Raw genomic sequence first — 72,089 nt, forward strand, 5'->3', positions numbered from 1 at the left:
GCCCCTAAACCTTCATTGGTGAGTATGGTTAACTAGGGTTTTTAGGAGCTCAAAAATCAAATTCAAAATTCAATCTATAACGTTTTGTTGAATCAACGAGAAATTGAACTAATGTTTCAAATGCCATCTTTGGTGATTTATTTTAAGCAAAATAGTAAAAGGGTGCTTAAATGTTTTGATCCTATGGTTTAGTATAAAGTATGGACGATTGCATGAAATGTTTATTGGATGAAATTAATAAGCTTTAGACATATTAAAAATTGTGATGAAAGCACAAATGGTTGTTAGTCCTAACCGGGCCTTGCCCTTTTCTAAATCTAAAAATAATAGTAGACAATGCCGTCTTGACATTCAAATTCTAACAAAATTGTTTAAACACCAACTTCATGTTCTTATACTGTTGGTTGCCTCTAGGAGAGTACTTGAGCATGGCTTAAGTGGTAGTGGTGTTGGGTGTCATGATACCATCGTAAAATTTCCCAAACTTCGTTAAAACATGTAAAATCCTCATCGTGGCCAAGTCCCGTGGGCTAGCCCTGGTGCTCAGCCGGCTGCACGCTAGGCCAAGCTTTGCTGCCACAGCCCTGCACCATGCGCACGTACTGCCAAGTCATGCATAGGGCTGCACTCTGCCTTCCCTATCAAAATGTCCCAACCTGTAGCACGCGTTCACAGCCGCTCACCTCACCTACCTTGCTCCTGCTCATACCGCCTCTTGCCGCATCACGGCGCCGTGCTGCTACGCGTGCGTGGCTGCACATAGGCACACCTTCAATGGCTATGTCCAAGCGCTAACCGATGCGCTGCTCACTCGTGTGGTCATATCCCCGCAGCCGTGCCTCGTTGGGTTGTGGCCGGACCATTTCTGTCGGGGCCATTCCCCGTGGCGTGGCGGTGGTGGTGCACCGCTATCCTTTCCCTTTCATAACCTACAACTCAAAGCTTCCCGGTCCAATTCCTCACATCAGCAGGTAACAGAGGGAGTCAGCTAGGTGCCCCGTTCCCACCAAGTCCATTCGTTGCCTGCCTACGACCAATTTTGCATTTTTGGCCACCGCCGGCCATGTGCGCCGCCGAACCGGTGGGTTGGGAGGTAAGGTAGGTAGGAGTGGTAGCAATTCATTAGATACTAAGTACTCAAGAGAGTGCACTAAATCATGTCATTCCATGTAGCACACCCCAAGGGAGAACTCGAAATTCCACATTTTTCTGTCAAGGTCATAAATGAGAGTATAAACCTTACAACCTCTTTAGCCATTTCTTACATTGTTTAATACAATAGCAGAATTAAACATGTGATCAGAGTTTTAGCAAAAATAATAATTCATACACAACAAGGTTGAGAGCTACATGAGGAACATTTACATACAAGGAATGGTAACAGATTATAAGTTTTTCCTTTGCAACACATTTTAAAGAAAATTTTGAATAAACTCAACGTCGTCAGCATCAGGAAATCCTCGCTGAGCCCACCAGGAGGTTTTCACACACAAGTGTAGTTCAACCGTACCTATAGCCTACAACAGGGGGACTAAAACCCTGAGTACTCAATTGTACTCAGCAAGACATACCCGACAGGAGAAAATCAAAGACTCTAAGGATATGCAAGGCTTTTTGGCTTGCTAGTTTATTGCCTTTAGATGAAGCATTACTAATAGTGCATCCTTTTGTTCCAAGTTTTTAGTAGTTGTTTTTAGTTAATTAGCTAATCATTCTAGCTAAGCTGTTATGGTGCTAGACCATAGTCAAGTCGATACTGTCGATGTTTCGAGTATCAAAAATGAGTAAATTTGTAGTATTGCGTGTCTGGCTTAGATGGTGTGCTTAGAGGACACGGGGTTTATACTAGTTCGGGCAGAAAGTCCCTATGTCTAGTTCGTTGTTGCTGCTCATGTTAGTACCACTGAAAGTTTGTAGTAGGGGTTACAAACGGGCGAGAGAGGAATAGGTCCCAAGTCTCTAGTGGGAAGAATGAACGTGTGCTAAGAGCTTGGTCACTGCTTAGCCATGTGCTTGTGTTGTGTTCTGGTCGGTTCGAGGTTCGATGGTTTTGTGATGGTTTGATCAGGTCTGGCCACAATCGATCGACCCCCTTCATGGGGCGCCCTGCTTTCCCTTTTATAGGCCAAGGGAAAGCATGGGTTATAGTGGAGGAAAAGAGAAGAACAAGAGAGAGTCGAAGGTCTTTAGGATTGCCAGGTCCTTCTTATCCTTCATGCGGGTCCCATCGACCCTATAGATGTCAACAGGGATGGCTCCACGTCGTGGCCCTATTCATCATTGGTGCCATGCGTAGGCGTCGTCTACCAGTCATGGCGCTCCACTCTATCCTGCCAGACATCATGATGATCTAACACACCTATCAGTGTTCATATGAGGGTTAGGCAGAACAACACTAGTACACCTGATGCTATTCCTGAAGTGAATCCTCGGGTATGGCCCATCATGGCTACGTGTTACATCAGGGCATGTTGGTCTCCTCCCTAGTGTTAGAGTTTTAACCCTGGCCCATACACTTGGACCTAGAGTGGTTGGCGGTGGTATGGGTCTCTATTGAGTGAGATGGAGTCTGTGGCCTTAGGGTCAGGTGAGGTAGAGCCCTCCTCTAGAGGCCAGGTGAGGCGGAGTGCAAACCTAAGGGTTGGGCAAGGTGGAGTGCAAAACCCAAGGGTCGGGCGAGGCGGAGCACAAACCCAAGGGTCAGGCGAGGCGGAGCCCATGACCTTGGGGTCAAGCGAGGCGGAGCCCTCTCGTAGAGGTCGAGCGAGGCGGTGCCCAAACCTAAGGATCGAGCGAGGCAGAGCGTAAACCCAAGGGTCGGGTGGGGCAGAGCCCGTGGCCTTGGGATTGGGTGAGGCGGAGCCCTCCCTAAGAGGCCGAGCGAGGTGGAGTGAAACCCAAGGGTCGAATGAGGTAGAGCCCATGACCTTCGGGTCGGGTGAGGTGGAGACCTCCCCTAGAGGTCGGGCAAGGTGGAGTGCAAACCCAAGGGTCGGGCAAGGCAGAGCCCACGGCCTTGGGGTCAGGCGAGCTGGAGCCCTCCCCTAGATGTCGAGCAAGGTGGAGCGCAAACCCAAGAGTCGAGCGAGGTGGAGCCCACAACCTTTGGGTTGGGCGAGGCAGAACGTAAACCCAAGGGTCGAGCGAGGCGGAGCCCATGGCTTTGGGGTCGGTTGGAGCCGTAACCACGCTCTTAACTATTCAGATGAATTAATGTTGATGACCATTAGCCCCTCCTCTTCGGGTACCCTAGTATTGGTCCTCGATAGATACCATCTCAGAGAAATGGTGATTCACGAACCAATTTATCCTAGCTGGATACCCCGAAACACACGCCCCGCTTGCACCCTAAGCACAAACGGAACCAACTCGTCTCCCTCCTTTCAGGAGGTTTAGGTCCCATCCAAACTTGGACTCTAAGCCTCCAAAACCTGAGACCCGATCTCATTATAGTGCTTAGACCTCCACCTAATACCCACCCCTAAAAGTCAGCCCGAAAAGAGCCAGAACCCAAAACAAGAGAATGACAAGTCTTCCCACTCCCATAAGCAAGTATGTGCTTAGGATAATAAGTCTGTGACCTGACTACCATCCACAGCAACGGACGGTCATCGATCGACACAGGCGGAACAAGTGCAATCCAAGCCTCACTCGAATGCCTAAGCAAGTCTAGATATAAAGTACCATTCTGCCCGGTCTCCAATTATCCTCCATATATATTGTCGGGTACCACGAGAAGGGGTCCCCTAAGCAACAATCGAAAAAATCGCTTAGACTCCGCCAAGGTCAAAGCCGAGGGACAACTATTGGCCAAAACCCGGCCATGTCTGAAGTCACCTACTCTCTGCCTTGCTAGAGGCCTCACATGGAAGGCCTCGGATGGCCTACCGAATCTCTGCCTCGCCAGAGGCCTCACACGAAAGGCCTCGGACAAGACGCCGATTCTCTGTCGCGCCTGAGGCCCTGCATGATAGCCTTGGACAAGACGCTGATTCTCCGCCTCGCTCAAGGCTGGCTCGGCAAGACAACCCCACTGCCTCTACCTCGATCAACTTCTCGGACAAGATGTCACGTCCGCCTGGTGCAGTCGACCGCTCCCACGATATCAGCCGAACGACGGCTCGACACAGTGGCGTGGCTGACTAGATGCCAGTCACATCGTAGCCATGTTGTCTAGGACAGGATAGGCGGGGGTTACCGGCCACTATGCTTAGTGCTATGCCCACGACCAACGCCCGTACTGTGCTATGCTACCTAACTCCTGCTCTAGGGATAGCACAGCGTGCGGAGTCAGGTCCGGGTTACTATAGCCTCAGAATCAGTGTACAAGACCAACTGCTCCCTCCATACCTCGGTAGTCTACTTCAGGGTCTCGACAACCTTGGGATTCATGCCCACCGAGCTCCCCACAACGGCTTAGCCTTGGTTCCAACTGAGCCTCGCCTCTTTACACTATCAGCACACAGCAACCGGCACAACGTCCGCCACGCCCTACGTCAGGCTATCACTGGAGCTCCCATGTCGCATAGGATCGGGTGTGGCCGGTGCGTTGCTCTAGTGCATCAAGGATAGGACTGCTCCATTGACCACACCACCATAGTAACAGGCTACAGGGCTCGGACAAGCTACCTCTGTTCGCAGAACGCCGCATAGCAAACGCATGTATCACCCCTGACCCCCCTTCAACTATAAAAGGGAGGGACCAGGGCCATTTCTAGGGGACAGGCATAGGCAGATAGTGCATTTTTACTAGTTGGTTGAGGGCCCACCAGTCCAAAACACCAACAGTTAGCACGCTAGGTAGGGGTTCTGTGTGTCAGCTTCATCTCCCTAACAAGTTCCAAATGGCAGATCCCGTACGACCACTGTGTCTTAGCATGGTGATCTGGTTTGAGAGCCTAGAGTTCATGTCTCTAGGATGTGAGTATGATATGGTACTTCTCACACCCTAAGCCCCACCGACTGATGACGATGTCATGCACCCATAGCCCAGGCATAGGCGGCGCCCGGGTGGCCGCTCTCGTCACGCTCGTCAGGCACGACGCGAGTAGGGCCACCCCGAAACCACACGAACTTAGGGCGACACGCCACGCTCCACCGGTATCCCACGCCCGGCTGTTGGCACAAGGTCCCTAGTTGGGGACCTGACTAGCCTGAGCCTGGACAAGGGAAAGACGCTGGTGGCGCACAACAATGCCCCGTCATCAAGCTCTGCCCCACCATGTCCTGAGGAGTCGACTTTGGCAGAGCAAAGCCCGACAATGGCACCATCCCCATACCCCTTTGGGTTGAGAAATGCCGCCGCCACCTATGCTTCCGCCTACACTTCTACTCATGCAGAGCCCTCAGGACACCACCAACGCTTTGCCCTCGACTTTAGCACCACGACTTTGACTCACGCCCACGCTGACTCCTCAGAGGAGGATGAGGCATGGGCTGGAGGGGACTTCTCCGGACTTCATGACCCTAAAGCCATGCGCTGCTTCCTGGCCGCGAGCGACTACTGCTTTGGCTACTCCAACTCTGACGATGAAGGCACTTATGATCCCACTCGTGAGTGCTTCCATGTCGGACTCGAGATGCCGAGCATGGGCGATGAGGACGAGGGGGCAGGCAAACATACCCTGCTTTGCTAGGGAGTGGGTGATGCCACACCCTCACATGTTGTCCCACTAGCAGCGTGGAATGGGAGCCTCGCCCTCGGACAACTTTGACGCCCAGACCTGGAGCAGCTCTATGAGCTTTAGGCCAAGGTCGAGCAAGATCGACTCCTTCTGCAGCAGCTTCGAGACAGAGGGCCCACGACGTCCACCACCGCATCAACGATGACGAAGGGGGTGAGCAACCCCCAATCTTCAATCGTGCTAGCCAAAATGTCACGGCTGTGGCAATGCTAGTCCAAACGATGCCCGAGCCCTCTACTATGGAGGGGCGATGGGTCCATGGCGAGCTCTGGGATCTCCTCGAGACCGCCGTGATGCAGCAGGCCATGAGTTCCGCCTCCCGACGGTGTGGAGGCACCTTGGACCTTCCCACAGCACTACCTCGGTAGGACAGGGAGGCCTTGGCTCATCCCGAACCTGCTCGCGCACCGACAATCAACAGGGTCCCCTTGCTGCATGACCACCTAGGCAACCAACGCGAGGCATAGGGCGACCACGAGGTGGTCAGTAGGCGACGACGACACGACAATGAGGGGCCTGCCCGGGGCTACCATCCGCATCGAGGTGGCCGCTACGATAGCAGGGAAGACCGTGGTCCTTCCCCTGAGCCGCCTGGTCCTTGAGTCTTTAGCAGAGCCATCCACGCTGCTCATTTTCCGACCTGGTTTCGGCAACCGGCCAACCTCACAAAGTACAGCGGTGAAACCAATCCCAAACTTTGGCTAGCTGATTACCGCCTGGCTTGTCAGCTAGGTGGCGCGGATGATGACCTGCTCATCATCCGCAACCTCCCTTTATTCCTGTCAGACTTGGCATGAGCCTGGCTTGAACATCTCCCGCCCTCACAGATCCACGACTAGTGCGACTTAGTAAGGGTCTTCGTCAGGAACTTTCAGGGCACATATGTGTGCCTTAGGAACTCCTAGGACCTCAAAAGTTATCGCCAGGGCCTAGACGAGTCTCTCCGAGACTTCATCCGTCGCTTCTCCAAGAAATGCACTGAGTTGCCAAGCGTTGGCGACTCAGAAATTGTCCAAGCTTTCCTTTCCGGCACCACCTACCGAGACCTGGTCCAAGAATTGGGCCAGAACGTACCAACCTCGGTGGCCACACTCCTTGACATTGCCACCAACTTTGCCTCAGGTGAAGAGGCCATTAGGGCCATCGTCCTCGACGACGATGCCAAGGGGAAGTGGAGGGACGAGGCCCCTAGGGCCTTGGCTCCCTACCTCCCCAAGAAAAAGAAAAAGGGTTGCTAGGGGAAGCAGGAAGTCCTTGAGGCCGGCCTAGTCGCAGCCGTAGAGCGCAAAAATCCCCGAGGCCCCAAAGGCCCCGGGCTCTTCGACGACATGCTCAAGAAACCCTACCCTTACCACTAGGGCCCGATGAGGCATGCCCTCGAAGAGTGCACCATGCTCCGGCCTTACTACGCCAAGCTCGAGCTCCCCGATGATGACACCAAGAAGAGGGGCTCCGACGACAAGGACGACGACAAGAACGACGGATTCCCCAAAGTGCACAATGCTTTCATGATCTTCGGCGGACCTTCGGCGTGCCTCACGGCATGACAGCGGAAGAGGGAACACCAGGAGGTCTTCTCGGTGAAGGTGGCTGCTCCCCAGTACCTCAACTGGTCTCAGGAGGCAATCACCTTTGACCGGGATGACCATCCCGATTACGTCCTGAACCTCGGGCAGTACCCACTTGTCATCGACCCCATCATCGGCAATACTCGGCTCACCAAGGTATTGATGGACGGAGGCAGCGGCCTCAACATCCTCTACGCCAACACCCTAGAGCTCCTAGAGCTTGACCAGTCACAGCTCTGAGGTGGCGCCATGCCTTTCCACTGCATTGTGCTGGGGAAACACACGCTGCCCCTCGGGCGCATCAACCTGCCCGTCTGCTTTGGTACTCCCGCCAACTACCACAAGGAGGTCCTCACCTTCGAGGTGGTTGGGTTCAAGGGAACCTACCACGCCATCCTGGGGCGGTCGTGCTACACCAAGTTCATGGCGGTCCCTAACTACACATACCTCAAGCTCAAGATGCTAGGCCCCAATGACGTCATCACTATTGAGTCCACATATGAGCATGCATACGACTACGACATCAAGTACACTGAGGCTATCATGGAGGCCGAGACCCTCATCGTCAACCTTGACCAGCTCGGTAGCGAGGTGCCCGACTCCAAGCGTCAAGCCAGGACTTTCGAGCCTGCGAAGGCCATCAAACTCATCCCGGTTGACCCCACCTGCCCCGATGACCGGGCGCTGAGGATCAGTGCCACCCTCGACATCAAATAGGAAGTCGTGCTCATCGACTTTCTTCGCGCGAATGCCGATATGTTCGCATGGGGTCCCTCAGACATGCTGGGCATACCGAGGGAGGTTGCTGAGCACGCCTTGGATATTCGGGCCGGCTCTAGGCCGTTGAAGCAGCGCCTGCACCGATTTGACGAGGAAAAGCGTAGGGCCATCGGTGAAGAGAAACAGAAGCTCCTGGTGGCTAGATTCATCAAAGAAGTGTCCCATCCGGAGTGGTTAGCCAATCCCGTATTAGTTAAGAAGAAAAATGGGAAGTGGAGAATGTGTGTAGACTACACCAGCCTAAACAAAGCATGTCCTAAAGTTCCTTTCCCATTACCTCGAATCGACCAAATCATTGACTCCACTATGGGATGTGAAACCCTATCCTTTCTTGATGCGTATTCTAGTTACCATCAGATCAAGATGAAAAAGTCTGACCAGCTTGTGACTTCTTTCATCACACCATTTGGCATGCACTGCTATGTGACTATGCCGTTCGGCCTTAGAAACGCAGGGGCCACATACCAGTGGTGCATGAACCATGTCTTTGGTGAGCACATCGGGAAGACCATCGAGGCTTACGTAGACAACATCGTGGTCAAGTCTAGGAAGGCCTAGGATCTCGTCAGTGACATGGAAATAACCTTCAGATGCCTTAGGGAAAAGAGCATCAAGCTTAACCCCAAAAAGTGTGTCTTCGGGGTCCCCCGAGGCATGCTTTTAGGATTCATAGTCTCAAAATGCGGCATCAAAGCCAACCTAGAGAAGGTCTCGACCATGACCAACATGGGGCCAATCCGAGACCTCAAGGGAGTATAGAAGGTTATGGGATGCCTTGTGGCCCTGAGCCGCTTCATCTCATGCCTTGGCAAAAAAGGCTTGCCTCTGTATTGCCTCTTGAGGAAATCAGAACGCTTTTCATGGACCCCGAGGCCGAAGAAGCCCTTGCCAAACTCAAGGCATTGCTCACTAATCCACCCATCCTGGTACCGCCAGCCAAGGGCGAGGCTCTCTTGCTCTACGTCGCTGCCACGACCCAAGTAGTCAGTGCGGCCATAGTAGTCGAGAGGTAGGAAGAGGGGCATGCTCTACCCATCCAATGACCTATTTACTTCATCAGCGAAGTACTCTCCAAGACCAAAACATGCTACCCCCACATCTAGAAACTAATCTACGCCGTAGTCTTGGCTCGACGCAAGCTGCGTCACTACTTCGAATCCCACCCGATAATCGTGGTGTTGTCTTTCCCCCTGGGGGAGATAATCCATAACCGGGAGGCCTCGGGTAGGATAGCCAAGTGGGCCATCAAACTCATGGGGGAGGCTTTGTCCTTTGTGCCTCGGAAAGCAATCAAATCTCAGGTCTTGGCCGATTTCATGGCAGAATGGACCGACACCCAACTGCCACCTACCCAAATCCAGGCGGAATACTGGACCATGTACTTCGACAGGTCCCTGATGAAGACCGGGGTGGGCGTGGGTCTGCATTTCATCTCACCCCTTGGAGTACACATGTGCTACATGATTCAGCTCCACTTCACCGCCTCCAACTACGCAGCTGAGTACAAAGCCATCGTTAACGGCTTGCAGATCACCGTCGAACTTGGGTTACGACATCTTGACGTACGGGGCGATTCGTAGCTCGTTGTTGATTAGGTGATGAAGGAGTCAAACTGCCATGACCCTAAGATGGAGGTGTACTACAAGCTGGTACGTTGCCTTGAAGACAAGTTCGACGGTCTCGAACTCAACCACATCGCGCAAAAATTCAACAAGGCCGTGAACGAACTGGAAAAGATGGCATCAGCATGAGCCCTGGTCCCCTCGAACATCTTCCCCAGAGATCTCCATAAGCCTTCCACCGACTACGCCTCGACAGCGGAAGAGGGCCCACCGATCGAGCCCACCACAGGACTCGAGGCCCCCTCGGTCGCCGAGACCCCCATGGCCGAGACCGAGGTTATGGAAGTAGACGTAGAGCCTCCCAAGGCCAACCAGGGCACGAACTGGCAGGTCCCATTCCTTGATTGTCTCGTCCGAGGAGAGCTCCCTATAGATAGGACCAAATCTAGACGGCTTGCACGACAAGCCAAGACTTATGTCCTCAGCAACGGCAAGTTGTACCGGCGAAGCCCATCTAGCGTCCTCCAGCGATGCATCACCACCGAGGCAGGCCAAGCCCTACTTTGGGACTTACACGCAGGGGCCTGCAGGCACCATGCAGCGCCTCGGACGCTCGTTGGAAACACCTTCCGCCAAGGGTTCTACTGGTCGATGGTGGTTGTCGACGCCACCAAGCTAGTATGCTCCTACGAGGGATGCCAGTACTATATGTGACAAACCATCCCCGTTCCATGGCCCTTCACCGTGTGGGGGCTGGACATGGTTGGGCCTCTATAGAAAGCCCCCAGGGGCTACACCCACCTATTGGTAGCAATCGATAAGTTCTCCAAGTGGATTGAGGCTCGTCCGATCAATCAAATCTAAGCAAGCGGTGCTGTTCTTCACTGATATCATCCATTGGTTCGGGGTTCCGAACACCATCATCACTGACAACGGGACGCAATTCACTGGCCGCAAGTTCCTAATGTTCTATAATGACCACCACATCCATGTGGCCTAGTCGGCCGTGGGACACCCTAGGACAAATGGCCAAGTAGAATGTGCTAATGGCATGATCCTACAGGGCCTCAAGCCAAGAATATACAACCGGTTGAAGAAGTTTGGCAAGAAATGGCTTGCCGAACTCCCGTCAGTCATCTGGAGCCTGAGGAATATCCCAAGCCCAGCCACGGGGTTCACACCATTCTTCCTGGTCTATGGGGCTGAAGCCATCCTCCCCACTGACTTGGAGTATGGTTCCCTGAGGCTTCGGGCCTACAACAAGCAGAGCAACCACACTACCCGCGAGGATGCCATCAACCAACTAGAGGAAGCTCGAGACGTTGCGTTGCTACATTCGGCCAAATACTAGCAAGCTCTATGATGCTATCAAGCCTGGCGCATTCGAAGCCGAGACCTGAAGGTGGACGACCTGGTGCTGAGGCTGAGGCAGAGCAACAAGGGCCGCCACAAGCTGACCCCACCATGGGAAGGACCATACATTGTTGCCCAAGTGCTGAAGCCCGGGACCTACAAGCTAGCCAATGAGAAGGGCAAAATCCTCACCAACGCTTGGAACATAGAACAGCTATGTCACTTTTACCCTTAAATCTCCAAGCATTGTATACATTGTTTCTCGGAATACAATTAAGAAGCGTTCTTTAGTTGTTCTAATTTTTTGAGAAACCCCTTGAGCCCATTACAGGCCTTGGCAGTACAATAACACCATAAGGGAGACTCAGCTCTGCCTCTATAGAGGTGCCCACTGTGGGGCTCACACAGGACATGACTCTGCCTCTGTAGAACTGAGCCTCCCTTGAGGGCTAGAAGGGGGGACTCCCCCCTAAGTCCCATGCTCCATTTTTTAGTCATTTTTCAAAAAAATTCCTATGCCAAACTCTCTAGCGTGCTCTGACAAATCGATGGTGAAAAAACCTAAGTACCGAAAGACTGTCTCAAGGCCAGAAGGCCGGCTGAGTCACGAGACGGCCTACGCCTCCGGGCTATGGCACTCCCTCACCACCTTTTGCCTAAGGGGCAGCTTAGGCTCCAAGGAAGTTTTTTGCAAGAGATTTGTTCAGAGACGAGACAAAGGGCAGAGGCTCGAAAATACAATGAAAAATGATTAAAGAAGCGTAGACGCATGATTACTTTAAAAAGGCCTCGACGGCCACCAACGTTATGATAGGGTAACATAATCCCTAATCTATTTACATGGCTCCCTCCCCCATCTGTGCTGGAGCCGCCTCGATAGCCTCTCCTTGGGCGACCAGCTCCTTCGGGTCGGCCCTCGCCGATGACGCGCCATGTTGTATGGTGGCTTGTGCCTCCACCACCCAGTGGGCGGTGGAGCTGGGGCTCACCTTGAGCGCCTTAAGTGGCAACAAGGTGGGCACCTCCATAGGATGCTTCTGGCTGAAGACAAGATACTTATGGGGTCAGCATGCGACCGAAGAATGAACAGAAGATACTGCAACTATGCTGAAAAAAGGCTTACCTCGAGCGGGGCTACAACTGCTTCGGCATGGTGACCCTCCTCTGCGAAGGCGGTGGCGGCGGCGAAGGCATGGCCTCTATATCCGCCAGTGCCGGCCGGTCCTCGATGGACCCCGATGCCCCCTCAGTCCTCTACGGGGGCAGTTGCATCGCCCCGTCGCCACCTTCTCCACCTCTACCGTCGAGCCCACCGGGTTGATGGCGCACTTTCCTAGCGCCCGCGCCTCAGGTGTGTCAGCCTTGGCCCCGAGGCAGGCGATTGCTAGCCCCAAGGCGTCTCCTCCTCCTCCTAGGACCGCCGGGCCGCTCATCGATGCCCCGGGCGCAGTCTTGCTGACGTCAGGGAGATGGTCTAGGGGACCCTACCCTAGCTCGCTCACATCATCACCACCCAAAGAATCCACCGACAGTGATGACGACGGAGACACCTCCATCGGGAGGCCCTCCTGCCTCTGCCGCTGGCGGTGTTTCTCTAGCTCTTCATGCTCAAGGGTCTTCCTCTTGTGCTTTGCCTGCTCAGCGTCCTTCCGCTTCTTCTATGCCTTGGCATGTGCCCGGTTTGCCGCCTGCCGCACTGCGTCCTTAGGAATGGGTGGTGGGGAGGCTCGCACGTCCCTCATCCCCTGAAGGAATAGCAAACACAAATAAGGCACCGGAAAACGGCAAGGCATGAGGAGGCCTTAGGGGCTACAGCAGCGCGTGACTTACCAGGGAGAGGAACCCCTACGACGGGCGCATCATGAAGAATCTCCCTCACCCAACGAAGAATCTCCTCGTCAAAGAGGGCGAAGGCGGACATCCGGATGCCCTCGATCGGCTCATCTGGTCTCATCTTGAATAGGCGCCACCACCGAGCCATCAGCGGTAGCACCCTCTGGTGGTGGAAGGTAGCCACGACCACAGCCACCATAAGGCAGTGGCTCAGCAGCCTCTCTAGCCCCACCAGGAGCGGCTGCAACTTGGGCTGATCCTCCTTCGGGATGCCATACTTCCACTTCTCCGGACAGCTCTCCATGATCTGCCTGGTGTAGGGGGAAGCCCGCCATTGTCATTGCGAAGATAGAACCAGCTGGTGTACCAGCAGTGATTGGTTGACGCGAGTTGGGCCAGGATGTACAGGTGCTGACGGTCCTGGCACACTTGGAGAGTGCAGCCGCCAGCCCTCAACGCCTTCCTCATGCCCGACATGCCCATCGGCTTGGTGGTATGCCCTGCCCAGAAAAGGTGGAGCCACAGCTCCTAGTGGGGAGCAATCCCCAAGTACCCCTCATAGACGGCGACAAAGATGGCCGCCTGCATGATGGAGTTGGGGTTGAAGTTATGGAGCTCCACATCGTAGTGGTGCGAGAGCGCCTGCATGAATTGGTCCACCGGCAAGCCGAGGCCACACTCGTGAAAGGACATGAAGCTCATGACATAGCCATCACGTGGCCTTAGCTCTAGCTCGCCTGACGGAGCGATCCACTCCGGCCTTTTGAGGTCGGTAACCAGACGGAGAAGGCCTTTGTCGACGAGCGACTAGAGCGTCTCCATGGTTATGTCGGACTAACCCCAAGGGTCCACCTCAATGACAATGGCGCCGGCCATGGGTGCGATGGAGAATACGACTATGATGGTGAGCCTCTCTCACTCTCTCTACCTCGCCTCTCTCTCTTCTTCTCCACGGTGCTCTCTGTTCTAGCAGTGACTCAAGGGTGGTAAAGGCGAATGCAGGCAAGGTAAGGAGGGGAGGGGCGAGGCTCGTTGCGTATTTATGTAGGAAGGAGGTGAAATGGGTGAGCGATGAAATCGGGAAAGTTTCCCCAGATCCAGCACAGTTAATCCAAATCCGATTTTACCGCCCACGTACCCACCTTTTCCTCATTAATCGCGTGAACAGTTATGTTCCATCTGCTGACATGGCGTCGCGTCCGACCATTGCAGTGGCAGGCGACGTTCCGCCTCCCTAAGAAAATCGCCTCAAAAGGCGCGCCTGCTGTTGTCAAACCGATGGGGGGGAGGGAATATCCCCCCACCCGATTCCTTTTAGACGAAGGAACTGGGCGCCGAGCCCATTACAGTCCAGGGGTTCAAAGGCTGGGCCCCCGAGGGTTTTGATAGCTGCCCCAGGGCAATAGAGTCAGGGACAACTATGGGCGAGCCCATACGGGGCCAAGACCCAAGCAAGCGAAATGCTTGGGACGCCCTAAGTCATGTCCGAGACCGGCAAGGAGGTCTCCAAATGGGATCCCACCGTAGGGAGGCACCGAGCCACCGAGGCCCATCGAACGGCCCCGGCACCCACTAGAGAAACCCTCTGGTACTCTTGGAGTGCGTCTCTGGACCGCTAGCCAACCCCTAGCGAACGGGGCACGGGCCTCCACTCGGACTTACCCAATAATAGCTCACTAGAAGTGCCATCGCCCGCGCCCATCGAGGGTAGCCTAGCATATTCCACCCCTCCTTCTGAATGAAAAGGATGCGTGAGTGTCATGCAAAAAGCTAGGGGAACTCCTGACTACCCTCTTGCTCCATGCAGAGGCTAGGGGGCTCTTCCTGCAAACCTTGCCGAGACCCAGTGACCCAGGCTCGGCAAACAACCCCTCCTTCCGAACGAAAAGGATACGCGAGGGTCGTACAAAAAGCCAGGGGAACTCCCGACTGCCCTCTCGCTCCATGCAGAGGCTAGGGGGCTCTTCCTGCAAACATGCTAAGACCTCGCGACCTAGGCTCGCACCCGAGGGGGGCTTGGCAAACAACCCCTCCTTCCAAATAAAAAGGATGCGCAAGGGTCGTACAAAAAGCCAGGGGAACTCCCGACTGCCCTCTCGCTCCATGCAGAGGCTAGGGGGCTCTTCCTACAAACATGCCGAGACCCCGTGACCCAGGCTCGCACCCGGGGGGGGCTCGGCAAACAACCCCTCCGTTTGAATGAAAAGGATGCGCGAGGGTCGCACAAAAAGCCAGGGGAACCCGTGACTGCCCTCTCGCTCCGTGCGGAGGCTCGGGGGCTCTTCCTACACCCAGGACGAAGACAAGCGCCCCAAGCTCGCGCTCAAAGGCCCGGAAAAAATGCGATAAAGGGCATCGAGCCCATTACGGTCTAGGGGTTCGAAGGCTGGGCCCCCGAGGGTTTCGACAGCCGCCCTAGGGCAGCAGAGTCAGGGACAACTATGGGCGAGCCCGTGCATGGCCAAGGCCTAAGCAAACGATCGCTCGGGACACCCTAAGTCGTGTCCAAGACCGGTAGGGAGGTCTCCGAATGGGATCCCACCATAGGGAGGCACCGAGCCACCGGGGCCCATCGAACGGCCCATGGCACCCACTAGAGAAACCCTCTGGTACTCTTGGAGTGCGTCTCTAGATTGCTAGCCGACCCTTATCGAATGGGACATGGGCCTCCACTCGGACTTACCCAATAATAGCTCACCGGGGGTGTCACTGCTCGCGCCCACCGAGGGTAGCATGGCACCCTCTGTAACACCTCAGGTGTTAGCCTTGCATAACTTGACTTGCATAACATGAGCATGAGCATCAAACATTCATAAACAAGCATTTATAATTGAAACATTGGATTGAAACATCTGCAACATTTGCTTATTATCGTAGGTTTCCTTGAACATATGCAACTTTTCTCATTATTTCATGTCTCCATGTGTCTATGCATATGATCATGAGTAGATACATGTAGATGGTTGAGTTGAGTCACAAAAATATATTGCCAATACATAGGTTAGTAAATGGAACATGGTTCATGAATGTCACTTCCCATGATCAAGCCCTTAAGTCATGTTTCATGTGATTACATTAAATAGCTCTATGAGTGACTAATACATGAAATGATTGAATGACCTTGCAAATTGCTTAAACATGTTTAGAGTATCATTATGAACAACTTTGATATTCATGGTTAGGGGTAAATAGGTCATGAAGCCAAGCTTTGAAGTGTATCATCATTTAAATGTGACATGTTTGACCAAATTTGAACTAGGTGTTAGAGACCTTGCATGGAGGAGATCACTAAAGCAAAGCTGTAGTATTTGCTATAAGGAACAACTTTTTTTTTGGGTCATTAACTGATTCAGCTCCTAACATGTGTGAACATGGATCACAAAAATCAGTAAAATCAACATTTCAACACAAAATTTTCCAAAGTCATATCGACTGACAGCCTGATAGGCCGACCTTGGTCATAATTTTACTCCGTTTTGGTTGTGATTTAGCATGAGTTCACTGAACAAGAGTTGTAGCTGGTACATTAGGCTTCAACTTTGATGTATGAAATTTTCACTAAAAGTCCACGGTCACGAAGTTTTCATCGCGCCAAAATGCATCGTCAGGCTCGGCTTGATACACTGAATCGACTGATCGACGCCATTCGGTGGCCGACCGGAGCAGATTCCGCACGCCGTGTGGTGGCCAGCGGATGCTGCGTGTCATCGGAGCCCTACCGCGTGTGGCCAAGGCAGGGTAGCGTGCGCGTTATCACCCCAGCTACCGCCTACACTCAGCCGCGCCTCCATCATCGCTCGCAGCGCCCACAGCAGCAGTGCCACTTGCCACCATCGCCGTGCCAGTCACTGGCTTGCCTAGCCGCTTCTCCATCACCGCAACAGCACCACCGCCATCCCAGTGACTCCCTATGCCAGCCTGTGCCCACTGATTAAGCTCGGTAAGCTCCAGCCCCACACACAGCCTCGCCGGAGCTCCGCCGCCACCCTCCATCGCCGTGGTCCCACCTAACCAGACCACCCCAGGCCACGAGAGCACGCGCAATAGTTTCCTTGTGGTCCATAGATGCTTGTACGCGCGTTTGATTGAGTCGCCGTAGCTTCCACCGGCATAACGCCGTTGACCCGCACCTCCGCCCCGCCATGGCCGCCGCCGCCGTTACTAGCACCGACGAGAGGTCCCACCAAGTAGTGCAATAGGTGCGTGAGGTCGAGTAGATCACCGTGTGATGATGTCACCGCTGGCAAGTTCACCATCGGCGAGCTCTGGCCATGCCAGTAGAGTAGCGCCGCCTACTCTGTTCTTGTCTCGATGACATGTGCGGTCCTCTGTCAGCGGGTCCCACCGGTCAGCGACTCTGTATTTGAAAGCTAGTTCATTTTGATTCCAGATTTTGCATTGTTTTGTGATTTTTATATCTCCAGTTTGGTAGCTTCAAAAATTGTGAAATAAATTTGGTTATGTTCCTTAGGAAGTGTAGTATTTAGGAAAAATATAGTCTTGACACTTATAGTAGAATTTTTGGAAGATTTAAATGGAGATTTGAAATGTGTTTTTGAATACATGCAAATTGTTTATTTTATATCTAGAGTTCCTGTGCCCCAAAAATTATGAAATTTTTGTGGTAAGCTATTCTTGTCATGTATGAGCTTTGGTAAAAATTTGAGGATCAGTGCATGTGTAGATTTATAGTTATAGATTTTTCTTTTATAAATAGTTAATCCTTGTATGAATTTTTATAAATTATTTATGGATCCAAAATTCATGAAATTTGTTGGGGGTAATCCTAGTACCATAAGGATGCTAAGAAAAATAGGAAATCTGTTGCTTGACACTTTTCACTAGGGTTTTCTATTTATGCTATTTTAAGCCTCTATGCTTTGTCTTTTTTGTATAGAATGTTTTACTGTATAAAATGGCATGAAACTTTTAAAGTAGTCCTTTGATAGCATTAGTAAGACACTGTAAATTTTTTAAGAATTTATGATGCACATTTGATATATGTTTATTATTTAACCTAAATATCTAAATAGAATAATAAAGGCATTTAAATAAATAGTTTGGGCTTCACCATTATATTGTCTTGAATGTACTTGGTATGCTTAACTGTTGGTAGGCTTTATGTTGTCAAACTTTGAGTGATTATATGAAGTAGAAGTATTGTTGCTTTAAAATGCCAATTTAAAAGGATTCCGGACAGGTTCTGTAGTTTGATAAGTTGCATGATAAGAATGATGTTTGCTGTAAAAATGGTTAATAACAAAGTTGTAGATAATTTGATAAGCTTTCCAAAAAGTCCAGGATCACTGCATTTGGATTAGTAGAACTCCAGTTATGAGTAAAATAAGTAGCTGCTATTTTGTGATATAGTAGATGCATTGTGGAAGTAGTTAATTAAATAATCGAGAAGAGATATGCACCTACTCAATAAACATGATGCACTTGTTAACACCATGCTGTTACAAATACTTATATGAATGCATTCATCATGTGTCATCATGCTATACTTGTATGCATGTATGCATTCGTAATACCTTATGCCATATTCATGCATCTAGGATCGGAGGAAGAAATAACGCTGCTGGAATTCGACGAAGCAGAGGAAGGGGACCAGCAGGAGAATCCTCAAGTCGCAGCTCCCGAAGGCGTGGAGCAGAATCCTGAAGAGCTTCCGGAGTGTCCTAACCACCGCCCCACTTCCTTTCTGCGAGGCAAGCCCCGGAGCATTCTAAGTCTCCCAGTGTTTTACAAATGATTACTTGAGTATTTATGATTGATGCATTAGGTTATAAGAGTTAAATGGAACCACTTGATGCATATAAATTCCTTGTCCAGATATTATACCTTTAACCGGTATAGGTCCAGGATCGAATATATGCTTAGCCATGCTTAGACCGGTAGAAGTCGGGTGATGTCCTGTCACCTGCGAGATATAGGTGGATACCGGAGCACAGTTGGCTATATTTGCTATTGTGGAACAGAACCATGGGGTAAAAGAAAATCGAGATCGGGCGGGATGTCGATAGAGAAGCAACGAGACATAGAGGTCTTGGGTGTGGATCTATCCCCGTCTGTGTCGATTAAGGACCATACCGTTGTTGGCGCTTCTGATAAGATTGAACGCATGCCTCTCACTTAGCTGGCCGGATAACTCGTTCTGACCACAAAGCCGAGTAATTCAACTCAGGCCAAGACCCGTTCTGTTGTGCGCTCCTTCTGGGGGACGATCAGACTGAGCCCAAGGGCAGGCTAGGCCTGAACGTCCTAGCATCTAGTGTCCCAGATTGTGTGGCGCGATACGGACCCGTGAAATGTAGACCTGAGTTGTACCAAAGGTGACCTAAGGCTGCCTTCACGCGGTATGCCTAGGTTTGTGTTAGGAATAAATTCCCAGCTGGTTGAAATCGATTCGAATCGTCGTCTCTCCCGGATAGTGAGAAACTTGGCTAGTCCCAACATCGTAGTAACTGTGTTATGGAACATGATGGTTCGGATGAATATGGAAGTACAATACCTACTATGGTTACTATTGTATGCTTTTAAATGATATACCACATGTTTGGCACAAGATAGTTGCTAATCTAGAAATGGATAGTTATAATTAACTTGTTAAAGGAATCCGAATTGTATAACTAAGTCAATTGCCTTTATGCAAAATGTTGTCAAGCTATCTCCACTTATATAGCCTTGCATAATCCTTGGAGTCATTCTATTTCTGGTTTATGACGGGTAAGTCTAGCTGAGTACCTTCTCATACTCAGGGTTTTATTTCCTATTGTTGCAGATGGCACTGTGTACCATGGTTATTGCAAGAGTTGCTTCTATCCTGCCGTGGATGAGGAGTAAGCCTTGGGCAGGCTTCTTTATTAATCCCTATCTTTGCTTTTGTGGACCGTGATTCTACTTGGCACTGTATCAAACTATGTTGGAAACTTTATTTTCGAACTTATTTGCTTCCGCTTTATCTATCAAACTCGGTTTGTAATAACTTTTATTCGTACTCTGATGATGAAATGTATCTGTGAACTTTATGTAATATGTGGCATGTATGTTGAATCATGTACGATCTTGGTTGTGGTAAATCGTTTATCGAGACCCATCATGGTACTCGACGGACTACCGGGTTTATATGGGTTCAAGTATGACAGTGTGACCGCTTGCGGGCTGCCATTGTACTTGTACTCTTATAAATTGGTCCGTTCTGCGACACCCTCCACCCCTCCTTCTAAATGAAAAGGATGCGTGAGGGCCGCACAAAAAGCCAGGGGAACCTCTGATGGCCCTCTCGCTCCACATAGAGGCTAGGGGGCTCTTCCAGCAAGCTTGCCGAGGCTTAGTGACCCAAACTCGCACTCATGGGCTCAGCAAATGCAATAAAACCCCTTTCACCATGCAAGAAAAGCCCCTGGAGGAATAAAACCACTCCTCTAGGGCCTCGGGGGCTACACCTGGCGGGTGCGCTCGTGCACACCCACTAAGGCCTCGAGTACGAAACACCATCCCGCTAGCAGCTATTGCGAGCCGAGTCTCAACAAAACCTCAAAGAGAGTGCTCACACTCTCCATGAGGCTTGGGGGCTACTGTCGGGTACCACGAGAAGGGGTCCCCTAAGCAACAATAGAAAAAATCGCTTAGACCCCACCAAGGTCAAAGCCAAGGGACAACTATTGGCCAAACCCCAGCCATGTCTGAAGTCACCTACTCTCTGCCTCGCTAGAGGCCTCACACGGAAGGCCTCAGATGGCCTACCGAATCTCTGTCTCGCTAGAGGCCTTGCACAAAAGGCCTCGGATGGCCTACCGATTTTCCGCCTCGCTTGAGGCCTCACGTGAAAGGCCTCGGCCAGGGAACTGATTCTCCGTCTCGCCCGAGGCCCCACACGACAGCCTCGGATGAGACGCCAATTCTCCACCTCGCTCAAGGCCGGCTCGGCAAGACAACCCCGTCACCTCTGCCTCGACCAACTTCTTGGACAAGATGTCATGTCCGCCCGGCGTAGTTGACAGCTCCCGCGATATCAGCCGAATGATGGCTCAACACAGCGGCATGGCCGACTGGACGCCAGTCACATCGAAGCCATGCCATCTAGGATAGGATAGGGCGGGGGTTACCGGCCACTATGCTCGGTGTTGTGCCCACGACCGGTGCCTGTACTACGCTGTGCTACCTAACTCCTGCTCCAGGGACAACATGGTGTGCGGAGTCAGGTCTGGGTTACTATAGCCTCAGAATCAGTTTATAAGACCAACTGCTCCCTCTACGCCTCGGCAGTCTACTTCAGGGTCTCAGCAACCTCGGGATTCATGCCCACCAAGCTCCCCACGATGGCTCGGCCTCGGCACCAACTGAGCCTCGCCTCTTTACACTATCAGCACACAGCAACCAGCACAACATCCACCATGCCCTATGTCAGGCTATCACTGGAGCTCCCACATCGCACAGGATCGGGCGTGGCCGGTGCGTTGCTCTAGTGCATCAAGGATAGGACCGCTCCATCGACCATACCGCCACAGTAACAGGCTACAGGGCTCGGACATGCCGCCTCTGTTCGTAGGACGCCGCATAGCGAACGCATGTATCACCCCTGACCCCCCTTCAACTATAAAAGGGAGGGACCGGAGCCATTTCTAGGAGACAGGCATAGGCAGATGGACGAACTCACTCACTCACGCGCATGCAACGCTCTGTAACATGCATGTTTGCCCGCCGCCTGAGATTAACATCTCAAGCAACTCACACCACTCTATGCAGAGACCTGGGACTAACTCCCTCTCTCGCCCTACTTGTAACCCCCTACTACAAGCATTTCGGTGCAAGGAATACAAGATCGATATCTCAGACTGGACGTAGGGCACCCATCGCCCGAACCAGTATAAACCTTGTGTCTCTTTGCATCACCATCTGGGATTAGGGGCACGCAGTGCATTTTTACTAGTTGGTTGAGGGCCCGCCGGTCCAAAACACCGACATATATATTCCATGTGATAGTAATATAATAACAACAATAATATCTTTTCTATCTATAACGAGTGATAGGTAATCACTCAACTTCTACCGGATCATATAGCATAGCAATCTACATAATCCTGTCATACTAGTAAGACTCATGGGATAAGGATATATGTATATGCAAGTGGGTTTCATTCAACTCCTCAAAACTTAATGCACAACATGAAATAAAGTGTAGAATATTAGAGGTTATGCACCGAGGCTTGCCTATGCAAGATGTAACCAAGGATTAGCATTGCTTCATGGCGACATGATCATCGAGGCACCATCTTTTATGTTTCCCTGGTCGACTCCATGATCCATCGTTGTTCCTATTATGATATACGTGGATGCAATGCAGAAAACATAATTAACCAACGACAACTTCAACTCTAAAAATACGATTATGCTCCGCAAGCTAACGAGCTAGCTCTAATAACTAATGCACTAGGCTACGTATCCACATCATCAAGCAAGGCTTTATCTCTAGAAAAAAAATTTCGTTCTACAACCCCAAAGTGTTTTGGCATTTTATTGATTAAATACATATATTCATACTAGGGCTCATTTAACTATTTTAGCAAACTAATCCCTATGGAGCTACAAAAATTACAGTGAGCACCTAATAATGTTAGGAATTTTCTATAAAAATTTTAGAGCCAACACTACTACCAATTCCACAAAATAATTCTTACAAGTTGATATTTAACAATATTAAGTATTTCAATTTAATTAGATTACTCTTAGAAATACTATGAAACCATGCAAACAAAATATACTAGCAGATAGATCATGATTTTAGGAACTGAACAAAATTGATTTCACAATTTTTGGTCAACTACACAAATTTCTATTGAATTTACAAGATTACCTTAGAAACTAATTAGAAAATGGTTTAGAAAAAGAAAAGGGCCGGCAGCAACCCATTCTGGCCCAGCAGCCCAGCGCGGGTCACGACCGTGTGTGCGTCGCGATGGCCCAGCGTGGCCCAAGGCCGGGACACCCGCGTGCGCTCACATTTAGCAAAAGAGAACTCGAGTTTTTGGATAATCACGTGGAGCAACGAAGCACTATTACTACAGACTCACGCTTTGCATTAAAGACCCTAGAATGTGTTGTCTTTGCAACAGGGCGGTCCTCGACGTACCCGCACGTGGTGGCACGGCACACCGGCAGCAACAGAGGTTACGCCAGGCAAGCTAGACCTACTATGACAGTAATAACGGGCTGACCACCATCTATGGTTAAACCCACACGCATGGGTGGCAGTTAGAGACTCAGCGGCGCACTGTGGCGAGCGACAGCGGTGAGCGGCTAACTGTGGCAGTGGCACACCTATTTCGATGAACCTACATACGCTTAGCAGAGTAGAGGTGGCGGACAAGCATCAATGGCTCACCATGGTGCATGCCCCACTGATGGTTGAAGCAGGAGAGCACTGTGGCGGTCTAGCCATGTGCGCCCGCACCACGTGGTGGCGCTCCGAGCATGGCACCGACGCGTCCACACTCCGTCGTGGAGCATCCTAGCCAAAGTAATGCGAGCACTAGATGGAGAAAGTCAAGGCGAGCTTAGGGTTATGCATAATTGAATTCCTACCATTCCTACTTGCCTTACCTCCCAACCCACCGGTTCGACGTCGCACAAGGCCAGCGGTGGCCAAAAATGCAAAATTAGCCACAGGCAAGCAACGACTGGACTTGGTGGGAATGGGGCACCTAGCTAACTCCCTCTACTACCTGCTAACGCAAGGAATTGGACCAGGAAGCTTTGAGCTATAGGTTATGAAGGGGAAAGGATAGCGGTGCCACGCCATCACCACGCCGCGGGGAACGGCCCTGGTAGAAATGGTCCGGCCATGACCTGACGAGGCACGACAATGGGGATATGACCACACGAGCGAGCAGCGCATCGGTTAGCACTTGGACGTAGCCATTGAAGGCATGCCCACGTGCGGCCACGCACGCGTAGCAGCCTGACATCGTGAAGCGGCAGGAGGCGGTGCGAGCAGGAGCGAGGTAGGTGAGGTGAGCTGCTGTGAATGCGTGATATAGGGCAGGGCAAGGTGATAGGGAAGGCAAAGTGCAGCCCTATGCACAACTTGGTAGTATGTGCGCATGGCATGGGGCAGTGGCTGCCAAGCCTGGCCTGGCGTGCAGCCGGCTGACTACCAGGGCTGGCCCACAGGACTCGATCACGGCGAGGCTAAGGTGTTGCATAGCACCAAGCGACACACAACAATGACACATAGACTGACCAGCGGCAGCCACCCGTCCACGACCCTGAGGTCATCACCGGTAGCACACTCGCGCACGTGGTGATCACGACCTTAGGTGAAGAAACTAGGAACGATGCCACACACGCTTTTTAAAGCGGGCCAAAAACTACTCACTGATTCGATGAAGGCTCAACCAATTTCATGAACCTAAGGTCAATACTACCAGCTAGCTAGCGAAGCAATCATCATGACCAGGGAGCATCTAGAGAGGGAGTGAGAGGAATGCCAACATGAGCTTATCGCGTTGAACGTCAGTTAACAAATAGAGCGCCAATGGCATGACTTTGACACGTTTTAATGAAGTTTGGGAAATTTTACGAAGGTATCGTGACACCCAACACCACTACCGCTTAAGCCAAGCTCAAGTCCTCGCCTAGAGGCAAGTAATAGTACAAGAACATGAAGTCGGTGTTTAAACAATTTTGTTAGAATTTGAATGTCAAAACGGCATTGTGTACTATCATTTTCAGATTTAGAAAAGGGCAAGGCCCGGTTACAACTAACAACCATTTGCGCTTTCATCACAATTTTTAATATGTATAAACCTTATTAATTTCATCAAATAAACATTTCATGCAATAGTCCATACTTTATACTAAACCATAGGATCAAAACATTTAAGCACCCTTTTACTATTTTGCTCAATATAAATCACCAAAGATGGTATTTGAAACATAAGTTCAATTTCTCATCGATTCAACGAAAGCTCTAGTTTGAATTTTGGATTCGATTTTTGAGCTCCCAAAATCCCTAGTTAACAATACTCACTTCCCAAAAATTAAAGTTGTATTCTTATCTACACTATTTACTCACCATTTTTACATAAACACTATACACAAGTTTTATCTTGTTCTTGTTTGTAGAAATTATTTCATGTGTGTTTTAACTTGTTAAAGATCAAAAACTCATTCGGCTTGATTTCTCTGAGGCCTTAACCTAGGCGCTAAGCAAGTTCATAACACCAGAGGTGTTACAGAAAGCAAGATGGGTTTGGCGGAAAAAAGTGACATCACCATTAGAGGTGACATCACAAGAATCCTCAACTTAAGAGCAAACCGAGGTACTTGATCAATGAACTTCACAAGGAGAAGTCCGATTCGAAGGACTTAAGACACCGAACCCTCACCGAAAGAGCTAGTTTGGGGTAGGAGTAGTCCTATGTATCTAGGTAAGTATTCTTTACCTTTATTTTAGTTTTCAGACTCTTTTTAATAGCTAAAAAATGGTGAATAAAAACAAAATAAAAATTTATCTTTGCATTCATCATTTATAGTAATAATGTGTGATCCAAAGATGGAAACGAAATAAAAAGATGTGTCTAGTTTGCTTTAATTTATTTTTAAGAGCTGAATAAAATAAAGGGGTCTCAGAATAATCTCTTAAATGGAATTAATGAATAGTTGCTCTATTGTAATTCCTTTCAAGTATCTAGTTTTCAACCTTGAATTCTCCCGAGTTTTGGATAAAATTGTTTTGATATAAGTATTTATTCTGAACTTGAAACTCGTGGGTAGCATATGCTTGATCTAAGTCTAGGTAATTAATGAATATGATTTGAGAAGATCGGAGCTGCTGTTTATCTTGTTCTAAGTAACACTAAAGTTATCGAGATTTATCTTTTGAAAAACATAAAAATGTTACATAATGAGTTCCTGTATGGCAAAGCTTAAATTCCCACCAGAGCCATGCTTGTTATTTAGGCTAGGAAACCTTCCACATATATGCTGCATGCTTTTGCATTGAGTTTTGTTAAGCTTTGTTGACCCTTATGAGAGGTTTGTCATGCTCTTAAAATCAAGATCATGTACACACCACCCACATATACACCTACTGGGAGTACGCAAAAACATGTCTTCCATCTAGATCCACCCAAAAATGTTTTTGCTCCTACACTGGAAGAGAACATAAAAATATGCTTGTTAAGTTTCCCATCCACCAAATAAATGCTTCAAGTTCTTGTTGCTATCTCTCAAAAGTTTTGTTGAAGAAAAGAGGCATGGGGCTATGCAAAAGTTATTCATAAAAAAAGAAAGAGAAAATAAAAAATGGACACAAAAGTGTTCAAGATATCTAAAACAATGGGTACTTAGATGCCCGCCTAAAAAAGAGGAGATGAGTAAGATAGCCCCTGCTCTCTAGCAAATGTTTCCAAGTTTCCAAAGAGAGATAAGTTTTCAAGGAGCAAAGTAGAATTATGTTAGCCACCATATATATATCTACCATATATCCACACACATGCACTATCTTGATTTGATTATATGACTCAACTCTCTTTGGATCCATTGTTTGACTTTACAATATATGCATTGCAAGTATGCTCTAGTTTTCTCTCTACATAAGCTTTAGTGGTAGGAAGAGAAAAAGGCATAATATCTTTATTGCCTTGGTGAGGATCCACAAATACCATATATATTGAGAGACTTGAGAGTGTCATACAATGGAATCTCTGAGTTTTATTTGAAAACTTATAAAAACTCCAAAACAATGGTGGAACAAAGAACTAGAGACATAGTGCTTGACTTGATCGTTCTGTCTTTCAATTGCTCAAGACCCAAGTGAAGGCTAAGGAGCCCCATGGTTGAAGGTAATATGGGTAAGTTTAAAAGTCAGATCAGTTTATTCTAATCTAGAGGACAGTTCTTGATTGAACGCCTGTGTACTTTCGTGAACATGTGAATACAGGAGGATTTATCTAAAAAATAGCTCCTAGGACCACTATCATACACTTCAAATAGGCAAACCGACATCAACAAGTGATTCAACTCAGTGAAACCTACGAAAGTCGACTCAAGACTGGAGCCTAGGACCCACCATCTGAAGGGGAGGCCCACCTACCACTGATAGTAGGACGACCGACCCATTACGGAGGCCCCTCGCCCTGCGCCGCCTCTTACGCCTTCCTAAGATCTGGACCCTTGATTTTAAGGCAATTTTAAGTTGGTTCATCCAACGGTTATCGAGGGAGTTGATGTGGATCGATGATGTGGCGATTCCTTGTCCCCTACTCCACCTCGATTCCTTGCCCCCTACTCCACCTCAGCTTATATATAGCAACCCCTACTCCCCTCTCTGGAGGCATCCCTGAAACCCTAATTCATATCCTCCGTGTCAGAATCAGAGCCAGCTCTGAAGATGTAGAAGTAGAATAGCTCTAGTTGAGAGTTAGGGAGAGATGAGCCATGCTCAGGTTCTAGAGAAAACTTCGGAGGTCAAGTATATCTTTGTATCTCACCTTTGCAAGACTTATGCTTTAATATATTTATCTTTTATATCTACTTTTATGCCTTTCATGTGTATGGTTAGTATAGTTATCATACCTTAGCATGAGATCTCCGCTCGCATCGAGTGCTTTAGTTATCATATGTGACTAGAGTAGTAATTCTTAGTATAGACATGGTGTCTAGACTATAGGTTACCTGAGATTGCGCTCAATCCTATGGTTAGTTGTGGTAGCCCCAGGGGCTACAGCTCTGTCAGGCCATTGTAATCCACCACGTTAGGATTGATGTTAGTAGAGCTTTAGGCACCCTTCCCCAACTATGCTTTCTCATCCCCCTCGAGAGTTGGAAAGGTACTGTTGCTTCAAAGTGTTACTGTATATGATCGCTATATTTACCCATGATTAGTTATACCCTATAGAACCAAAGTAATAGAGAAGTATTTAGGAACCTTGAACTCACCCGTTGTCCTCTCAACTTAGTTAGACTACTTATTTATTATGTAATTCTCTTAAGTGTGAGTCATTATTCATAACTCTTATCATAAACAACACTTACCATGACTTTAGTTTAGTTAGTATACTAGTTAGTAGATACATGATGGTGAATTATCAACTTCTTTAACCATTGTTTCCCTGTGGATAAATATGATACTCTGGAATACTCCCAGGGTGAAAGCTACAACGGTATCCATGCGCTTGCGGATTTATCTATGTGCATTTAAAATATACCAACACAGCGCCAAAAGTGAAGGAGGGTTAGGTATCATCAATTTAAAGACATGGAATTCAACCTTATTGCTCAAATTTTTGGATAAGTTCTAAATCATGCATGTAAGGTTCTTCTTCGACAAAGCTAACGTACAACACAAATTCAGTTTGAGGGCTATTGATTCCTTTTGATGGAAAGACCTTTTGATTACTAAGATTGGCAACCGTAACTTCATCTGTGGTAAAGCACCAGCATACTTTAGTCCACCATATACTTGAAAGTATAATTGACCCTACGTTGCCTTTGCGGGGTGCTCAAACTATGTGAAAATCAACAGGGCACATCTTTCCACATATATAGTTTGTGGGATTCTAGCATGATCTGGTCAAAGCTTTACTCCAACAACAACACCCCTCATGCTAGAAGCCCTATTGGTTCCTTTTGGTGGAAATATGTGCTCAAACTATGTTGAAATTTTAGGTTATTGACAAAGTGTAATCCTAGTAGAGGAAACTCAGTTATGCTCTAGCAAGACAATTGGTTAGATAATCTCCTATAACACAAATTCCTCCAACTCTTCTCCTTCACAAGAAATCCAAATGCTCTATAAGGTTCTTCTTGGACAGAGACATCAGCAACATCTTTGCCCTCCCTCTATATATCCTCCCATGCTTCAGCCTAGATAGCTGAACTCTAGGATTGATACAAGAGAGACACTTGGAGTTGGAAATTGAGGATTAGTGGTCTTACATTTGGGGCTCAAATACCTATAACACCAGGAAAGCATACTCCCAACTTCAAGAATCTCTTGAAGCCTCTCCCCTTTTTAGATGGCTCTGGTCCTTAGGGAATCTTGGTAAGCATAAATTCTTTTTCTAGCTCCTACTCAGGGATTGTTTGAACACAAGGAACATCCTACACAAAAAACACTATCTGGATGACTACAATTGTGTGCTTTGTAATAGTGGGGTTGAGGAAACCTGTCTTCATCCGTGTTTTGAATTGTTGTAGTTCTATTTCAATTCATTGGGACCTCACTCTCTAATCACTGGATCTGATGATATAGAAGCAAGAACAACTTTTGAAGTTGCTTCAGGAAAATAGTGATGATGCCTTGTTGGGTGATTTGGACCGTCAGAAATGGTGTTATTTTTTTATAACAAGACCCCCAACTTTGCATTCATGGAAGGCAAACTTAAAGAGGAACTTGGCATGGTTTGTATCAAGACCGAGCAGAAGCTGAGAGGAGCACTAACCCTGTGGAGAGAGATTTTTTTTCTTAGTTTTGGTCTTCCTCTTTTTCTTTTGGCTCTTTGAGCCTTGTAATTTGTGTTGTATGTACATATATTCTTTTTTATATATACAAAAATATCGGTAGGGGCCTCCCCTACCGACCCTTCAAAAAAACTATATTTTTTTTGCTTGAATATGGCTAGTGGTAATGTTGAGACTGTTAATGAGTAAGGAACCCAAATCAAGTTCAAAGTGGTATATATCGGATAGTTTAGATGTAGTATATCTCCTTCCCACCAGTAATTGTGAACCACATAAATTTTAATATTACAGTTCAAAGTGGTAAACTATTTGAAAGTTATCTCTATAACTAATGAATTTATATTGATATTAATATTACTAATGATATACAAGGTTACTTGTGATTAATTTTAATTTGGCTAATCATATATTAATTTTAAATGCTTTGGTTTATTTATATATTGGTGAGATTATTTTTCTACATACAATTAGTGCGATAATTATTCATAAATATGTTGTTTTGATGGATTGTCTTTATCAATATGTGTTATACTATACTCATATTTTAATTACATCCACACATAATGCATAATGATTTTGTTCTATTAAAACATTCGATAAAACAATTAGACACTTATTATCTTCGAAATCAACTAGATATCATTTTTGCATTTTGCATTTGCACCCGATAATATTCGTATCCATATATGTATCTAAATTCAAAATACGTTTTTGGTAAATAGCATTATCTGAATCCTTCTCTACCTCCGTCATGTCAGTATTAGGGGGTGTTTGATTCAGTCACTAAAGTTTAGGAGATGTTATATAAGGGTATCGTATGTGGTATTCAGATACTAATAAAAAACAAATTTCAGAATCCGCCATTTAACACATATTTACTGTAGCACAATATTATCAAATCATAAACTATTAGGTTTAAATGATTCGTCTCGTAAATTAGTCATAAGCTATGCATTTATTTTTATAAATAATCTATATTTAATACTTTATGCATGCATGTGTCAACAAGGACAGCTGGACCAAACAACACGCCCTCAGTAATTTGTGTTGATTTGACGGTCCGTAAGCCATGGAAGCGACATTTCCCAGCTATCTGCGCTGCTTTAGGGCTAACAGTAAAAGTTGTCCTCATCCTCCTACTTTTATGCAAAGCCAAGCGAGGCACGTTGAAGGGGGAATGCATTTAGTTTCATCCTCCTTTGTTTTCTTCTCTGGAAAAGAAAGGAATACTTTGCAGCAGCCTTTTGCTAAAGCAACTCGGCATCGAGCCTGTTCGTATTTAAAGTCGTCTGAGCTGAGCTGATAAGGCGGCTCATAAGTTTTCCTCGAGAAGGCAGGAGGAACCACCGGTCCATCCATCACGCGGAGGCAAGATATATCCACTCCAGAAAGAGAGTGCACTGATGGGAAGGAGCTGAGATGCTGCTGCATGGTGGGAAGGAGATCAATGTGAAACTTCTCCAAGCCTCCGGGCAGTTGTAGTCTCTGCGTGCTACAGCTAGCGGCGTCGAGTTCTTGGCCGGACGATCTGGGCGATGCTTAATGTACCGGGCGGGTGCGCCGACGGTGACCGCGCTGCGGTACGGACCACGGGGAGGCGGAGGCGGAGGCGGAGCTCTCCACCGGCGGCGACTGCGCTTGGTGCGCCTGCTCGCCATCAATGGCTTATGCACGGGGGCAGCTCGCTTGAAACGCGATTAGCTCCCCCGCCAACCCAGCGAGGCCAATCACGCAACGCTCCTCTCTCAAGCTCAAGGACGCCACTGTCGCTGGTGAGATTACATCAAATTCCCTCCTCGCCATGTCGCATACTCGCATCATGCTTCGATTTGAGTTCTAGCTAGGCCCCCCGGCCCAGCCATTCCAGAGTTTTGTACTAGTATATAAGAACTGGAAGAGATCAATTGCTTCCATGTTTTTTTCCTTTATAAAGCAGAGTGATGGATTATTATACTTCTGCTCTAGCTAGTAGACTAGGACGTACTGCCTACAGCATTAGTACTTCTCTTCTCGTTTTTCTCATTCCGTATAAAATCCTGAATAAACAGTATGCATGTTGTAAGCTCTGTGTACCCATGCTTCAAAAGGACCATATTAGTTGGGATTTAGTATCTAGTAGTATAATTTCGTACGTCTCATTTTGCTATTCCTGTATAATATATGATATGAAGATCCCAGCCAGCAGATGAAACTAGTATATATATTCTAGCTTTCATCAGGTTCGCTCAGAGAGTTGAACTCGATTAATTGTTGGACGGTTTCTTTTATATTGCGTTATTTTATAGAAATGATGAGATAAAAATGACATGGCCACATCTTGCCAGAAAGTATTAGAATAGAAAAGCATTTTAAATTTTGGACATGCCATTTGGTATCTCTTCCCGGCCTTTAGTTGTCTGTGGTGTTAACTGTTCTCTTAATAATGGATAGCAGATCCAGCACTTGTTTCCCAAAGGAAGTATTAAAATTGGAAGGAGCACAACGAATCAATTTACTATGTATATGAGCTGATTCTTCGATCAGTTAACCTACTATTGACAATTTGAAATGATAAGAATACCAATAATTCTCAAAATTTTATAAATGTGTTTGTATGGACAGGCTAACAGACATGACAGATCTATTAAAAGATTAAAATGTTTGGTTCTCTGCAACACTATGCCTGCTATACATCACAGAATGCAAAGTGATCTTTGTCAAATTGTAATACCCAGCCAAATCAACCCTAGATGTTCATCATATGTAACTTCTATTTATATAATACCAAATTTTATGCTACATCTTTTTATGGAGCAGTTTAGTGCTGAGTTATGACTTAATTACTGTTAACCACTATATACAGCCATGCATCAGATTTATCATGTGAGAGGTCCTAACCATTAAATATATATCCGACTTAGCCTACAACGTCCACATCATGCATGTAGGTAACTTGTGCAGTTCTTTGTATGATCTAAGATTGGATCAATGAATACTTTGATTAATTGCCTTCCCTATCTTTTTGCAGGTGATCGCCTCGGACTCATGAGTTATGGGATGATTTTTAATTCATTTGCAGTTTGGAATTGACTGCCACACTAACAGTTTAAGATTAGCTCTGAAGCCCTAATAAGGTCAGCTCAAGGCACATCTCTTTCCCATAGTATATATAGTGTTGTATTAAAGGGTTAACTTGATCACAAGCATGTGGTGTTCTAAATTTTAATAGCTTGCTCATCATTCCGTTCTTTTATTTGGTGTTATACTCAAATTTTATATACAATTGATCTCCAACATTACTGTAAGGTAATTGGTACCCGTCCGTCCAAAAAAGAATGCAATTCTAGATTTAACGATATGTCAAACTTTTCTAAGTTAGATCGAGTTCATAGGAAAAATATCAACATTTATGTCTCTAGGTTTACTGTGGAAATATATTCCATAACCAATGCAATGATACTTATTTGGTATCATAAATGTTAGTAACTTTTTATATAAAGTTTGGCCAAATTTAAAATTGTTTGACTCCTCAGGAAGTGAGAATTGCATTCTTTTTGAAATGGAGGGAGTTTATGTTATTCTAAAAGTATTTAGTAGACTAGTGGCATATGTCCAATGTCGATAGTTTGAAACATACTGATGCTAGAATTTTGAAACATTGTCACTACCAATTATACATGTAAACTTAAATAGTGCATTATAAGTTGAATAAATATGAATTAATGCTGAATTTCTCCAAAATATTTACTGGGGATATGTAAAATCACCCCTGAAATGGATGCCACATTTTTTTAAATATGATATGAAATAAAGTTTCAAATGAGAAAAAGAACACAAAGTGTTCGTATACTTTCCAAAGTAAATTCTCTCTCATGCATAAAACTCGATGGCAAAAGAAGACACATTTTATATTTAGGAGCTACATGGATAATTATATATAATTAAATAGACACAAGCTGTACATATCCAGCTTTACTATTGTTGTAGTTACAGATTTATACACAATGAATGATTTGGATTCACAGAAATGAGTGTGTTTGTTTAATGGTGCTGCACCAAGTGTCTAGGTTGTTCTTAGAAGAATTTTTAAAGAGGGAACCTGTGGTGTGTGGCTAGTGCAAAAGGTTTGGTCCAGCTTTTAACTGCTGCCTCCTAAAGGTTGTTTTAGTTGATCCGCGTGTTGATAATCCTAGCTTAGCTCAGCTCATTTGTTCTCGGCTATATTTAGAATAAGGTGTGCTTGACCTTAGCCAAGTTGAGCTCGTCTAGTTTTAGCCAGACGCATGCTGCGTTCGTGCGGTGGCTGTCCTTACTTTCCGGTGGTAGTGGAGGTACTCGGCATGTTCTCGACCGTGGGATGGCACGGTCCAGTTGGAGGTCATGGTGAGTGCAGCGTCATGGCGCTAAGTGCGCCCGTTCTTGTTTTTATATATCAATAGAGTCAGAAAACATCGCAAGTGGATTCATGGCACCAAAATCCTCTGTGTTCGTGTGCGTGTGTATTCGTGAGTTCGTGGTGTGCAATTTTAGGGGGTCTTCATCGACTCCGGCGAAGGGTTGCTGGCGGTGTCAACAACAATTGGTACCAGAGCTGTAAGATAAGGGACCTAGCGTGTCGTGATGGGGTCATCGAAGGGCCGAGGCCGCTGCCGGCAGGCACGAAGGAGAAAGGCGGCGGCTCGGGCAACAAGTCTCCAAGGCGTTTGCCGTCCCTAAGCCGTTAACCGACGCGCCGTTCGCGGACTCGCGGCGCTCGCCGTTCGCGAACGAGACGCCGTGAGGGCGTCGTCGAGCGCGTCGTTCAGGAGACGACCGGCTCTGGCAACTGGCCGCAGCTCACGAAGACGAACTACGACTCGTGGTCGCTGCTGATGAAGCTGAAGCTGCAGTCTCACTATCTTTGGGAGGCGATTGAGGACGAGGACGTCGACTACCACGATGATCGTTCCGCGCTGGAGGCGATTTGCTCCGGCGTGCCCTAGGAGATGGTGCCCACCCTAGCGACCAAGCCATCGGCCAAGCAGGCGTGGGAGGCGATCCGGACGATGCGCATCGGCGACGATCGGGTGCGGAAGTCGACGGCGCAGAGTCTTCGTGCGAAGTACGAGCAGATCGCGTTCCGAGATGGTGAGTCCGTCGAGGATTTCGCCCTGCATCTGTCTAATCTCGTGCAGCGGTTGGCGATCCTCAGCGACCCAGAGCCGGAGCCGAAGGTGGTTGCCAAATACCTCCGCGTCGCTCGACCGAGGTACAGGCAACTCATCATCTCCATGAAGACGCTCCTCGACATCAATGAGCTCACGATCAAGGAGGTCACGGGGAGGCTCAAGGCGGCTGATGACGGGCACGACACCGGTGGAGGTTCAAGCTCTTCCACGACGCGCCTCAACCACACGGAGGAGGAGCTAGTGGCGCGGGTGGTGTCCCGGCTGCAGCTCTCAGGCGAGGGCGGTTCCGGAGCTGGGCGGCCTCCACCGTCCAAGCAACGGCGCGGCCACGATGGTGGCTCATCCCAAGGCGGTGGAAGAGGTGGTGGTTCCAAGCCACCCGCCGGCGGCGATGGCAAGAAGATCGCCGGCGATGAATGTGCCTATTGCGGCAAAACGGGCCATTGGGCTCGCGAATGCCGCAAAAAGAAACGCGATGAGCAGGCGCACGCTGCCCAGGCGGAGGAGCCGGAGGCCAGGCTGATGATGGGGGTGACGTCGCTCTACATCGACTCGGCCTCGACACGCTCACCATCGGATCCCGAGCCGCCAGCGACACCCGAACAGCTACCCGTTCAGCTCGAAGGGGGAGGCTGCACCCGGTGGACTTTTGAGGAGGGGGAGGTCCTCCCCGTCGCGCACGCGGCCGACCCCGTCGTTCACGTGGCTCTGGCCGCGGCCGGAGCTGCGACATCATCACCAACGCGCCAGGAGCGCGTCCACCTGGAGGAGAACAAGCTGTTCGTCCAGTTCGGCGACAAGGGTAGTGGCGGGTCCACTCGGTGGATCCTCGACACTGGGGCAACGAATCACATGACGGGGGAGCGTGGTGCCTTCTCCAACATCGACACCGGCGTGCAAGGAACCGTCCGTTTCGGAGATGGCTCGGTCGTGGCCATTGAGGGCCGTGGGATCATCCTCTTCAAGTGCAAGAACGGTGACCACGAGGTGCTCGTAGGCGTGTACTACATTCCCAAGCTGACATCAAACATTGTCAGTTTGGGGCAACTCAATGAAGATGACTACAAGATCCTCATCGAGCATGGAGTGCTGAGGATCTGGGACCAGCAGAGGAGACTGCTGGCGAAGGTGAAGAGGACGGCGAGTCGGCTCTACGTCCTGAACCTCGACATCGACAGACCCGTCTGCCTCGCTGCCCGGAGCTCGGAGGTTGCCTGGCAGTGGCACACCAGATTTGGGCACCTCGGGTTCTAGGGGCTGAGGGCGCTGTCAAAGGGAGGACTGGTGCACGGGCTGCTACCAGTTGAGCACGTTGATCAAGTGTGCGAGAGCTGTCTAGCTGGGAAGCAACGGCGACGGCCGTTTCCGATGTCGAGCAGGTACCGTGCAGCTCATCTTCTAGAGTTGGTGCACGCTGACCTGTGTGGGCCTATCACTCCGGAGACGCCGGGTGGCAAGCGCATGTTTTTGCTCGCCGTCGATGACAAAAGTAGATTCATGTGGCTTGTGCTCCTCACGTCGAAGGATCAAGCTACGGCGGCCATCGTTCAGCCCCAGGCCTGGGTAGAAGCGGAGACAGGACGGCGCCTCGGGACTCTCCGCACTGATCGTGGTGGCGAGTTCACGGCGCGCACCTTCAACGACTACTGCGCCGAGCATGGTGTCCAGCGACACCTCAAGGCTCCCTACACTCCGCAACAAAATGGAGTGGTGGAACGCTAGAACCAAACTGTGCTGGGCATGGCGCGTAGCATGCTCAAGGCGATGCGGGTGCCTGGCAAGTTCTAGGGGGAGGCGGTCATGACTGCGGTCTTCATCCTGAACAGATCACCGACACGAAGTGTTGAAGGCATGATGCCGTTTGAAGCGTGGTATGATTCTTAGCCTCCTGTGCATTTCTTCCGTGTTTTTGGCTGTGTTGCACATGTCATGGCCACCGGTGGACATCGGAGCAAACTCGATGATCGCTCCACGTTGATGGTGTTCATCGGTTATGAACCTGGATCCAAGGCATACAGATTCTACAACCCGAACACCGATCACGTCCACATATCCCGTGATGCCGTGTTCGATGAAGGCTGGTCGTGGAACTGGGGCAAGCACGACGACGGCGAGCACACGGCGAACTCGGAACCGTTCCACGTCGAGCACATGACGGTGACGGTTCGCCGTGGTGATCCCATGGAGCTGCAGGAAGATGGTGCGCCAGACGGCCTGCTCGGGGGAAGTCCAGTGCACTTGACTGGATCGCAAGGTGGAACGCCGGCAACGCCGGGTGCACCAACGGCGGCGTCGAGCGTGGGCTCACCAGCAGGCGCACATGGAGGCAGCGGACCAGCAACACCTACGTCCCCTACATCGGTCCCAGCTGTGGAGTTCGCGTCACCTCCCTCTGGTGACTTGGACCTCAACAGTGAGCACGACGATGAGGTACCGCTGCGGTTCAGAACACTGGAGAACATTCTGGGACCGGCGGCTACCCCAGTACTTGCTAAATGGGAGATGGACGACGAACTCATGCTCACTGTGGACGATGAACCCACCACGTTCGAAGACGCACGTGGTGACGAGCACTGGAGGAAGGCCATGATGGAAGAGATGGCGTCCATCGAGGAGAATGACACTTGGGTGCTCACTGATCTTCCCCAAGGCCATCGCCCGATCAGCCTCAAGTGGGTTTTCAAGCTTAAGCACAATGAACAAGGGGACATCATCAAGCACAAAGCCCGGCTCGTGGCGAAGGGCTATGTTCAGCAGCACGGGATTGATTTCGACGAGGTATTCGCTCCTGTTGCTCGAATGGAATCAATCCGAACCCTTGCAGTGGCGGCGCAGGAGAACTGGCTTGTACATCACATGGATGTCAAGTCGGCTTTTCTCAATGGGGAGCTCAAAGAGGAGGTTTATGTCCGGCAGTCGTCGGGTTTCACTACTGCCGGGCATGAAGGCAAGGCGTTGAAGCTAAAGAAGGCGTTGTATGGGCTTCGTCAAGCTCCCAGGGCGTGGAACATGAAGCTTGATCGTAGTCTGCGCGAGCTCGGCTTCAGGCGGTGTGTAAGCGAGCACGACATGTACACAACAGGAACTGCGGCGTCGCGGGTGGTGGTGGGCGTCTATGTTGATGATCTCATCATCATCGGCGCGACACCCACGGACGTTGAAGCGTTCAAGAAGGAGATGCAGCGACTGTTTCGGATGAGCGACCTCGCGGCCTCCTTTCTTACTATCTGGGAATTGAGGTGAAGTAGCGAAAGGGCTTCATCTCGCTGGGGCAGGCCGCCTACGCAAAGAAGCTGCTCAACAAGGCGGGTCTGGCCGGATGCAACCTGTGTCAGACTCCTATGGAGGTCCGCCTGAAGCTATCGAACAAGAGCACCACGCCGGAGGTGGATGCCACTGAGTACCGAAGCTTGATCGGCAGCTTGCGGTACTTGGTTCATACATGGCCAGACATTACCTTTGTTGTGGGATACCTGAGCAGGTTCATGGAGACGCCACGCAAGGAGGATCTTGTTGCTGTGAAGCGCCTGCTACGGTACATCGTAGGCACGGTGGACTACGGCATACTCTACTCCAAGATCACTAGCGGTGGTGACAACAAGCTGACGGGGTACAGTGACAGCGACTTGGGGGGAGATGTCGACGAACGGAGGTGCACTGCAGGAGTCATCTTCTTCCTCAGGGATATGCCGATTTCCTGGCAATCCCAGAAGCATAAATCAGTGGCACTCTCCACGTGTGAAGCTGAGTACATGGCTGGGGCACTTGCAGCGTGCCAGGCTGTGTGGCTCACCCGGCTGCTGACAGACATCATCGGCATTCAGGTTCAGCCGCCGGAGTTGAAGATGGACAGTCAGTCCGCCATCGCGCTAAGCAAGAATCTCGTGCTTCACGATAGGAGTAAGCACATCGATACACATTTTCATTTTATTCGTGACTGCGTGGAGGACGGGAGGATTTGCCTGGACTACGTGAGCACTCAACAGCAGCTCGCGGACGTCCTGACGAAGTCCCTTGGGCGAGGAAGCTTCTGTGAACTGCGCACCAAGATCGGCGTCGTCAAGTTGAGCTGATCTGAGCAAGTCTTAGGGGGAGAAATGTTGATAATCCTAGCTTAGCTCAGCTCATTTATTTGTTCTCGGCTATATTTAGAATAAGGTGTGCTTGACCTTAGCCAAGTTGAGCTCGTCTAGTTTTAGCCAGATGCATGCTGTGTTCGTGCAGTGGCTGTCCTTACTTTCCGGTGGTAGTGGAGGTACTCGGCATGTTCTTGACCGTGGGATGGCGCGGTCCAGTCGGAGGTCATGGTGAGTGCAGCGTCATGGCGCTAAGTGCGCCCGTTCTTGTTTTTATATATCAATAGAGTCAGAAAACGTCGCAAGTGGATTCGCGGCACCAAAATCCTCTGTGTTCGTGTGCGTGTGTATTCGTGAGTTCGTGGTGTGCAATTTCAGGGGGTCTTCATCGACTCCGGCGAAGGGTCGCCGGCGGTGTCGACAACACCGCGTGGACGTTTGTTGAGTTCTAGGCATGAGTGTTCCTTGAATAAGTAAGGTGTGGTTTGAGTTTGTTTGTCTTGTAAATATGTTCTCTCATTAATGCAATGATATGCAGATCTCTCCTGCATGTTCGATAAAAAAAAAACATAGGGTTAAGGTTATCATATACATGAGGGGAAAGCTATCATAAACCATTATTATCCATTGAAGCGGGTCGGGGGAGTGAGTAATATGCAATATAACAAAGCTAAGGGTTAAGGTTGTAATAGGTCAAGGTCTTAATCCAATGATACGTAGTTCTGCATATCAGAAAAGAAGAGATTTTCTTGTTCCAAAAGAACATAACCTTTCTTTTAACAGACAGACATGCTGTGGGCAGACAGAAGAATAGAGAGAAAAGAGGGGTGGCAGACTTGCAGTGGCATACAGATAATAAACTACGTCAGCTATACTCCAGAGCTTCAACTCTGGTGCTACATTCATCAGGTCAGATATGTATGGTACTGCTATTTTTTTTAAAAAAAAACTCTGGTGCTACATTCACCAGGTCGGATATGTATGGTACTGCTATTTAAAATTTTCCGGAACACACCCTCTTGGATAGTTGGATGCCTTTCAAGCCGGATCCCATTCACGTACCTTGAACGGCAGCTTGGAACTTCAACCTGATCTGAGCTGTCAGCTGACTTTTGCAAAACTGAGTGAGTATTTATATAATGTTCATGACCAATGCCAAGCCAGTCAACAACTTTCGGCTTATAACATGTCCTGAAGACTAACTGACTCCAACTCAAGATAGGAGTCTGCAGTGGTTTTGTAAAGTGAACCAAATGAAGAAATTACACTTCCATGTGTAGATGACAGCAACACAAAGCTTAGTCTATGTTAATTAAATTGCTAGGCGCAACACAAAGCTTAGTCTATGTTAATTAAATTGCTAGGCGCTGCTTGTATCATATATAGTAGACCTTCGGACTCATTGTTTTTCTTAGTACATGCTGGTGTGCTAATGATCTCATTTGATCAATATTTATAAAACAACAGTAAACCACCTTGATCTTCTGTGTTCCATTCCATCTCAGTCCTACGTCATTTTTTTTTTTGCAGTACTGCTAAAACTATACATATAACATATGGCCCTGATGATTTTCGCTTAGTGAAGGAGTATAGTAAGCATTAGTAGTTACTTGTTTTGGTTTATTTCATATCGTTTTCTCCTTTTAGATCTTTCTACTAACATTTGAAAGGAGTACTAATAAATCATTTGCGCTTCTCAACAAAATGAAGAAATATACATGCACGTATATATCTTGTGTCTGTATTCATGTATATAGGCAATAATATGGCATTGTTGTCGTTTGGGAACACAAAACTATTTCTCCGTTCTTGTGCAGATTGAGTTGTTTGCTTCGGTGGTCCGAGCTATCTATCCTGCATGTGGGGCGTGCAGGCGCAGCTGGTTTCACGCTCTTGTATAGGCCGTCTGCAGAACGAACAGTTCTTCGGTACTGTGTGCTGCTCAATGTACGTATTGATCCTGATGTGTGGTACGTACGTATGCCTGTTGCATAGATATACAATTGCTTTGGTCGTTTTCAAAAAAAAATTAAGACACAAAGTACTACTACTTAGAATGACAAGACTAGATACATGTGCACGCACTGTTTATCCTAAGCCTTGCAGTACAACATGTGACCTTTGAGATGTACAATTTACGTGCACACATTTACTATTACTGCTAGGGCCCGTCGCGGTGACACATCAACTGCAGTTCCTTGTTATGGTAGCGGAGAGGTGGCCAATGAAGGACTACGACATAGAGACAATATGTGGGCTTTCCCATTAGGCACACGCGTCCATTTTTTTTTTATTTGTGAAACTGCAGCACATTCATGTGTGTTGGTAGTCGATCTCATATATATATCGTCGTCACATTCATATGGTTTTTGAGAAATATAGATGAAGGCCTTAGTTTTTCCCCTAAAGTTTACTCCCTATCACATCGGATTCGGATGTTTGGACACATACATGGAGTATTAAATATAGACTAAAAAACAACTAATTACATAGATTGCGACTAATTTGCGAGACAAGTTTTTAAGCATAATTAGTCTATGATTTGACAATGTGTTGTTATAGTAAACATGTGCTAATGATGGATTAATTAGGCTTACTAAATTCGTCTCGCGGATTACTGAGGACTTCTATAATTTGTTTTATTATTACTATCTAAACACTCCCATGTGACACCCTGATGTAACTTCCGATATGACGTTCCTAAACTTTACTCCCTAGATTTAAACATCACCGAAGTTGTGATCTGTTCTAGACACCCGGATAGAAAGTGTTAAATAGGAAATAAAGTATATAAATGAACACTGTGATCTCATTGTCAATAGTTACAATCATCCTATATTCTTTACATTAGATTTAGTATCGCAAAATATTCGGTGCAAACCACCCATTTTGTGCAACCGTGACAACCCCCTTGAAATACATTACTATAAGTTCTAACTCTTTTTTTTTGAAATGATGCATGTCGATTGCCCATCTAAATACATAACTATATTGTTGCAAAAGTTGAGGTGCAAACTCAATGTACAAAAAATTATATGAAAATAACAAAATTCGGGTGTATATGCATTGGAAGGCAAAAGTTATGTGATTACATATGCATCTGAAATTTATCATTTTTCATATGAATTTTCAGAAATTGATTTTGCATGTTAGCTTTTGCAAAAATGTATACATCTACATATTCACTATGGATGTGCATCATTTCAAAAAAAAAAAAGTCTATGTATGTGTAAGGGGTTTTCATGATTGCACTAAATATTTTTGTCATTTAGTATAGTAAACAAAAGCATGGGTCTTCAAAGATCAATAAGGGGCATGTGAAAGATAAACAAACCATTGTACTCTTGTGGTGTTGTGCTTAACAATTTTAGTCGTCAGCTTTCTCAAACGATACTATGCCACCATTAGTCTAGTTCTGTATGTGATTTAGGGCTTGTTTCGATCCCAGCTAAAAATTAGCACTATGTTTGGATCTTAATTAGAAGGACTAAACATAAACTATTTTTAAAACTAATTGCATAAGCGGTGACTAACTGGCGAGACGAATCTATTATTCCTAATTAGGCCTTGATTAACCTATGTTTACTGTAGCACCATATATATATAAGCTAATCATGTCCTAATTAGGATCGATAGATTTATCTCGCTAATTAGTCACCATTTATGCAATTAGTTCATGCTTGATACTTATAATTAGCGTCTAAACACAGTGGTAATTTAGTGCTAAAGATCTAAACAGGCCCTTATCATTTATCTACCTTAACATAGAGTCTTCTAATTATATGCATCTGCCATTGTGCGCCCTCTAGTATTATATATGCTGCTCGTCCTACTAAACCTTGGAGGTTTCATTGACCATGCATCTATCCGGACAATAAGACCAATCTAGCATCCCTGTCAGCAAAATCGATCAAACTCAAATGTAGCAATAATGAACTACATAAATTTAAAATATGCTTAGTAGATAAAGTTAATATATTCTGAAAAAAATGCTTTTAATAGACAAATTACAGATAAGTTGCATACCATCATATTATTGTAAATGGAAAAATGGGTCCATATCTGCAAGCTGCATGGCGTGCACACAAGTTACCACGTGTACGCCCCGATGCAGTTCTACATTTCTTTAAAAACACACATATTTTTTCCAGTAAATTTGTTAAATACACATAAACATCATATGTTAAGATATTTAATTTACATTTGTGCAACAAAAGTTCATATGTGCCTAATAAAAAACACAAGGGATATTAAGCATATATCCTTTCATTACGGAATGCACTAGGAAATATGTTTATGGCAGGTATGTATACTTCAATATGATGTTCACGTATGATTTTTAAAAACCCTTTTGAGATGCACAAAACATACTTTAATGTTGATACACTCACCTGAGTGTTTAAATGAGCAGGCCCCCCTTATGTTAACATCAAGGTAGCTACATTTGTTGACAAAATTAAGATGCCAATGCACCATCTCACTTTAAACTGATTATGATGTCTCTATATGGACCTATGGCTTTTTGTCGGCGTGCAATCAATGGCTATTATTACTTGAAGAGCATGAATTATTCAGTTGGCCAGATTTGAACTAATTATAATGGACGACATTTGATGTGCCTCTGAAACCCTAGCACTCCCTCCATCCCAAAAATAAATCAGCTTCATTCTAAAGTTGTCTTCAGTTGAACTATCTTAAGTTTTACCGATTTTATAATGAAAATACTCAACGATCACACTAAGTACACTACGAATATGGTCAACTTCTATACAATGATACTAGTTTAGTGTCATAAATAATTGTGTCCTTTTTATAAATTTGGCCAAACTTAAAATAGCTTGACTTTGGACAACTATAAATTGATTTTACTTTGAGAGATGGAGGGGGTAATAAATAACCATAGCTTTCAACATATACTCTATGATACTAAAGATTTAATTAACTAAGGAGAGTCGGATAGTAAGTATGCATGAATCATGATGTCCAATCAAATAGCAAGTAGCAATTGATAGTTTGTATACGAATTAAAATAATCTTGCATGATCTTTGGAATGTGTGGAGGTGCCAATAGAATTTAAAAATATCTACTGTACTTATGAAAATGTAATCAGAAAACAACCAGAATATAGTTTTTTAGCCAAGATTATTATTACTACATAGAAAAATATATCTATATGGGGGGCGTCAAGGAACTCCAGCAGACGAGAAATGATGTCAACCTAGGGATAGAGAATTCGAGATATACACAAGTAGTCTGAAAAGTACGAATCAGATTTGCAGATCATCAAGAAATTAGTGTAAATTGGCCCTGTTTGGCTTACCCTATATTCTGCTTGTTCGGCTTCTTCTTTCCGCCGAAACAATATTTTTCAGCCAATTTTCAGATCAGCGAACGGGGCCAATAGAAGCAATTAGATAAATGATTAATAATAGGAGGAAGTTCTAACTCAACTAAATGATCGGATTGTTTGATCCATGAATGGTGTAATTATTTTACGAGCATCCCATGAATATAAAGCCACGCCATTAGGTGAAGATTTTAACATGCATACAAACGGCAACAAGGAAGAGAAGAAATTGACCTTGAGGGACTTTTACCTAGCAAAAGCCTCTCTTTAATTTCAGCATGTTATAGTTTCAGCCTTAAGCAGTTTTTTTTTCTTTTCTAATCGAACAACTGAACTACAAAGCACTTGCTTTGTGTCCATCACCAGCTAGATACTATTTGGTCTCGTTCATCACAGAGATTCCGTTTGGAAATTACAGAATCGACACAGATTAGTTCCATTAATGAATCAACACAGTGCATGCTAGCTATAATACATCATCATGCGATGACCAAACGAAGTTCATCGTCACACAGCCAATTACGAAGTCTAGAAAGAGAAACACGCATAGATTAACACAACAAATTATTGAGAAGCTCATGGGAGGGAAAAGGATAGAGTAAGTTGAAAGAGTAGTTCTAGTAGTACCTAGTGCGACCGTGTTCTTCAGTAGAAGCGTGAGTTCTGCTGAAAGACGACTCCACCAAGTTCCCATTGTTCTTGGCAGTAGTAGTTGCCGCCGCCGCCGCCGTATCCTCCTCCGTTGCCAAAGCCTACGACCACGTCGCTCGGCCCTGTGATTTCTTGCATCCTTCCTCTATTGTTGAGAGTTGATGAACACCTCTCCCTCTCCTCCAATTCAGCCTCCGCAGCACGCGGCATGTTCATGGACGACGATGAGTGGTGGTGGTGGTTCAAATGGTTCGAGCTCGGCCTGTCGCTCGCCACCGAGGCAGCCGCCGCCTCCACGTCAATTGCTGATGCAAGCTTTACCCAACGCATCTGGTGCTTCTCCTTGGTTCGCTCCCTCGCCCTCTCCCTCGCCTTCGCTCTCGTCTCCTTGTCGGGGACCGGGTGCGCATTATTCCCCAATTTTCTTGGCGGCTTCGGGGTGGTCGCCGCCTTCCTTGACTTGGCCGGCTTCTTCCCCTCACTGCGGCAATTACCCTTGGGCTTCTGATCTCCTCCTCCCAGCTGCTCCGCCGGGTTGTGCTTGCCGTCGACGGAGAGGCTGCTGGAGCCGTCCTCCACGCACTCCGACGACGCGTCGACGTCGTCGGCCATGATCTCCTGGATGGCGGCCTTGGACGTGTTGAGGAGCCATTGTACCGTCTTGCTGGCCTTGTCGAAGCCAAGCATGTCCTGGAGCGCGAAGAACTTGCGGGCGACGTCAAGGGAGAGCCGCATCCGGCGGTCCCTCATTCCGCCGGCGGTGCATATCTTGCTGTGCCGGTCTTTCCTCGCCGCGGCCGCGGCCGCCGCCCTATCGAGGCTGGCGCTGACGCCGGCGCCTTGTGCACCACCACTGGCGCAGGTGCCCAGCTCTGTAGCCGGCGCCGGCGCCTGCTCCATCAGCGGCTGCACCGGCAGGTCCGGTGAGTTGATCACGGCTTGTGGAGGGGTGGCGGCGGCGGCACTACCGATCTGGTAGCTCAGGTGAAAGCTGGCGTCGGCGGCGAAGGGAGGGGAGCATGGGTAGCAGTAGAAGCTGCTGGATTGGTCCGGCTTTGGGGAAGGCGGGCTGAGCTGCAGCTGTTGGTAAAGCGGTAAGTCCATGGGCCATGAGGAATCACAGAAAGGAAACATGTGCTTTGCTGATGGGACTCCAAGGGCCCTGATGCCCTCTCCCCCTCTCCCCTCTCCCTCTCTAGGTTCTGGCACTAGAGCAGTGTGTGTTGATCTCTATGAGACTATGAGAGAGGCAGGAGTGTGGCCTATGTCCTATGATCAAATGTGTCCGGCCATGCATAAGGTCTAGGCTTTTGAGAGAGAGAGAGAGAGAGAGAGAGTTAAAAACGGCCATGCATAAGGTCTAGGCTTGTTTGAGAGAGAGAGAGAGAGAGAGAGTTAAAAACGAACTGTCCAGTTGATCATACCGTCTCTCTATGCAGGTGCAAGGAGAGGAGACATGGGCTCATGTGCATAGGCTAGCTAGCTAGAGAAACCTTGGGGCATATTTTCTTTTACTCTGTGAGAGTGAGACACTCGCCCCTACCTGAGAGGGCTGTGCCATCTTATAGAGAGAGGAGGGCCGGGGAGGAATACTGCCTGTTCGTGTTGATGAGGTGGACCAAGATCCCGTGCAGTTGTAACTTGTACTGCAACTTAAGCACTAGTACATATCTGAGCCATTCAAGGGGCAACCAATGCCTTGGATGAGAGCCTATCCTTTCCCTTTGTTTTCTATTTATTTTTGCAGCCCGCAGCCTCTTTTGGAGAAAAGTGCAGCAAAATGCAAACAACAGCTTATGATTAGCGCTATGTTTTCCTAACCAACCGAAAAATAACCGAAATTCTTTTTTACCGTGGAGGAAAATCTAGGCAGGTATTATTTATATATTATATTTTTACCATAAATTTTTCCTATTGTTTCCCTTGACTTTTTCCGGATTATATTAAGACTCGGCACAGTACATTCCCAATTATACATGAAAAAACTGAAATAAAAAATACATAATATTCTATCCAGATTCTTTTATCATCTTTTTTTTTCTTCAGTGGCTTTTCTCGATGCAACCGATGCTCTAGATGAATAGAGCCTTGTTGAACACCGGAGCCAAAGTGTAGTCCTTGTGCGAATGGCTATCAATTTAGGGGGTGTTGGGGACTGCTCCGCTCCACGTTTTCAACTCTGCTCCACATTTTTTAGTCAAACAGGTTTAGCTCGACGCACTCTGTTCGAGTAAAAAATATGGAGTTGTAAGAGCACCTAAATGAGTGCTCCACGAACTCCAAATTTTTTTATGGAACAAATTTCGTGGAGCAGTCCCAAACACGCCCTTAGCTCTTGTATGATACTTACTAACTAGCATGTTGGACCACGCAAATAGCGGGGGGAACTAGTTTGCTTATTGCACTATTTGGATTTTTGTTAATTTCAATATCATTTTTAAAATATTTTAGTTTGTTTATTTGACTATTATTATTATTGTTTTCTGTGGACACTTTTCTCTTTTTTCCTATTAACCTTGTAATTTCTAGGCCCTTTCGGTGAACGTGGGAGCTTCTTTTAATTCTGCTATATTAATATATTAGTACCCACTATTCTAATAATGGTCATGTTCGCTTCTCTTATAATCCGTACTTTTCAACTTCTTTTTTCAGCCGAAACAATGTTTTTCTCCTACAACAAATCAGCCAGAACAATGTTTTGTTTTGTTTTGTTTTTTCAGCAAAGCGAACGGGCCAATATACTAATTATGCACTTTGCGTTATAATGAATACAAAACAATTCTACTTTACACAACATTAACCTCTCGATTTAGAGCAGAAATACATATTATTGTTGAAATGAGACGTGTTCTTTCATTTTGTTTATTACCTACGATTTTTTAATATCCATGCTATCCCATCAGATTGCTAAGAGCAGTAGCTTCACTTAGTCATCCGGTTGCTAAGAGCAATAGTTTAGCAGCTACCAGTTAGAGAGGTCATGTCCGGTTGATCATGGACGTTGAATCTGTGCTGGATGGTTGGATCAGGTGCTACTGCTAAAGTTGCAGTAGCAGTTATAACTGCATGTGATCCAGGTCCGGATGAGGTGAGGGAGAATACAAGGACCTGCACTATGGGGGAAAAGCTGCGCGCATGCTGAGACGCGCTATTGGCTACAAGTGACCTAGTACATTTATTGGCCAGATGGGGGCGGCCATAGCTGCATAGACTGCAGTACGATGGACGTGCCTCCTTGAAATCCTTCTTCAGGAAACCAAAGACCGTGTATTTTTGTTACATCCATAGGAATTATTTGAGGTGTATTATTAGTATATAGATTGAACATTGTGGGAGGAGCTATCAAAACAAAGGACCAGTACGTGATGTACGTACGTAGTAGTGTGTAGGGGACCGATGTGGTCATATGGGTTGGTTTTCCCAATTATTAGGCATATGGGACCTGCTGTATGAGTTGTGATAGATAGATCCAGTGCATTATTAGTTATGTTGACTCATCATACAACGTGATCCATCAGCGAGTAAAGAATGTCCTCCGATACGAAATGTGTGATGGTTCCGGTCACAGAAGTGTCTTTATATTTATTAGCATACAATTTATAGCCAAATAAATAAATTGATAAAATAAAACGGTATAGATTTGACTTCAAAATTAAATACTTTGATAAAATGCTACAATTTTGGTAGGTCTTGAACATAGGACGCAAATGCCAAAGTTTTTGTACTAATCAGAGAGTTTGATGTCCAAAATATCACTTATGATGAATAAGAGCGGGGGTTTGTCCTATTATATTCGATGGTAAAATTTCTCACAGTCCCTTATTTTTCTATCGGTGTGTCTATGACATGTGCCATGTTGACCTAGAGGTGTAATATGTCAAAGCCGCACCCTATGGAAAATAAATATAATTGAACAAGCATATTTGCAATTGAGAGCGGAGAATTGCCCATATTTATTAGTACGTAGTACTAATATGTCAATTTTAGTTAAAAAATAGTACATCAATTCGTACACAGGCTAGCAATTTTAAATTATAGATAAGCAATCAAAATTAATTAATTTCATGTTCAAGATTTAATTTTTCTGTAGCTCTGCCCACAATGACTTTAATTCACAGCTTGAGTGTTTATGTCAATTTTTTCTGTTGCACTGTTATGAATTGTAGCAACTAGCAAAATGGCTCTAGTTTCCTAAGCTTTTGCTCGAGGAACCCATGATGCTGGTGGATATGAGTTTTTAGGCACCCTCTGCTCTGCTATAGTGGCCTATAGTGATTAAGCCAAAGTTGGATTGAGTCTGGCCAAAAAACCCTTAGTATCAAAAGGGACATGAGGTTTCACCTTTATAGTTGTATCCCATATGTCTGTCCCTTTTGGAATGAATTTTTTCAACCATTTGATTAAGGGGATGTTTGAATCTATGTTGCTATTGTTTGTTGCAAGCTATACAAAGCTAGCTAATAGCTTCTTAATTATTATCTGAACTATTAGCTATACAAATGATTTGAACATTTTATTTGCTTGGTGTACAAACGTTGATGTATTGTACGTGTAACAACTTCACTTGCATGAAAAAACACAATATTTATTTGGTCTACACTTCAATAGTTTGCTTGTGGTAGGGAAACATGAATTAAATAGGAAATACCAGAGAATAGTAGACTGAACACAGTAGTTATTATTTCTCTTTATCTTGGTTTTAAAGATGGCTTTGGACTATCTTTGGCTCGATCTTTCCTTCTCATATTAGTAGTTCACTGATCACTAGACTCACCTTCGTTTCTGACCCCGAACCTGTGCTTTTGTGCGATAAGTTCCTGCACCATTGGTGGCAATAGTCCTTGTACTGACGACATCGACACTCGTCTACAAACCCAAGTGTTGCAAGCATAGGGGCGGATGACCTAGAACCTTGTGTGGGTGGGTGGGAGGGGGTTAAAGTATTCTTCTTCTTCTCCGCCTCCTGTCTCTCATTCTTCTCCTCTGCTTGCACCCCTTTATTCTGATGGATGGGGGACGGGGGATGTGATAGGATCTAGATGGCTAGAGGGGGTGAATAGCCTATAAAATTTTCATACAAGATCACAATTGGCTAGAGCAAAGGATCCTAACTAGCTTCTACTTTGCTCTAGCCCTAATTCACTCAAGCAAGCTCCCTAAACAATTCTAGTAGCTTGGTCTCTAAGTTGAATCACACAAACACTCAAACTGTTCTTGCAAAACTAGCTACAACTAGCAAGAAAGCTAGAACTAGCTGAAGCTACTAACAAGAGCAACTAAAACTAGTTACAACTACACAACTACTACTCTAGCTAGTCAAGCAACTACCACACTAACAAGATAGCTATGAATGTAAATGTAAGAGTGATAGATAGCAAACCACACAGGGCAAGTGAGCACAAGATATATCCCCGAGGTTTGGTTGCTTGCCGGCAACCTACACGTCCTCATTATGGTGAGTCCCAACTCGATGGTTAGAGCACTAATTGGCCTCACACACCAAGCCCACTACACAAGCACAACAAGAACCAACCAAGAAGTGCACTCCAACTAGACACGATTCCACTAGAGTTTCTATTTGCGATTCTTCTACGGGGAATGAGCATAAGAGCCTCTTGCAATCAATCGATCGGAGCTGGAACAATCACCAAAGCCGCTCAATGATCCCCTGCTGCCTCCAAGCCGTCTAGGTGGCGGTGACCACCAAGAGTACCAAGAATCCCGCAGCTCAAATGATCACCAGTGCCACTAGATGCCTCAACTCAATGCAAATGCACTAGGATCATTCCCGATCTCACGTAGGATGAAGAAATCAACAAGGAGATGAGTGGGAGCTTTTTTCTTAGGCTCACAAGGTGTATCAATACATCAAAGTCCCAAGAGGGATGGCCAAGGGCCGACCACCATCTATTATATATATCCCAAAGTGAGCCATCCAATCATTACACTCACAACAGCTTTTTTGGGGGCATCTAACAGTCCGACGGTCAGCGTCATCGAACAATACCGTGTCGTTCGATGTGCCATGTGTCACCACTTGGTTCACTGGCAGTTTGAAGATGTCGTTGGCGCCCAACGACTCTTTTACTTTGCTCTGATTACTGGTTCAACGCGACCCTATCCGATGGTCGTCGGACAAATCAAGCCGCGTGTCCGATGCACAATAGAGAGGTTCCAGAATGTGTTTTTCATCATTGGACATGCCCCACGCTAGCCATCGGACAAGTTCTCAGCATCGGATGACCCTTGGTTGTGCCTGATCGGTTGGGCCCCTAAGTGAACAGTGCACTGGTTATGTCTGTTGAGCGTTGGATGGAAACTGTCGGACAAAACGTCCGCGTCCAATGTGACTCAGTCGCTCGCTCATGTGCGCCAGCCCAAGGTTTGGTCATCAGACGCTACTGTTGCGTGCGTCTGATGCCTTGCCCAGCGTCCGATGACCCCAGTGGCCATCCTCTTCTCTATTTCTTTTACCCTTTTGCAAATGTGCCAACTCCAAAGTGTCTCAAACACTTGTGAACGTGAGTTAGCATTTTCATAAACATTTTAATGGGTTTTTAGCGTACTCACTAGGTCCTAATGCACACGCAAGGAGTTAATTCACCTAGTGGCACTTAGATAACCGTTTTGAACTTAGAGTTCCCCTCTTAATAGTATGACTATCTATCATAAACCTAACCATGCACTCTATTGCATCTTGACTATCTTATACTTTTGCCTTGAGCCCATAGGGTTTTGTTTTTCTCTTTATTCTTTTCCAAGAATTGAGCACTTGATCACCATTTGTGGCCATCACCATCACCATGTGTGCCATCCTTGCTCAACCTTGGATGTGGACATAACCTATCTCATGCACAACACTAGGATAGAGGTTACTCCACTTGGTTGTCTCAATTATCCAAAACCAAACATATATAGGGCTTTCAGGATGGAGTCCCACTCCCACCAACCGCCCTATCCCCTGGTTGAATCCACCACTAGATAAGATCTATAGTGTGCCTCCTAAATTGCTACATGCTGACAATCTACAATATCTCTGCTAGTCTTTTTTAGGTCATTGGCATCATGAACGGTCCTAAATGACTACAGGGGGTGAATAGTCTAATAAAATTTTCTACAAATCACTAGAGCAACATGTTAGTCAACTAAATGGTGTAAATGCCTTTTGATCTAGCTCTACTCACAAGGCAAGCCACCTACCCAATGCTAATAGCTATGATCTCTATTTCACACACAAGAGGGCTTAGTTGCTACTAAACTAATCAGTGAGCTAGCAAGAACTAGCTACAACTAACTAATCAACTAGCTACACAACTAGCAAGATAAACAATTGCTACCACTACACAAGTATATCAAAGAATGTAAATACAAGAGTAGTGGGGTATATTGAACCGGACAAGTGTCCAATATGAAATCCAATGAGACAAATGACATAATATTTATCTTGAGGTTTGGTTGCTTGCCGGCAAATTACATCCTCGTTGTGACGACACACTCACTTGTTGGTTCACGCGCTAATAGGCATACACAAGCCTAGCCATACACAAAGGCGCCGTAAGAACTGACACAAGATGAGAGTACACAAGTCACGAGCATTCCACTAGAGTTGCTTTTGGTGCTCTGTTGGGGAATAAGCACAAGAACCCATCACAACAATGCCAGGTGTGGCCATGAACAATTACCAACTCCTGCCAACACTCCTTCGCTGCTCCAAGCCATCTAGGTGGTGGCAACCATCAAGAGTAACAAGAAAACCACAGCAACAACGATCCCCAAGTGCCACTTGATGCAATCACTCTAGAAAATGCACTTGGAATCACTCAGTCTCACTTTGGATGCACAATCGAGCAATGAGATGAGTGGGAGAGGTTTGCTCTAGCTCACAAGGATATATCAATGATCAAAATGTCCAAGAGAGTGAGCTAGAGCCGGCCAACATCTATTTATAGAGCCCCCAAGGCTCAACTAGACGTTACCCTCACGAACAGCCGTCGGACCAAGCTCCAGACCTAGACGCTCGGGGGCTCCGGACCATGCCTCCTGGGTCTGATGCCTCCCTGCTTTGAATCTCCACGCGCCATGTGCCCACTCGACCATTGGCGCACACAACGGCTCTCTGCCACGTGCTGACAACTCATCAAACTGAACTATCAACACCACCTCTGAACATCGCTGACCTCGGTCCAGAGCTTTCCAGTAAGCATTCAGAGAGCAAAATTCGCTCTAGACCTAGTCCGGCGCCCCTGGCCAGACCATGTGCCAGGGTTCGATGCTTGTGCAAGGTTTACATCGAGAGCTCTAGGATGCTCTAGACTCAGTTCAGCCAAGGCATCCGGACCATCCACTAGGGTCCAATGCCCCTGTGCCACCTTTACTATGCACTAAGGTTAGCCACCGGACTTGGAGACCATGGGCTGATGCCCTGCCTAGATTCAGGTCTGGCGCCTGTGCTAAAAAACTATGCAGCTAGGGTACACAACTGGACCCACAAGCCATGGTTCGGCACCCTGCCAAACTAGGGTCTGGCACCCTATTTCTTCTCCTTTTCAACTTTTTCTTCCACCCTTGCTTCCATGTGCTAACACCAATGTGTTCCACCATTTGTGCATGTGTGTTAGCATTTTTCAAAGCATTTTCAAGGGTCAAGTTAGCACACACTAGGTTTTAATGCATATACATGAATGACATCACCTAGTGGCACTTGATAACCACTTTACCATGTTTTTCCCTCTTCATAGTACGGCTATCTATCCTAAACCCGATCACAATCTCTATAGTGTCTTGATTGGTAAAACAAAATGGCCCTATTGCTTATACCTTTGCCTTGAGCCCATTTTGTTTTTCTCTTTCTTCTTTTCCAAGTTGGCGCACTTGATTCGCCATCTTTTGGCCACCACTATCACCATGAGTACCATTTAGCTCTACCACTTGGACTTGGACCAACCTATCTGTAACACCATTGGTGTTACACTGTATAGCTTTTTGCTAAAACACTGCATGAGCATCATATTTGTGTGTGAATGTGTGTAATATAGGGTATAAAGCAATATACGGAACTTGAAACGGTCATCTAAAACACGAAATGTATGTTACATTTCATGTCGTGTTGTGTTACTTAGGGTTCTAAAGGAATTTTTATTGAACGGAAATACTTTGGGACGCATATGCGAAACTTTGGTAAAGTTGTAGCATGAACTTTGTAGGTGACGATGAAATACGTGTGGTCAAGAACGAGAGTCACTAGCGAGAATAGTTGGAAGCTTGGAAGTCGCATTCGATGCAAAAATGTTTAGGACTTAGCCGAAATTTCCTAAGTCGGGCAACGCTTTGACGAAGCTAAGTTCGGCAATTTTTGTAGAACGATCGAATTAGGTAGTGGCGTGGTTTCGGGGTTTCTTTTAGTAGCCTGATATACCAGCTAGAGCGTAAAATAGGTGGCGTAGCTACTGGATGGTTGAGTTGGGGTTTTGGGCAGCTTTAAAAAGCGTTCAAGTCATTGTCTCGGCCGATTGTAGTGTCTGGGCGCGATCACCGCACTGGCACTCGTCGTCGCCGCGTCTGCTGCCCAACGCACGCGCCATGCGCATGCCGCCACACTGGCCGGCCCTACCGTGGGCCCCACGCTGTAGGCCACGCCGTCCTTGCTGCGCTTAGGGCACCACGCACACACACACACGCGTCGCATGCACCGCTGCCGGGCCTGCTTCTGGCCACCGTCGCCCACACTACTGTGGCCAGCCCTACCACTGGCCCCGCACTATAGGTCACGTCGTCATTGCTGTGCACTAGCACGCCACGCACGCACATGCACGTGCACAGCCACACGGACCCATACCGCCGTGCCACGCACTGGCCGCTCTGTCGCCTCGCGCTCGCCTGATGGTGCCGTGCGTGCGTGGCCACGCTTGGTTCTGTCCGCACATCGTCTTACCACGCGTGGGAGTGCCGCCTGCTCTTACCATCACTTCGGCTCATCAACGCTATGCTGTTGCTTTCCCTGGCCGGCGCCGTCCACTACGGCATAGTGCCGTGCTGCAGTTGGCTTGTGGGTTGTGACAGTGCGGCCAAGCATCTTGTGCATGTCTTATTGTTCCCCATCGCCCGTGCATGCTTGCGCTTTGAGTTGACGGCAATGTTCTGCCATAATAGCGCCGAGCCTAACTTGCCTACCTTCCCTGTTCCTCTACCGTCGGGCCACGCTGAGGCAAGCTCATAGCGTCGGCCAAATCCGTGAAATTACGTGCGCCCATGGATGGAGTAGAGACCTAGCACGCGCTGAACACTTCCACTACTGCTGCCAGCCAGTGTCGAGCCACAATTTGAAATTCCTTCACCGTCGGTCACTTTAAGACTCCATGACAGCGCCCGCCTAATTCCCCTAGCCCCTTCCACCTCCATCCAATTCGTTGGCACTGAACCTTCGCCCTGCTCCACTCTATCTCGTGCGCACCCTAATTCACCCTGGTACTGCCTGCTCATCGCTACCGCCGTAGTCGTGCCATCGCCGTCGTCGTGAGGCTTGCCATGCGCGTGTGGCCAGGCTCGCTCGATCAGTCTTCGGTCAAGCCACCACAACCGGTAGGTTCGAGGTGAGTCGTTGTTGCCCATCCATGAGCTTGTTTCACATTGTCAGTGCCTTGGCTCATGGGGTGCCCACCGTCGTAGGGAGGAGTCTGCCGTCATGGAGGGAGCTCGGGATAGCGTCTCCGTTCACCGTCTTGCCTCCCACTACTTCTAGTTGACGTCGAGGTGAGCATCGGCTCCTTAGATAGGGCTGTTAGGGTCTGGTGTGGCCGGTGTAGCCGCCCGGTGCCAACGCCGCCGCGCCGATGCACGCGCGGGTGCCGGGGGACTTGGTCATGATAAAGAAGGGAAAGGGAATGGTGGTAGATGCAAACTATGTGACTTAGTGAAATAGTGCTCAAGTGAGTTTCGCGAATAGGGTAGAGAACGGGGCTCTTTCACAAAAGAGCCAGCCGCGCGCTGGCTCCGCTGTGGGCCGCGTTCGCGCGCCGCTGCGCGGGCCACGCCGGGTGTTACGCATGCGCACGGGCGGGACACCGGGGTGGGCTGAGCCGTCGCTCGCGGGCCACGCTGTGAAATCGTTTTTCAATTTTCCAGTGAATTACAAATGTTTATTCAATATAGTTTTTAGCTGAACTTTGAAAAATTATAGTAAATTCTGTGGATGTCCAAAAATAGTGAAACCAAGTTTGTTAGGTTCACAAAAATGCCTTCTATCTGTTAGTGTAGTTAGATTGCAGTTAGTTGTGATAGTGATGGGTTCATAAATCCAAACTTGAGAGCTTAGTATAATGTAGATTAATATATGTAGGAATTTTCGTGGTAAATTAGTGATAGCTATAGCTATGAAAATTTTACAGTAAGCTCACTAGATTATTCTATACTTGCTATAAATTTTGTAGCCCTAGAGTAGGTTGATAAATAGAGTAGTTATTATCCTTGTTTTATCATATATGGAGTAAATCGGTATTAGGAGTAAGAATACCTTTAGTTGCTATGATAATGTATGTCACGCTTCATACTTGATAGTGGTAACAGTAGGTAGCTTAGTACCTTCGCCAGTAGGACTAGCTTAGTAACTTGATAAGATATAGTTTTTTAAGAGTTGTTGTTGCCATATTATTAAGTGTTGTATCATCATTTCATGCATGTAGATCACGAGTTGGTAGAGTTCATTCCCGTGGATGAGCCGAATTATGAAGAGGTCATTGAGGAGTACGAGGAGGAGATCCTATTGCGGGAGGGAGCCCTGAAGCCTTTTGGTGCTGACTTTGCTGACCCGCCGCCTGCCTAAGGCAAGCCCCAGTGCATAACCCCTATTTTTAATGATCACTGTATATATACATATGATGTGCATTTACCTTATAGGTATTTTATGGAAACTACATGCATAAATATACCTACCTATGAGTCCTACTAGTACAGGTCGAGTAGTTGCTATGCTAAGGATATCGGTAGCGTGAGTAACTTGCTGTTACTCACAATAGGTGATAATTATGATTACTCATGATAAAATGGTGGAAAGAAAAGTGGTGACCGGGCAGGGATATGGTTTGGGTACTGGTAGGTGTAAGAGGCTATGTCCTACGGCCAACAGGGCATAGCTTGGTTACACTTTTTCCCTGTCTGTGTCAATTAAGGACCGGTCATTGCATATGGCTCTAGGCAAGTTACAGACTTATTATCTCGAGCATATACTTGGGTATGGGCGTAGGGAAGACTTGTTGCTCTCTTGTCGTGGATCTGGCTCTTTTCGGACCGACTGATTGGAGGCGGGGATGGTGGAGGTCCTTGCACCACACTGAGTCTGGGACTCAGGAGTGGGGGCTTAGAGTCCAAGTTTGGACGGGGACCTAGTCACCCAGGACAGGAGGGTGATGGGTTAGTCCTGCTTGTGCCTAGGGTATAAGCGGGGCATGTGTTTTCAGGGTACCCAGCTGGGGGCATTGATTCGTGAATCGCCGGACGATCCGGTACGGCTTGTCTACGGTTTAGCATCGTATTAAGATCTGAAAGATGGAAGGTGATGAAATGGAACTGATTGCTCAACTCTTATTTAAAATTAGAACAGGTGCTTACATAGGCTGGCTAGCTAATGAATTAATATGGCTATTAATAATAACATACATAAGGACTCACTATTAGTATTGTTTTCTACAAAAATAAAACTAGTAAACCATAAAGCTCATCATATCCTTTGGAATCGGGGAACTATCCCCACTAGTCGGATAAGTCTTGCGAGTATATTATGTACTCAGGGTTTATTTACCCCTGTTGCAGGTAATGCATGAGAAGTATCATTATGTGAATGATTCTTCTGGTGGACACAGACGGAATCTTTGTGTACTATCGATAGTTGTTTTCTCGATGTTTATCTTCATTCCACTATTTATTATTATTTCGCACTCTGACATTTGGTATTGTAATAATGTAATTTTAAGAACTTCAGATGTATGAAATGTATAAGTATTGTAACTTGTTCTCATTATTGGATCCTTGGAGAAAAATGTGGATCTTTCGGGCTCTCCCTCGGGGTGTGCCCAACGGATACCGCCCGTTGTAGCTTGCTTTCGGGGTGCTTAGTGTCTGGTGGAAGACGAGTGCCTCCGTAAGTACGCTATTTTGGATGGTTCTGCCACACTATCTCAAATACACATCTGGAGCATAGGGTTAGTCCAATAGGTTTCATTAATTAGCCAAAATGAAACTAGGGCTTTCACATCAGCACCTCTTTGTTGCTAGCATATGCAATGCCTCCGGCCATGACCCTACCACCACACCTTTTTCTTGGAGAGATGGTGAACGATTCAACATCATGTTCCATGATATTTGTGTTTCATGGCCACCTTTGATAGCGTCACAACCTTGAGCTTCTTCATCACTATAGACTCTCACTTCCTACCTGCCTTGATGAAAGCCCTAGTTTGGTTTTGGATAATTGATGAAACCCTAGGACTAATCCTTGTACTTAGTGTGTAGACATGAAAGGATGGTCCTATGCCAATTGGTGGAGCAAGATGAGGTCCATGGAGTTGAAGATGGACATATGATGATGATGATCAAGTGCTCAACTTGGAAAAGAAGAAAGAGAAAAACAAAATCCAAGGAGATCAAGGCAAAGGTATAAGATATGTTTTTGTTTTGGCACTTAAGACACTATAGTGGGTGTAAGTGCATTTAGGATCGATATCCGTACTATAAAAAGGGGAAATCCTTGGCTAAGCGGTTATCGAGTGTCACTAGGTGATATGATTATTGCATATGCATTTAGGGACCAAGTGTGCTAACAATTGACCCTTGAAAAATGCTTTAAAAATGCTAACACACGTGCACACATGTTCTACACACTATGGTTAGCAAGTTGGAAGCAAGGGCGAAGCGGTTGAGGACTTAGAAAAAGAAAAGGAAGCAAAGGTTGAGGACCGGACGCTAGCCACGTTCTGGTCGGACGATGGTTCCTGAGTCCATCAATTATAGCGAGGATGCGTTGTCTGGCTGAGGGTGGTGGATAGTGACCGGACGCTAGACCTGTCTCCAGTGTTGTGTCCGGTCATCATGGGCAGAGAAGGAGCAGGGCTGCCTCATGACTAGACCCTGCACAGTGTTTGTGACCGGACGCACAGGAGTCGTGTCAGGTCAAGGCTGACGTATGCTGGCGTCAGCATCATGGGCGCGTGCAGAGGAGCGAAGTGACGACCAGACACCAGGGTGCGTCAGGTCACCTCTGACCGGACGCATCCAGTCAATATTTATCAGCTTTGGAAACAATCTGACGCGCGGTGTACGCGAGTCAGGTCACTTGACCGTCGAGTCCGGTCATAACTTAAGTGCTGACGCGTGAGAACTTGATCGTTGAGATCAGGTGGCTACGCTTGAACGCGGGGGGCTACGTGGTAGCACATGCGTGACCAGACACTGGCGTGGTGCGTCTGGTCAACCTGACCGGCACGTTCGGTCAGTACGCCGAGCCCCCTCTCTTGACCCTAACTATTAGTTTGAGGGGCTCTATAAATAGTGTTTGGCTAGCTTGGAACTCATTCTCTTGGCACTTTGACATACTTGACATCCTTGTGAGCCCAAGCAAATACCTCTCACCCATCTTCATCATTGATTCATCATCATAGTGAGATAGGGAGTGATTCATAGTGCATTTGCTTGAGTGATTGCATCTAGTGGCACTTGGGGATCGTTGTGGCTGCGGATTTCTTATTTCTCTTAGTGGTTGCCGTCACCTAGATGGCTTGGAGCAGCGAAGCAGCGGAGGAGCTTCGGCACGTGTTGGTGATTGTTTGTGGCCGACTTCAGTGATTGTGAGGGGTATTGTACCTTCTCCGATGGAGAGCCGAAAGATAACTCTAGTGAATTGCTCGTGTCATTGAGTTACCTCATTTGTGGGTAGGTTCTTGTGGTGTCTATTTGTTGGATGAGGTTCGTGCAACACCTCTTAGCAGCCGAACCATAAAGTATTGGTCGACATAACGGGGACTAGCGTGCCGGCAAGCAAGTGAACCTCGGGAGAAAATCTTGTGTCTCTTGTGTGATTGGAATTCTCCTGGTGAATTGGTTGTCATCATATTGTGATTGGTTCATTCCTCGACGCTGCAGTATAATCACCTTACTCACACTATTACTTTTCCGTAAACTAGTTGTAGCAATCTCTTTAGTGTAGCTAGAATTAAGAGCTTGCCTTGTTGCTTAGTTTCATCTAGTGGAGCTAGCCTTGTTGAGAACTCTTAGTGAGTAGTGACTTAGTCTCTTGTGTGGCTAGAGATTATAGCAACTAGAATTATTTGGTAGGTGGCTTGCAACCCTTTAGAGCTAGAGCAAATTTGTATTTCGTCGTTTGTTTTACTAATCAAATTGCTCTAGTGTATTTGTAGAATTTTAAATAGGCTATTTATCCTTCTCTAGCCATATTAGGACCTTTCACTTGATCTCCCTTAGATTGAAATTTGGTATATGCCAATATATACCAAATTTGTAGTTAAACCATTCGAAAACTAAACTGTTGCATGTATTTTAATCATAATTTTCATTTTAAATACACCATATAACTTGGAATGCATGTGAAAGTTTAGCTACATTGGTGAAATTACTTCTAGATAATGTAATTGAAGAGTTTTTGGGCGACTAAAAGTAATATGGAGATAACTCACGGCGTGTGACTTTCGCCAATGTGTGATGTGCTAACAAGCCACGTTTGGTTGTCTTAGGTGAGTTCTAAGTTGGACTTTCCGGTAGAAGTATAGTGGTACTATTTATTCCTTGGTCTTGTTTTTAGTGGACTGTTTTTTTAGTGTTTCTTAAAAAAACTACTTCCTCCATCCCACGAAGAATGGCATTCTTATTTCTTGAGAAGTCAAATGGTTTCAACTTTGATCAAATACATATAAAAATAATTAGTCACACAAAGGTACATGATTAGTATCCATGGATGAATTATTAAATATATTTTTATAATAAACTTATTTGAAGATACAAATGTTTCAAATATTTTCTACAAATATGGTCAAAACTAAAAAGGTTTGATCGACTCGAACCTCATATAATGACATATTTTTTTGAACAGAGGGAGTAGTTTTTTCACCACATGAGCACATCGTCCCTATCCTGAGAAACAAGCATTCAACACAGCAAAGGCAAACATGCATTGTCCGTGATAATTACTTAACGATGTAAACAGTTCCATTGCATTGTTAGTTTTGGAATGTGAATTACACTCAGCTCCCACTAGCGATCAACTCGACAAAAATAGAACAATTCAGAGAAAGGTCAAAATTTGACCTTCACTAAGGGTCCTGTACTTTATGGGCAATTAGGCGCATGTTAACCAATAAAATACAGTGAGCAGATAATATATCCAATACACCGTAAGCAGCAAACAGTATATATGCTAACACACACAACCTGTAGCCGGCTAAAAAATAACATATTTTTGTAGCCACTTTGAGTTACGATAATTACTATGTTAATTTACGAGATTATAGTAACTCCTTACTAAGTGGTTTACTATAACGTTATGATAAATATCCCTATGTGTTATAGTAACCCAACTATCGTAAATATGTATTGACATTATCATAAATTAGTATATAAAATTATCGTAAATAAAAGTAGCTATAGAATAATTTATTTTGTAGCTAGCTCCTGAATATACTCTTTGGTTTTGCCAAAGAATTGGTCAACCGCTGGATCGGTTTCCTCGATGCAGGGCCATAATCCTAGCAGCTCGGATAGGTTTTTGCGGAATTTTTTTCCAACGAGTGGGGCTAACTGTGCAAAGTACGCGTATGGGTGAGGGTGTCATCTGGTGTTGACTGAATCGGGCTTGCCCATTTTATTTGCAATTAAATCAATATATAAATTTTAAAGCCCATAGTAAAGGATATGAGTAAATGTGTTTGTTCCACATGGAAAGTAAAGGAAAAAATAGACCAACTTAGGGCTCCGAGCGGCTCCGGCTCCTCTGACTCATCTCCTGTTCATCTCCTATAGCGATACTGTTCACCGGAGCCGTTTTTCTCTCTCCTCCTTTCCTCTCTCACTGACAGCGCCGGAGCCGGAGAAGCTCGTTTTTTTTTGTCTCCTCCGGCTCCAGCTCCTGCGTGCTACAGTGTCGCTACAGTGTGGGAGCCAGAGCCGGTGGGAGCCCGGCCAAACACGCCCTTAAATAGGTGAAAATTGTGTGGACATGTTGCTTACAGTAGTTGCAAGAGGTGAAAGACATGACACACGCACTCGTATCGTGTTGTGTGGAATCAAGACATGTGATGACCACGACGTGGCGCAAAGTTTTGAGTTCGATGCACTACCACACGAAAGATTTTTAGAGAGTCAAAATTATTTTTAGGCTGATTTTCAATAATATTACTACGATAGTAGAAATTAGGAATTTTTAGGGAGGGTTTTGTTAAGTCAACCGCTGCCGGAAAAATCATTTTTAGGGGTAGTTTCGCACCATTTCCAGAAGGTCTGCCCCTGGTCCACCAAGCTAGCACCTCGGATCGTCCTCTCGACTGACGTGGTGCTAACTCCTGGGTCATGCAGAGGTCCGTGAAGATACTCGCATGATCAAATTGTAGGTTACATTCCACAAACCAGTTATCAAGATCCACGTAGCTTGATATCATACAGTAAATTAAATTGAATAACTTTGCATCACATTTATATAAACTAGAAATTACAAGTACAAGATGGAACTTAACCGAGCTATATCTTCTAACACCATTTCTGAATTAGTTGTCACACTCTATCTCTCAACATCAGAGTACCTGCAGCATTGGAGGCCCTCATCCCTTTACCAGCTAAACCTTCGACTTCACCCAAGCTTGGCTCGGGTGGTCACCAAGTCTGAAGTACTTGTCACAAACTAACAAGCTAGAGGTAGTACCATGAGTACGATTGTACTCAGAGGACTTATTCCAACATACATATTTGGTGGATGCAAGGGATATTAATGGGTATTTGTAATTTGCGAAAAGCACGGTGTATGTTAAAAGGACATGCTCCTGAAGATTAATCTAACTCATCAATTCCTAAGTATTAAAGGTGTACCAGTAATAAGTGATCAACATTCCATCCCATTCACAAGTTCATATACTCTCACTACATCGAGTCTAGAAGAAAGAACAACCAAAAGATTATGTTCGAAGACTTCAGGCATTCAAAAAGAACTCTACAAAGGTGGACATCTATACCCACACGATGACCAAGGACGAACCTCCAAACCCATGCCTGAGTAAGGGTTCCTCGAGGTTCCGACCTTTCCTTAATGCGTCTTTCAAATCCATGAACGGTACGGAGATGGACCGAGGTACTCCTCGAGCTACCTCACGCCTCAACCCGAACCAAATCCAAGTGATTATCAAGTCACCACTAAGTACTAACCTTACCGCTCACATACGCAACGTGTGGCTGTACGGGTGGTTACTCAAGCTTACTATCCCAAGAAACAATCCTTAGCTACTCTGTGAGATATGCCACTCGTGGTGACCCTACCCCTCGCTTGAGTTGAGACTCACATCAAGATCACCATTTAGTCCAATTGAAGGTTGGTCCTTAATCAAGTTAATTAAGCTAAAACAATTTTAACCCATTTCAAGTTTTAGAGTTGGTTAGTCCCGATGAAGCATTTACGTGTGCGAGATTGAGTTCCCACTCACACTCGACTTCTACCAATTCTAGCCAACTAAGCATATTGAATGTCCCAAGAGCCAATCATTAGTGGAAGACTATTCCTGTGAGTCAGACTAACTTTAGTGAAGCAAGATTAGTTGACTTAGGTCGACATTAATGATATGCAACAACACTTGGTGATAGGCAACATATGAGTATCCAGTATAGGGTTTATTAGTAGTGATGACTGTCTGTCATGAAGTCCCAATGATCGAGGATGACCATGATGACTCATACGCGTACCTCACATCCTAGGTTAACCTGCAAGAGGACATCAGAGGAGTTGGAGTTGAGATTGCTCGAAAGGAGTTGATGCATTTTGCGAGATAAAAGACATAGACTTTTCATTCAAGATGAAGAGCGTTTTGGATAGATCAAATGGCGTATTAGTGGTGTACTAATATTTATCTAAACATGGGATATGGTGATTGGGTTCTAGGGTTAAGGGTTTACAGAAATAAAATATTCATGAATATTTTCAGACGGTCCGACACTCCGATGGACGGTTCATGGGTGTAAACCCGAGGGTGGTGTTTTTTGAGTTGGGGCTGGGTGATTTCGCGGAATGTTCTAGTGTTCCCCTAGATGGTCTACAGGAGCATCAGACGGTTCAATAGAACAGTCCGCGTGTGCAGTAACTTAATTGTTTTCCTAAGTGTTCCCGCGGTGGGTTCGTTGACCTATCGGACAGTCTGCGAGGATATCGGCCGAACCTATGCAGTTCACGTGTTCTTAGTGTTCGTAGGGGGTGTTTCCTAGGCAGGTGTAGTCATCATCTAGGAGTGCTTGGGTGAGGTGCTGGGGTTGTGCAAGCTAGTGATTGAGCCTTTAATTAAGAGATGATACTAGTGACTAGGGATTGGATCAATTTTGAGAAAAAGAAATATATTTGATGGACTCGGATCATGGCAACTAAACTATGAGATTTGGGTGACCCTTGGGCCACCAAGATCATGCTTAGGCCTTGCTCTTCCTTGCTTCCAAGTGAGAGAAATGGATTTGGATCAAGATCAAGAATCTCTGGCAAAAAAAAACATATAAATTCAATTAGAAAGGAATATGAGAAATCCATGGATGTGGTGCGCATCCTACAGGGATTTAATGATACACATGAATATGACCTGTTCGGAGCCTTTTATGGTTAAACAACACGAACTTTGAAGGGGATACGAGATAATGTATACAAAGAAAAAAAAGAGGATCATGCAATTAACTAGCTTCATAGGGGGTGGGGATTGTGGGGGGGGGGGGGGGTCGAAGAAAAGAGTAAGGCGTGTGCACCGGTGGCCTCAAGTTTGTGCCTGTCATACGGTGTCGCATAAGTTCCATATATGTACTCTGAGGTGGACATTTAGAAACTTGTTGTAAGTGCGAGATGAGGCCCAAAATCTGCATGATTAGCTGCACAAGCTTTGTCTCATCAAGAAAAAAATAGCATAATCTTTATTGAGTACACCTTGTTGGATATAATATGGGCTTGGCCCATATAATATTTAATAAATAAATAAAAACTCTATGGTACGAAACATTAAGCGCTGTATGGTTTAATATCATACGAGATTTTGACTGAACGTTGACTCGGCTTATATGGTTGAAAATTATTCAACTTAATTGAGAAGCTGAGAAAAGGACATAGGCGTGCCACACGCGCGCCGCCGCCGCCGCCGCCGGCCGGGCCGGGCCGAGGCCGCGGCGAGCGAGTGGACGTGGCCAGTCTTTTGCCATTTAATCCACATAATCATGGGAGTTACTCCCTTTGATGGTGGAGGCAAACTGATTGCGTCAATTACCGTCCTTTTCGCTTCCGCTTCTCCGTCTCCTAGGATTCTCCGCTACATTTCTCCCTTTCCGTCGCAGCCATATATCCGTAGTCCTCCGTCAGTCCAGATCTCTGTCTTCCGCAACCGCTCACGAGAGAAACCACATCTAAGCAGCCCTCTGGCTTCCCCATCCCGTACCTCTGCGCGCACGGAGTAGCGGGAGAGCAAGTGCCTCCGAAACCCTCGCCCGTCTGAGTACACGGGGTGTGCGGCGATTAGGTTTTTGGAGAGCGATCCGCGACTGCTCGTCTATGTACGCCTAGTGACGATCGCTCTCAGAACCCGTCTTCTTCTCGGTGATTGACTGCGGAACAGCAACACGTCTTCTTCCCGGTGATCCGTTCGTGGGACTGCACTGCGAACATCGTCCTGCATCGACTGTGATCCGCGACTTCGAGCAACGCACTATATCGACTAGTGCGAATGGAGCCTCCGATGCCCACGGCATGGGACCCTCCGCTGGGTATACTCTAATCTCTATGATTACTGTACTTTGTGTTTTTACTGTATTTATCTGTATGTCATCTCTGCATGCTGTAGCGTTCGTTAGAGATATACACATGCACATATATGCCATCATTAACCTGCTAATGTTATATTTCTGGATTAAATTGATAATGAAAATGCCTAAATTTATAACAATCCGAAAACCTAATCTTAGGCAATTTTCTGTCAGTGATTTTGTTGCTGCTTTGAAGCCAAATAATTTTGATGGCAAAAATTTCATGATATGGCTTGCCAAGATGGTATTGTGGTTGACTGCGATAAACTGCTATCATGCCGTGCAGAGAAAGCCTGAATAGTTTACTCCTGAGGAGGAGCAAAAGTTCTTGGCTGCCGATAACCTGTTTTGAGGCGCCGTGATTAGTGCACTTCATCCCAAGTATGAGAAAAACTATATATCTTGCACATCAGGCAAAGAGTTATGGGATGCTCTTGAGGTAAAGTTTAGAGTTTCTGATGCTGGTAGTGAGCTGTACCTTATGGAGCAGTTGTATGACTACAAAATGGTTGAAAACCATTCTGTGGTCGAACAGGCTCATGAGATACAGGCGCTAGCAAATGAAATAGAACATTTTCCATGCCTGTTGCCCGACAAGTTTGTGGCCGGCGATATAATCGCCAAACTGCCACCTTCTTAGAGGGATTTTGCTACTTCTCTAAAACACAAGAGACAAGAGTTTGACGTGGCTAAGCTTATTGGATCTCTTGATGTTGAGGAGAGGGCAAGAGCAAAAGATATCCATGGAAAAGGAGTTGAGTCTTCCGCCGCCAATATGGTGCAGAAGAAAAACTCATTTACATCTTGTAACAAAAAGAAGAAGAACATGCAAGAGAACAACAATGCAAAGCCTAAGCAAACTACACAGTTTAAAAAGAAAAACAACAAGAAATGTGGAGGTTGCTTTGTTTACGGGAGTGATGAGCATTGGGCAAGTGCGTGTCCATACCACAAATATAAGCAAGAAAAGAAATCAGCAAACATGGTGATTAGCGAGACTAGAGGAGGAACATCTGGATATGGTAATTCTTTACCTTTTGTTCTCTCAGTTTGTCTTTCACCTGAGTGGTGGATGGACAGCGGTGCTAATATTCATGTGTGTGCTGATGTTTCTTTATTTACTTCCTATCAGGCCAACAGGACTAGAGCCTTGCTGATGGGAAACGGTTCGCATGCGCGTGTTCTTAGTGCTGGTACGGTCGTTCTGAAGTTTACTTTGGGAAAGACAGTGCTATTAAAGAATGTGCAGCATGTTCTTTCCATCAAGAAGAATCTTGTTAGCGGTTCTCAAATGTGTCGTGATGGCTTTAAAATTATGCTTGAGTCCAATAAGTGTGTTGTGTCGAGACATGGAACATTTGTTGGAAAAGGTTATGATTGCGGAGGCTTATTCCGCTTATCTTTGCTTGATGATATGTGTAATAAAGTGGTGAACAATGTTAATGTTTCGGATGAGTAGAATATATGGCATTCATGACTTTGTCACATTAATTTTGGCTATCTCACGCGGCTTGCAAATCTGAATTTAATCCCTAAATTTAACTTAGTCAAAGATTCTAAGCGCCAGGTGTGAGTGCAATCAAAGCAACCGCGCAAGCCTCACAAGGCTGCTGAGGCGAGGAACTTGGCACCATTAGAACTCATTCATTCTAATTTATGCGAAATGAATGGCGAATTGACTAAGGCGGTAGATGATACTTCATAACATTTATAGATGATTGTACTAGATTTTGCTACGTGTATTTATTAAAAACTAAAGATGAAGCGTTGCATTATTTTAAAGTCTATAAAGCTGAGGTAGAAAATCAACTTGAGAAGAAAATCAAGCATTTACGGTCCGATCGTGGGGGAGAATATTTCTCAAATGAATTTTCCGAGTTTTACGTGGTGCATGGTATTATTCATGAGAGGACGCCACCATACTCACTATAGTCCAATGGAATTGCAAGGAGAGAAAACCGCACTCTAACTGATTTAGTTAATGCCATGTTAGAGACTGCGGGACTATCTAAGGAATGGTGGGGTGAGGCTATATTGACAGCATGTCATATCCTGAATAGAGTACCCACAAAGAACAAAAAAATTATACCATTTGAGGAATAGGAGAAGAAGAGATTAAATCTCTCTTACCTGCGAACTTGGGGTTGTTTGGCAAAGGTGAATGTGCCAATAAACAAAAAGCGAAAGCTTGGACCAAAGACTGCTGATTGTGTTTTTTTTGGTTATGCTATTCATAGCGTGGGTTATAGATTTTTAATTATAAATTCTAGTGTTCCTGATATGGCTGTTGATACAATCATAGAATCTAGAGACGCTATATTTTTTGAGAATGAGTTTCTCATGAAAAATGCACCTAGCACGACTGGTCATGAATTTATAATTTCCCATGAGCATAAAAATTATACTTCGATAGAACAAATTGAGGAACCCTATATGCAAAATTCTGAGGAGGATGACACTATAGTCACTAGAAAGAATAAGAGACAAAGGACTGCAAAGTCTTTTGTGATGACTATATTATGTACCTTGTGGATGACACACCAACGACCATTGAAGAGGCATATTCCTCTCCTGATGCTAACTTATGGAAGGAAGCAGTACAAAGTGAGATGGATTCTGTTATGTCTAATGGAACTTGGGAAATAGTTGATCGTCCTTATGGGTGCAAGCCTATAGGGTGTAAATGGGTGTTCAAGAAAAAGCTTAGGCCTGATGGTACATCGAGATGTATAAGGCAAGGCTTATACTCAAAAGGAAGGTAAAGATTTATTTGATACTTATTCATCGGTTGCCCGATTGACCACAATTCGAGTTTTGCTTTCTCTGGCAGCCTCTTATGGTCTTATCGTTCATCAAATAGACGTTAAGACAGCTTTCCTAAACAGAGAGTTGAAGGAGGAGATCTATATGGATCAACCAAATGGGTTTGTAGCAAATGGTCAAGAAAGCAAGGTGTGTAAATTATTAAAGTTATTATATGGCCTAAAACAAGCTCCTAAGTAGTGGTATGAGAAGTTCGACAGAACTTTAACATCTGTTGGCTTTGTTGTGAATGAAGCTGACAAATGTATATACTATCGGTATGGTGGGGGTGAATGAGTCATTTTGTGCTTATATGTTGATGACATACTGATCTTTGGATCCAGCCTCAAAGTGATTGAGGAGATGAAGGAATTCTTAACTAATAATTTTGAGATAAAAGATTTAGGAGAGGCTGATGTTATTCTTAATATCAAGCTTCTGAGAGAAGGTGATGGTTGGGTAACTCTATTACAATCCCACTACATGGAAAAGATGCTGAGTCGCTTTGGGTTTAATGACTGTGCACCTGCTCCTACACCTTATGACCCTAGTGTGCCATTGAGGAAAAATCAGAGAATAGCAAGGGATCAGTTGAGATATTCCTAGATCATTGGCTCGCTCATGTATCTTGCTAGTGCAACAAGGCCTGACATCTCATTTGCTGTGTGCAAGCTAAGCCGATTTGTGTCAAACCCGAGAGATGATAACTGACGTGCTCTTGAGAGAGTGATGCGCTATCTAAAGGGCACTATGAGCTATGGTATTCGTTATACCGAACATCTGAAAAGTGCTGGAAGGCTATTGTGATGCCAACTGGATCTCTGATGCTGATGAGCTTTATGCCACAAGTGGATATGTGTTTTCGCTTGGAGGTGGCGCTGTTTCCTAGAAGTCTTGTAAGCAGACTATCTTAACAAAGTCTACAATGGAAGCAGAACTCACAGCATTAGACACCGCTGGCTCTGAGGCTGAGTGGCTTCATGATCTTTTTATGGATTTACCAGTTATTGAAAAACCCATATCGGCTATTTCTATGAACTATGATAACTAGACTGTGATTACGAAGGTTAATAGTTTTAAGGATAACATAAAGTCTACAAGGCATGTTAAGAGACGACTAAAATCTGTTAGAAAATTGAGAAACTCTGGAGTAATAGCGTTGGACTATATTCACATGTCTAATAATCTGGCAGATCAATTCACTAAGGGTCTGTCACGCAATGTGATAGAAAGTGCATCGAGAGAGATGTGTTTGAGACCCACTTAAAATTTACTATAGTGGTAACCTGTTCTATATGATCGTAGATCCCGTAAAGTAGAGTAGTGAAACAAGCTAGTAGTAAATTGTGAGGAAAGATCCTCAGTAAGATTCATTTCTGATGCATATCTTTTTTATCTGTAAGGCGGGTTGGTTTTTATCTTAATGTGTTCTAAGTGGCTTGCTAAAGCAAAGATGTTGTCCTACAGGACATCTTTTGAGGAGCACACATATATGAGTCAGACTGCTGGTCACAGTATATGAGATTTGGGTGATCTCTAAATACTCATGAAAGGTACTGGAGTATGACTTATGTGCTTTAAATAGAGGGGATGCTTTTTGCAGCCAAGTATCAGCTAAGGACTTTAGTGACAATCATCTCACACAAAACTAGCAATTCAAGGCCTAGTCCTTTGTTCAGTTGTGACTAAGTGAAACTATTGCTCTAGATGGATGTTTAATTTAACAATCTCCATAGAAACACTGGTATATAAAAGAAATATGGTTCTGAGACTACTTTGTTACAAACCCTAGAGTTTGGTGGGGATTGTTGGATATAATATGGGCTTGGCCCATATAATATTTAATAAATCAAATAAAACTCTATGGTACATAACATTAAGCGTTGTATGGTTTAATACTATATGGAATTTTGACTGAATGTTGGCTCAACTTATATGGTTGGAAATTATTTATCTTACTTGAGAAGCTGAGAAAATGACATAGGCGTGCCACACGCGCGCGCGCGCCGCCACCACCATCGGCCGGGCTGTGGCCGTGGGCGTGGGCGTCGGGCCGAGGCCGTGGCCGTGGCCGTGGCTGTCAGTTACCGTCCTTTCCGCTTTCGCTTCCCCGTCTCCTAGGATTCTCCGCTGCTTTTCTCTCTTCCTATCATAGCCATATATCCGTAGTCCTCCGTCAGTCCAGATCTCCGTCTTCCGCAACCGCTCATGAGAGAAACCACATCTCAGCAGCCCTCTGGCTTCACCATCCCGTACCTCTGCGCGCATGGAGTAGCGGGAGAGCAGGTGTCTCCGGAACTCTCGCCCGCCTGAGAACCTTGCACGGGGTGTGCGGTGATTAGGTTTTTGGGGAGCGATCCGCGACTGCTCGTCTACGTACGTCTGGTGACGATCGCTCTCGGAACCCGTCTTCTTCCCGGTGATTGACTGCAGAACAGCAAGGTGTATTCTTCCTGGTGATCCGTTTGTGGGACTGCACTGCGAACATCGTCTTGCATCGACTGTGGTTCGCGACTTCGAGCAACGCACTATGTCGACTAGTGCGAATGGAGCCTCCGATACCCTCAGCATGGAACCCTCCATTGGGTATACTATAATCTCTATTATTACTGTACTTTGTGCTTTTACTATATTCATTTGTATGTTATCTCTGCATGCTGTAGCGTTCGTTAGAGATATACACATATACATATATGTCGTCACGAACCTGCTGATGTTATATTTCTGGATTAAATTAATAATAAAAATACCTAAATTTCTAACACTCCTATATGGGGAGGGTGACAGCACAGTTAAGTCAAGTCGTTTTTCGTATTCATGGTGACAATATTTTTCCGACAGCACAGGAGTATACGCACAAGTGGTGCAGATGCCCTACTGCATGTGTACGATCCCGACATGGACGGCTGTTGACGACATAATAAGTGCGGTGAGACCAACTTTTAGTGTGGATAGAACATGCTTTTCTTTTGATGAAACAAATCATGCCTTGATTCGTGATCAAGAACTACAGAAGTTTGGAAATATTGGGATACAAGCAAGTGGCAGCGCGGCATGCATTTCGATCGATTTGCATTGGTCCAGCACACTCTACCTGTGAGCTGATTGGACAGACAATGTGTGTTTTTCTTTCAATAAGTAAGTGGCTCATTGCCGCAATTCGCACCGGTCGATCGTCTCGTCTGATCCATTTCTTGGGAAAGACTGCGCGCGTGATCGTGATCGAATGGTGGCGCGCGCGGCCGGCCTGCTAGTGCGAGTGAGGTGAGGGGGCCAGCAGGCACAGGCACAGGCAGACCCTTTTTGCCACCAAAGTGGAATTTGCCTCTGGTCTCAAATGCATGCCGTTATTGGGGGCACACGTTTCGGGATGCCAGAGGGAAGCGGACACTGGCATAACTGTAGCCTAAAGCAGCCATTGACAGTGATGACACCGTGCTTGTGACACCGCCTCACTCACACGTACTCCCTCTGTCCCGCTTTGTGTGTCGCTGTGGCAGTGTCCACGTTCATGTGCAGTGTACTCCCTCCGACTCTAAATATTTATTGCTACGATTTACATGTGAATAACTTTGACTTAATTTATAAAAAATACATGTAATATTTTTATCTCTAAATAAATTTATTAAAAAATTATATTCAAATATCTATCAATAATACTAATTATGTATCATAAATATTATTGTTTTTAATATATATTTAGTTAAGGTTGTTTTTCAGCCAATGGAAATAAAAGATATTTAGAGAGGGAGGGAGTACCTACACTCTCTCTCTGTCCCCGTTCATTTCATCTC

At 46.2% G+C, this 72,089-nt stretch overlaps 3 protein-coding genes across 3 annotated transcripts; 2 read left to right on the forward strand and 1 right to left on the reverse strand.

The window, feature by feature from the left end:
* The first annotated feature begins 7,501 nt into the window (after positions 1-7,501).
* On the forward strand, positions 7,502-8,590 carry LOC136452817 (uncharacterized). The gene is made up of 2 exons (XM_066453411.1): positions 7,502-7,946; positions 8,487-8,590. Exons 1-2 carry the CDS (start codon positions 7,502-7,504, stop codon positions 8,588-8,590), a joined length of 549 nt encoding a protein of 182 aa, XP_066309508.1.
* Positions 8,591-37,738: 29,148 nt separating this feature from the next.
* Positions 37,739-38,470, forward strand: LOC136452837 (secreted RxLR effector protein 161-like). Its single transcript, XM_066453427.1, has one exon. It carries the CDS (start codon positions 37,739-37,741, stop codon positions 38,468-38,470), a length of 732 nt encoding a protein of 243 aa, XP_066309524.1.
* Positions 38,471-44,207: 5,737 nt separating this feature from the next.
* Positions 44,208-45,872, reverse strand: LOC136474874 (transcription factor TEOSINTE BRANCHED 1-like). Its single transcript, XM_066472453.1, has one exon. The coding sequence runs from the start codon at positions 45,604-45,606 to the stop codon at positions 44,467-44,469; it is 1,140 nt and encodes a 379-aa protein (XP_066328550.1). The 5' UTR covers positions 45,607-45,872; the 3' UTR covers positions 44,208-44,466.
* Between the last annotated feature and the right edge of the window lie 26,217 nt (positions 45,873-72,089).

The sequence above is a fragment of the Miscanthus floridulus genome, chromosome 1 (genome assembly GCF_019320115.1).
Source record: "Miscanthus floridulus cultivar M001 chromosome 1, ASM1932011v1, whole genome shotgun sequence".
In the NCBI taxonomy this organism is placed as follows: domain Eukaryota; kingdom Viridiplantae; phylum Streptophyta; class Magnoliopsida; order Poales; family Poaceae; genus Miscanthus; species Miscanthus floridulus.

Excerpts from the sequence above, each read along its gene's own strand:
- LOC136452817 (XM_066453411.1), top strand. The coding sequence starts at position 7,502 with ATGCCTTTCCACTGCATTGTGCTGGGGAAACACACGCTGCCCCTCGGG. Across the intron at positions 7,947-8,486 it reads TGACCGGGCGCTGAGGATCA|GGGCCACATACCAGTGGTGC; the intron begins GTGCCACCCTCG and ends TTAGAAACGCAG.
- LOC136452837 (XM_066453427.1), top strand. The coding sequence starts at position 37,739 with ATGGAGGTCCGCCTGAAGCTATCGAACAAGAGCACCACGCCGGAGGTG.
- LOC136474874 (XM_066472453.1), bottom strand. The coding sequence starts at position 45,606 with ATGTTTCCTTTCTGTGATTCCTCATGGCCCATGGACTTACCGCTTTAC.